Source organism: Helianthus annuus, chromosome 15 (assembly GCF_002127325.2).
Source record: "Helianthus annuus cultivar XRQ/B chromosome 15, HanXRQr2.0-SUNRISE, whole genome shotgun sequence".
Lineage (NCBI taxonomy): Eukaryota > Viridiplantae > Streptophyta > Magnoliopsida > Asterales > Asteraceae > Helianthus > Helianthus annuus.
The window spans coordinates 126,248,364-126,320,452 of NC_035447.2; the positions used below are offsets into that span (position 1 = coordinate 126,248,364).

General features: G+C 39.1%; 2 protein-coding genes across 4 annotated transcripts; one reads left to right on the forward strand and one right to left on the reverse strand.

Annotated features, from left to right (window-relative positions):
* Positions 1-30,518: 30,518 nt before the first annotated feature.
* Positions 30,519-34,593, forward strand: LOC118487299 (TATA-binding protein-associated factor 2N-like). Of its 3 annotated transcripts, XM_035984006.1 has the most exons (5): positions 30,519-31,012; positions 31,101-31,652; positions 32,673-33,053; positions 33,262-33,511; positions 33,598-34,593. In XM_035984006.1, the coding sequence occupies exons 1-3, from the start codon at positions 30,938-30,940 to the stop codon at positions 32,694-32,696; spliced, it is 651 nt and encodes a 216-aa protein (XP_035839899.1). In that variant the 5' UTR covers positions 30,519-30,937; the 3' UTR covers positions 32,697-33,053; positions 33,262-33,511; positions 33,598-34,593. The 3 variants fall into 3 exon arrangements, with proteins under 3 accessions (XP_035839899.1, XP_035839898.1, XP_035839897.1); XM_035984005.1 differs by lacking the exon at positions 30,519-31,012 and having other exon boundaries at positions 31,467-31,652; positions 33,262-34,588; XM_035984004.1 differs by lacking the exons at positions 30,519-31,012; positions 31,101-31,652; positions 32,673-33,053 and having other exon boundaries at positions 33,166-33,511.
* A 978-nt stretch (positions 34,594-35,571) lies between these two features.
* LOC110912465 (transcription factor DICHOTOMA) lies at positions 35,572-37,033 on the reverse strand. The gene is made up of 2 exons (XM_022157188.2): positions 35,896-37,033; positions 35,572-35,800 (listed from the first exon to the last, which is right to left on the reverse strand). Exon 1 carries the CDS (start codon positions 36,846-36,848, stop codon positions 35,928-35,930), a length of 921 nt encoding a protein of 306 aa, XP_022012880.1. The 5' UTR covers positions 36,849-37,033; the 3' UTR covers positions 35,572-35,800; positions 35,896-35,927.
* Positions 37,034-72,089: the final 35,056 nt, after the last annotated feature.

Below are 72,089 nucleotides of genomic sequence, written 5' to 3' on the forward strand. Positions count from 1 at the left end.
TATTACACCTGTTTCGTTATCTAAATCACAACTACCACATAAACACATAAATCGTCAACTTGTCACCAACTTGTAAACACGCATTAAAGTACACAATGAATCCAAACAAGGACTCCAATATTAGTACTTTAAAAATCCCATGTATGTCTAGCTATGAAGATAAATAGATAGATACTACAGGGATCCTGTTCTCGTCACATGTCTTGTCACATTCGCATTAAAGTACACAATGAATCCAAACAAGGACTCTAATATTAGTACTTTAACATCCTATAAGAATCAATCTATGAAGATAGATAGATGCTATAAGAATTTGGTTTCTGCCACATTGTCTAGTCAAATTTCCTTTTAAAGTACACAATTAAATCCAATTCAAGAATTCAATACTAGCACTTTAAACATCCTAGAAGATTCAGTCTATAAAGATAGATCGATGCTAAAAGGATTTGGTTAATCATCGTGTTTGCATAATCGGGATAATACACATAAAAGAACTTAGTAAACACATATATGCCATACATTGGAAAATAAATTGATTACACATATGAATCACCCCAAAACATTTGAAAACGGTAAAAGAGGGGAATTATGTAATCACCTAGGATTGCGTATAGGTCTTGTTCAAATGGTACAATAAAGCTCAAAGGATCAAGAGTTCAAGTGTTGAAGTGGTTCCTAGTGTATCGGATACTATGTTAGTGTAACGGGACAAATTGGGAGATCGAATAGAATGAGGTATTGTAAACCAAATGAGTGTTGGAACTCATATGAAATGGTTTAACAAAGCCTACACTCTGATTTGAAACCTAACCTAAGTGCTTTTGACTCGTTATTACCCGTTAAGGTAGTTTATGATACTTTAACGCGTCATTTGCTCGAAAGCGCATTCCGATGGTCATTTGCGCGAAAGCGCATTCGGATGGTCTAACTAGTCCATTACAGATCTAGGTTCAAGAAGAAGAACAAGGCGTGATTCTCACCCACTCAGAGAAATCGGTCCAATCATCCCGGCGGTGATTCCATGTTTCTTCAGTTGCATAATCAGTTTAGATGTCAAAACGTTGGTTACATATGCTTAAAATGAAATTATGCGCAAAAAGGGCATTTTGGTCATTTTCCTAAGGAATATAATCTACCTATCATACAACTAATTAAATGATGTGACCATAAGGTATAACCTTGGAAGGTTATTCCCTATTAAACTATGGCCACCTGATGTGTTTGGTCGGATCCTAAAGATCGACCAAACGGGTCGGGTTCGAAAGTCTAAGCGGTTGTTTAGACCGCCTGACTTACGACCCTAAACAAGCACTAAACTAGAAGAGACGAGTTAAACATGTTAAAACATATTTAACTAAGTTAGAAAACTGATTTGGTATCAAACCAAAGTGTTTTGATACCCGAAAATAGTCCGTCGCAAACTGCACATAATCGTGCCTTTTGACTGAAACTTTGACTCATAACTTCGATTAGTCAACGTGGTAATCAGTAGGTATAGTCGCAAGGGACTATAACCATCGTGATTACGTTCACGTTGCAAAGTTCAAACGAACTTTGTCTTGACCAAATCATGGTCAAAGCTGTTTGACTTTCATGATTGAAATGAATAAACAAGCATGAAAGAACACTTACAATTGTTCTTGGCTGGAAAAATTGAACAAGAATGCTCAAGTATGAAGCCTCCAACTTAATGTGGCAGCCTCAATCAGAGCAAAGATGAGAAATGAAGGAAATGAGCAAGGAATGAAGCAAGAGGGCCTTGCTATTTATAGGAAATCTTGTGCCTCTAGATCATTGCCAAGTGGATTGTGTGTTGATCAAGGAACAATCAAAGCCACACACTTGTTGGAACCTGATTTGGGGACTTGGTGATCACACAAACCAGCCCACAAGTTGCTAAAACAAGGATTAAAAATAAGTTATGCAGCTGTTTTTTATCATACATTGAATCTGCCCAGATCAGTCTGTGGCGCCCCGCGACAGAAACAACTTAGGCTATCGCGCCCTGCCAGAGACCCCAGACAGAAGTTTCAAAATTTGGCAGAACAAGCCCCTGCAGCTTAAAACTTGATTTCTGACGCGTTTAACCCCTGTTAACCCATTTTCAAGGCTCTACAAGGATGTTAAAACATAAGGGACTTGAAATATGTTTGGAAACATCATGGATGTCGGTTCGTTCGGTCGTACGGTCGCGTTTTGCGGTTATTACGACGGAAGTTGTAACGAACACGAAAACGATACAAATTGCGCGACGAATGGTATTTTTGCATTTCTATCACTAAAATAAAATATTTTAGTGATTAAAAAAATTTATGGATGTCCGGGTATGGTCAGAACGCAAGATATGCACGTAAATGCAAACTTACGCAGTTTTTGACGCTTTTAGTCCCTGTGATCAAATAAGCGCATTTTGCACAAGGGTTACAATAAGTGTCGTATAGGCCTATAGGTGTAGTAACATATTTTATCATATCGAATTATGTAGTATAATTCTTATATAGGTCCCTTATAGGTCTTGTGTATGCTTATAGGCCTATACAGGACCTAAACTACACCAATAGTCCTATACGAGACCTATACTACACTTATAGGCATATACGAGACCTACACTACACTTATAGTCCTGTAAGGGACCTATACTACACCTATAGGACTATACGGGTGTTATATAGTCCTGTAAGGGACCTATACTACACCTATTGGACCTGTGCTTTCCACCAGGTAAACGCAGCTCCTTCGAGTGTTCCAGTAGCATACTTCGCCTTACGATCTTCCGGGCAATCACACATCTCGAAAACAGACTCGAGCTTCTCGAACCAGTGAAGAAGGCCTACAGCACCTTCTGTGCCGCTGAAAGTGCTTGGTCGGCAATCCATGAAGGTTTTGAATGTGCACACAGGAGGCTGAGCATGTTGACCTCCTGCAGGAACAGCTGCGAGTGCCTCAGCAACTCGTTCGGTGATCAGAGCCGTCAACTGGGCTTGAGTGAGGTTGATACGTCCTCCGCGTTCGCTCATGATCTTCATGATGAAGCAACGTAAGTGAGAAAAGTGTCGCGAAAGTGCGTAAGTGTGGGACGACAGGAGAGAGTAAGCACACAAGGTTCAAATAGCAATTATCACGTTAACTAATGCACAGTGAGAACTATCTAACTGACAATATAACATATATCATACCACTTATGGTGTCGAGTCACGTGGAGCGAAGCGTCGTTGTGGATCGTTGAGCACTGTACAGGTTATAGTCTGGTTTTATCAAAAAGCTTTTCCCTTTTTAAAACCAAGTTCACTATAACCAATGGCTCTGATACCAATCTGTCACACCCCCAAAATCCACCATGCGGAGTACCACCGCTTGGAGGCGTGACGTGACCAGGATCGAGCCACCAATCATATCGAACTACATAATTAAGTAAATAAAACCAAACACAATACGATTGGTGACCAAAAGGAAGTAAACCGATTTTAGTTAAGCAGCGGAAGCATAAAACATAAGTTCAAAACATAGTCCATAGTTCATAAGTTTAAAGTCCAAAACGTAGGTTTAATAAGTTCATAAAGTTTATTTATTAAATACGGGACATATCAGTTCGCATCCCACAACGACCACCTCCATATGCAAGCTCCAAGCATTTAACGACCTGTAAGGCATGTAACAACGAGTCAACAACAAAGTTGAGTGAGTTCACGTTTGGTTGTTTAGTTTTAAGTTGTTTTCCGAAAACGTGGTTTGTCTTTCGTTGGCGTAATTGCCGTGGGGGTTACCCCGTAGTTGAAAGAAAGTTTAACCAGTTCATTCTTTATTACCCATACCCTGTTCATGATTAGTGGGGGCTTCCCCATGTGAACCACTAGACCGTATGATATCGACTACTACGCAAGTAAGTTGTGCCCTACATCAGTGTCTATCATCACTGATGGTTTGCCATAGTCCATTAGTACACGCCCGTCCGACTGGCACGGTGTGAGGTTTGTTAAACCTAATAGCGCTATTAACTAATGACCCGCTCGCCATTGGCCTCGGCGATTAAGTCGATATAAAATGAGGGACTTATGATAGAGTTTTGTCTAGTAAGTTTAAGGTTGTTGTCCTACACAAGGAGGACGAACGTACGTAGTTCTCCTAAAGAGAATACGCAGGATTAATACTGGCATCCTACCCGAGGAGGATGGCCGTACATATCCTACCTAAGTAAGATATGTAGATTCCATTTTAATTCTTTAACCCATTCCCAAACCACCGGGAATCCCATGCCTTAGAAAGTGTGTGAACTCACCTCGGTTTGCTCGGTTAGATTCTCAAATATAGCTAACAGTCAAGGTCGGTCAATCACGTCCTAATATAATTTACCAGTTAGTCATTTAGTGGCTTTCAAATAGAACACAAAGTTCCTACACGTATCTATCACACAACATGCATCGTTTTAACGGTTTATGCCCATCTAAGTTTCCCATCCATTTCCCACTCAAAATCAAACATACGATAATGCACATAACATATATAACATGTTAGATCATTCACGGATAGCATACTCGACATTTAGACACGCAAGTCACAACTTATCTCAATTCAGCATTTATATTCAAAACCGGCTGTTTTCGGACATTTTAATAAAATAGTTAAGTTATTCCAAAAATTCCCAAATTTTTACAAGATGTCTTAAACGTTCCATATTTTATTGTGTAAAAATATCGGGGTCCGGTTCACTACCAATATTTAAAAAAAATCATATTCCGGACTGAACTCAGATTTATAAATTTCTGACCACAGTCCACGGAACAATTTATTAAAAATTCATCGAGTGTCCGATTTACGAAATTCCAGTGGGGTAATTACACATGCATCGGTTGTCATCTACTGTACAAATTTCATGGTCCGATTCATCACAAAACTCAGGTTATGACCGAAAGTATAACACCTATTTATTGCTGTCAAAATTCAACTTAAGTTGCTGTTACAAATTAACACTATAAAAATAGTAAACGAAGTCCAAAAATTACGATTCCGGTGCCATTAGAACCGTATTTCATAATGAAATATTTTAGATTCAAAATATCGGTTTTTCGTCTAGTTTATGACCTGTTTACAGCCAACTGAAGTTGGCTATAAAGTATGGACAGATTCTGTTTTTTAGTCTTTAGCTTTCTACTTTGTGTTCGCTTGATTCCGTTAATCATGTTTAGTGACCACAACAACATCAAACATCAATATTAACCAACAATTCATCAGAAAATCAACTAGAATCATAACAACACAAGATCTACATGATTTACACACATAACTTCTCTTTATCCACATTTTAACACATTATGTTCAAGACTTGTTCATGAGCTTTAAAGTTTCTTAACTTTTTATCATTCTAACATCTATTAACCACTTAAATAACATAAAGAATGAGTGGATCCAAGTTCTTACCACTAGCTCAAGGCTAGGGAAGTTCGAGTGCAGAAAAGTGATGGTTAATAGCGAATAGAGAAGGTCCTTCAACTTCTGAGAGCACCAAGCTTCGTTGTGCACCTTCTAACACATGAATGGAGTTTGGAAATGGATGAAGATGATGGTGATAGAGTGGTGGTGGTGGCGGTTCTACTGAGCCGAGAGGGGAGAGGGAGAGATGAGAGAGATGGTGTGAAGTTGAGTGGTGTAAGAATGAAATGATGTAGTGATCTTAGGCCATCCTTATAAAGATCTTGTCCAATATCTTGTTCACTAGATCAAGCAAAATCTATTAAAATAATGAAACAAATCTTGGGAAGTATGGTGTGAGGGTATGGCCGATTAGACTAGGGGGGGTAAATTGAAAAATTGTAACTAGATGGTTACTTATTAGTTAGAAACCAAGCGTATGTTTACTTGAATTAGTTACTAGATATTTAGTGGGTGTTATGGTGTACGGGCATCATAACTAGCCAAGAAATAATTAAACAATGTACTGGACAAAAATTTAGTGTCCCGGGCAATGTCCGGTTGTTCGGTTAAATACCGTTGCGTTAAAGTATTTAATTATTCCGTAAAGTGTCTATTATATATATTTTTGTAACACAATTAATTTCTAACACATAGGAAGAATATTCAGGACCATTTAGTCAAGTTTTCTGCACAAGCCAAGTACGTTAACAAACACGTGCAAGTAATATCACAGTAATCAGAGAGCCACAGTAATCAGAGAGCAGTTAAGTAATTCCACACAGTCGTCAAACACTTTAATTATCAATAATAAATTGTACGGAATACATAGGATTTTGAGGGTTGTCACATTCTCCCCCTGTTAAGAGAATTTCGTCCCGAAATTTAGTGCGTGGTTACTGTGGAAGCTAGCTAAGTTGCGTTATTTTCTTGATTTTCCTGGGGTGTCACATCATCCCCCCGTTGATTTGGAATTTCGTTCCGAAATTCTGCGGTAGCTTCAGCCTCAGTAGTGGTTGCATTTTTCTTAAACAGCTGGGGATACTTGAGTTTCATCTGGTCTTCCCGTTCCCAGGTTTACTCTGGGCCACGACGGGAATTCCAACGAACTCGGACGAGAGGTTTCTGGTGTGCTTGAGAATCTTAACGTCTTGATCCGTAATCTCTACTGGTTCCTCGACGAATCGCAGCTCGTCGTCGATAGTGAGCTCTTTTAAGGGAACTATGAGGGTCTCGTCTGACAGACACTTTTTCAGATTTGACACGTGGAATACGTTGTGAACTCCGCTGAGTTCTTCAGGTAGATTTAACCTGTAGGCGACCTTGCCAATTCTCTCGATGATTTCAAAGGGTCCAACGTATCGCGGGTTGAGTTTGCCTCGTTTGCCAAATCGGACTACACCTTTCCAGGGTGAGACTTTGAGCAGCACTCGATCCCCAACCTGGAACTCGAGTGGCTTTCTTCGCTTATCAGCATAGCTTTTCTGACGGTCACGAGCTGCCGCCATTCGTTGTCGTATCTGAGCAATCTTCTCGGTTGTATCTACTACAAGTTCTGGACCAGTGATTTGACTGTCACCAACTTCTGCCCAACAGAGAGGTGATCGGCACTTGCGTCCATATAATGCCTCGAACGGAGCGGCCTGGATGCTGGTGTGGTAGCTGTTGTTATATGAAAACTCCACTAACGGGAGATGCTTTTCCCAGCCGTTACCAAAATCGATTACACATGCCCTAAGCATGTCTTCAAGGGTCTGGATGGTGCGTTCAGATTTCCCATCTGTCTGTGGATGATAAGCGGTGCTCATATCTAAACGTGAGCCAAAAGACTTATTCATAGCTTGCCACAGTTCAGAGGTAAAACGAGCGTCACGATTAGAAATGATGGAGGTTGGCACTCTGTGCCTTGATACCACTTCTTTTAAGTAGATGTCTGCTAGAGTAGAAAACTTATCCGTTTCTTTGATAGGCAGAAAATGTGCAGACTTGGTCAGTCGATCTACGATCACCCAGATGGTATCGTTTCCGCGTTGAGATCTGGGCAGGCCAGTAATGAAATCCATGGAAATTTGCTCCCATTTCCATTTAGGTATCTCTGGTTGTTGGAGTGGGCCTGATGGTTTCTGGTATTCGACCTTGACACTGGCACAAGTCAAGCATTACTGACGTAGGTCGCTATGCTGGCTTTCATACCAGGCCACCAATATGTAGTTTTTAGGTCGTGGTACATCTTATCCGAACCAGGATGTACTGAATAACGAGACTTAGGTGCTTCATCCATCACAAGCTCACGTAAGTCTCCATAAAGTGGAACCCAGATGCATCCGTTAACATAGTAGGCGCCGTTTTCTTTTTGTTCTAGTCGTTGCCTCGATTTTCGTAAGGACTCAACCCTGATGTTCTCTGCTTTCAATGCTTCAACCTGAGCATCGCGAATCTGAGCGGGAAGGTTGGATTGGATGGTAAGCTGCAATGCACATACACGCCTAGGTATAGCATCCTTTCGGCTGAGTGCGTCGGCCACAACATTGGCTTTGCCCGGATGATACTTGATAGCGCATTCGTAATCGTTCAAGAGCTCGACCCATCGGCATTGTCGCATATTCAATTCCTTTTGCTTGAAGATATGCTCGAGACTCCTGTGATCGGTGTAAATGGTGCACTTGGTACCGTACAGGTAATGTTTCCATATCTTAAGCGCGAAAACAACTGCTCCCAATTCCAGATCATGGGTAGTGTAGTTCCTTTCGTGAACTTTAAGTTGGCGTGATGCGTAGGCAATGACCTTGTCACGTTGCATCAACACGCAACCAAGTCCTTGGATGGAAGCATCGCAGTAAACCACAAAATCGTCTGTGCCTTCAGGCAATGAGAGGATAGGCGCGCTACAAAGTCTATCCTTCAAGTGCTGAAATGCGGACTCCTGTGCATCACCCCAACGATAGGTGACACCCTTCTAAGTCAGTGAAGTGAGAGGTTGCGCAATCTTGGAGAAATCTTTGATAAACCTTCTGTAATATCCTGCCAGACCTAAGAATTGGCGGATCTCTGTTGGTGTGCGGGGTGCAGGCCAATTCTTGATCGATTCAACCTTAGATGGATCCACATGAATCCCATCCTTGTTTACCACATGGCCCAGAAAATGGATTTCGCGAAGCCAGAAGTCACATTTCGAAAACTTGGCATATAGCTGCTCTTTACGAAGTAGTTCCAGAATAAGCCTCAGGTGTTGCTCGTGTTCCTCCTGACTCTTAGAATAGATCAGGACGTCGTCGATCAAGACTATGACAAATTTATCCAAGTAAGGCTTGCACACTCGATTCATGAGGTCCATGAAGACCGCTGGTGCATTCGTCAGCCCGAATGGCATAACCAGAAACTCGTAATGGCCGTAACGAGTCCTGAATGCTGTTTTGGAGACGTCCTCCTCTCAGACTCTCAGCTGGTGGTAGCCTGACCTTAGGTCAATCTTAGAATAGAAGCTCGACCCTTGCAACTGGTCGAACAAGTCATCAATGCGTGGAAGAGGATAACGATTCTTCACGGTCACCTTGTTGAGTTCGCGGTAGTCAATACACATCCTGAAGGTACCGTCTTTCTTCTTCACGAATAACACTGGGGCTCCCCATGGCAAAGAGCTAGGACGTATAAAACCCTTTTCCAAGAGCTCTTGTAGTTGCGTAGACAGTTCTTCGAGTTCTGATGGAGCAAGTCGATAAGGCGCACGACCTATTGGTGCTGCTCCAGGGGCTAGCTCGATTTGAAACTCGACTTGTCGATGAGGCGGAAGGCCAGGTAATTCCTCAGGAAATACCTCGGGAAAGTCGCGTACAATAGGAATGTCTTCTATCTTCCTTTCTTTCGCGGATGCCTCAGTAACAAGGGCTAGGATAGCGGTGTGGCCCTTTCGTAAACACTTCTGGGCTTTAAGGAAAGAGATGATGCCTACAACAGCACCACTCTTGTCGCCACGAATCACGAGGGGTTCTTTACCAGGGCGAGGTATGCGGACGATTTTCTCTCCTTGCAAATAATCTCCGCTTGGTGTTGAGATAACCAATCCATCCCAATGACAACGTCAAAACTACCCAGAATGATAGGAATGAGGCTGATAGAAAAGGTCTGATCGGCAAGGATAAGCTTGCAACCTTTAACTATATGTGTAGCCTCTAAACTTTTGCCATTTGCTATTTCTACCGTGTGCTTGGTGTTCAAAAGTGTTGGAGTGCACTTAAGCATTTGGCTAACTTTTAAGGACACGTAGCTAGTATCGGCACCCGAATCAAATAAAACAGTAACAAAGAAATCATCCAGAAGAAACTTACCCATCACAACGTTGGGGTCGTTCCTTGCTTCTCCCTGACCAATCACGAATACACGACCCTGGGCGCCATTGCCATTATTGTTACCCCCGTTGTTGCCTCCATTGTTGTTCCCATTATGATTCCCATTTCTTGGGTTGTTCTGATTCTGGTTTTGGTTCAGCTGGGGGCAGTTCCTTTTAAAGTGGCCTTCAGCGCCACACTGAAAGCATCCTTTATTTCCCTGCTGGGGCTGCTGCTGGTGGTTCTGTGGAGCTTGTGGTTGTTGGCGATTCTGATTCACAAGACGTGGGCTCCTGCAATCTTTGGCTTCGTGACCCAGCTTGTGACATCTCTGACAGCGACCCTTGTTGCACTGGCCGCTGTGGTGTAGATTACATCGATTGCACTTAGGGTGATTTCCCTTGTACCCACCCTGACCTTGATTTCCAGATGACTGCTGACTGGGGCTCCTGTACTCATCTGTCTTTCACTGCTGAGATTGAGCTGAAGTAGAACCCTTGCCCAGATTTCCATCCCACTTGCGCTTATTGTCGTTGGGAGCATCAGAAGTAGTGGCGCTAATACGTTTGGGCAGTTTGTTCTGCTCAACCGCCTGATCAGTGAGACGATGAGCCAACTTGACAATTTGTTGTATAGTGCCAAGGTTAGCTGAGGTTACGTGGCTTTGAATTTCTGGCACCAAGCCCTTAACGTACAGCTCAATGCATTTGTAGGGAGGGTCCACCATAGTAGGACACAGGATGGCCAGTTCGTTTGACCTCTTAGTATACACCTCAATCTCAGACCCCGTCATCTTCAGGTTGAAAAATTCCACCTCTAGCTTGTGGATGTCGTCACGACTGCAATACTCTTCTCTAATCAGTTCTTTGAAGCCGTTCCATGGGGTAGCGTTAGCAACCGCCAACCCAAGAAATTGGACCTGTGCTTTCCACCAGGTTAACGCAGCTCCTTCGAGTGTTCCAGTAGCATACTTCACCATACGATCTTTCGGGCAATCACACACCTCGAAAACAGACTCGAGCTTCTCGAACCAGTGAAGAAGGCCTACAGCACCTTCTGTGCCGCTGAAAGTGCTTGGTCGGCAATCCATGAAGGTTTTGAATGTGCACACAGGAGGCTGAGCATGTTGACCTCCTGCAGGAACAGCTGCGAGTGCCTCAGCAACTCGTTCGGTGATCAGAGCCGTCAACTGGGCTTGAGTGAGGTTGATACGTCCTCCGCGTTCGCTCATGATCTTCATGATGAAGCAACGTAAGTGAGAAAAGTGTCGCGAAAGTGCGTAAGTGTGGGACGACAGGAGAGAGTAAGCACACAAGGTTCAAATAGCAATTATCACGTTAACTAATGCACAGTGAGAACTATCTAACCGACAATATAACATATATCATACCACTTATGGTGTCGAGTCTTGCACGTGGAGCGAAGCGTCGTTGTGGATCGTTGAGCACTGTACAAGTTATAGTCTGGTTTTATCAAAAAGCTTTTCCCTTTTTAAAACCAAGTTCACTATAACCAATGGCTCTGATACCAATCTGTCACACCCCCAAAATCCACCATGCGGAGTACCACCGCTTGGAGGCGTGACGTGACCAGGATCGAGCCACCAATCATATCGAACTACATAATTAAGTAAATAAAACCAAACACAATACGATTGGTGACCAAAAGGAAGTAAACCGATTTTAGTTAAGCAGCGGAAGCATAAAACATAAGTTCAAAACATAGTCCATAGTTCATAAGTTTAAAGTCCAAAACGTAGGTTTAATAAGTTCATAAAGTTTATTTATTAAATACGGGACATATCAGTTCGCATCCCACAACGACCACCTCCATATGCAAGCTCCAAGCATTTAACGACCTGTAAGGCATGTAACAACGAGTCAACAACAAAGTTGAGTGAGTTCACGTTTGGTTGTTTAGTTTTAAGTTGTTTTCTGAAAACGTGGTTTGTCTTTCGTTGGCGTAATTGCCGTGGGGGTTACCCCGTAGTTGAAAGAAAGTTTAACCAGTTCATTCTTTATTACCCATACCCTGTTCATGATTAGTGGGGGCTTCCCCATGTGAACCACTAGACCGTATGATATCGACTACTACGCAAGTAAGTTGTGCCCTACATCAGTGTCTATCATCACTGATGGTTTGCCATAGTCCATTAGTACACGCCCGTCCGACTGGCACGGTGTGAGGTTTGTTAAACCTAATAGCGCTATTAACTAATGACCCGCTCGCCATTGGCCTCGGCGATTAAGTCGATATAAAATGAGGGACTTATGATAGAGTTTTGTCTAGTAAGTTTAAGGTTGTTGTCCTACACAAGGAGGACGAACGTACGTAGTTCTCCTAAAGAGAATACGCAGGATTAATACTGGCCATCCTCCCCGAGGAGGATGGCCGTACATATCCTACCTAAGTAAGATATGTAGATTCCATTTTAATTCTTTAACCCATTCCCAAACCACCGGGAATCCCATGCCTTAGAAAGTGTGTGAACTCACCTCGGTTTGCTCGGTTAGATTCTCAAATATAGCTAACAGTCAAGGTCGGTCAATCACGTCCTAATATAATTTACCAGTTAGTCATTTAGTGGCTTTCAAATAGAACACAAAGTTCCTACACGTATCTATCACACAACATGCATCGTTTTAACGGTTTATGCCCATCTAAGTTTCCCATCCATTTCCCACTCAAAATTAAACATACGATAATGCACATAACATATATAACATGTTAGATCATTCACGGATAGCATACTCGACATTTAGACACGCAAGTCACAACTTATCTCAATTCAGCATTTATATTCAAAACCGGCTGTTTTCGGACATTTTAATAAAATAGTTAAGTTATTCCAAAAATTCCCAAATTTTTACAAGATGTCTTAAACGTTCCATATTTTATTGTGTAAAAATATCGGGGTCCGGTTCACTACCAATATTTAAAAAAAATCATATTCCGGACTGAACTCAGATTTATAAATTTCTGACCACAGTCCACGGAACAATTTATTAAAAATTCATCGAGTGTCCGATTTACGAAATTCCAGTGGGGTAATTACACATGCATCGGTTGTCATCTACTGTACAAATTTCATGGTCCGATTCATCACAAAACTCAGGTTATGACCGAAAGTATAACACCCATTTATTGCTGTCAAAATTCAGCTTAAGTTGCTGTTACAAATTAACACTTTAAAAATATTAAACGAAGTCCAAAAATTACGATTCTAGTGCCATTAGAACCGTATTTCATAATGAAATATTTTAGATTCAAAATATCGGTTTTTCGTCGAGTTTATGACCTATTTACAGCCAACTGAAGTTGGCTATAAAGTATGGACAGATTCTGTTTTTTAGTCTTTAGCTTTCTACTTTGTGTTCGCTTGATTCCGTTAATCATGTTTAGTGACCACAACAGCATCAAACATCAATATTAACCAACAATTCATCAGAAAATCAACTAGAATTTAACAACACAAGATCTACATGATTTACACACATAACTTCTCTTTATCCACATTTTAACACATTATGTTCAAGACTTGTTCATGAGCTTTAAAGTTTCTTAACTTTTTATCATTCTAACATCTATTAACCACTTAAATAACATAAAGAATGAGTGGATCCAAGTTCTTACCACTAGCTCAAGGCTAGGGAAGTTCGAGTGCAGAAAAGTGATGGTTAATAGCGAATAGAGAAGGTCCTTCAACTTCCGAGAGCACCAAGCTTCGTTGTGCACCTTCTAACACATGAATGGAGTTTGGAAATGGATGAAGATGATGGTGATAGAGTGGTGGTGGTGGCGGTTCTACTGAGCTGAGAGGGGAGAGGGAGAGATGAGAGAGATGGTGTGAAGTTGAGTGGTGTAAGAATGAAATGATGTAGTGATCTTAGGCCATCCTTATAAAGATCTTGTCCAATATCTTGTTCACTAGATCAAGCAAAATCTATAAAAATAATGAAACAAATCTTGGGGAGTATGGTGTGAGGGTATGGCCGATTAGACTAGGGGGGGTAAATTGAAAAATTGTAACTAGATGGTTACTTATTAGTTAGAAACCAAGCGTATGTTTACTTGAATTAGTTACTAGATATTTAGTGGGTGTTATGGTGTACGGGCATCATAACTAGCCAAGAAATAATTAAACAATGTACTGGACAAAAATTTAGTGTCCCGGGTAATGTCCGGTTGTTCGGTTAAATACCGTTGCGTTAAAGTGTTTAATTATTCCGTAAAGTGTCTATTATATATATTTTTGTAACACAATTAATTTCTAACACATAGGAAGAATATTCAGGACCATTTAGTTAAGTTTTCTGCATAAGCCAAGTACGTTAACAAACACGTGCAAGTAATATCACAGTAATCAGAGAGCCACAGTAATCAGAGAGCAGTTAAGTAATTCCACACAGTCGTCAAACACTTTAATTATCAATAATAAATTGTACGGAATACATAGGATTTTGAGGGTTGTCACAACTATACTATACAATATGATACGATGCGATAGGATATCACACTTGTAGGCTTATACGAGGTAAATACCGGACTTATACGACACGATATTTATAAAAACATATAAAATGATTAATGTTGTATAAAATGTTTGTAACAAATTTTTTTATTATTTATTTAAAATAGTAAACTTATTTTTTAATAAAACTTTGTGAAAATGATTAATATTGTACAAAATGTTTGTAAAAACCTATATACGCTGCATATAGGCCTATACGCCAAGAATAGGAGCAGCCTGACCAGAACTGACACCAGTTAGACACTAATTTTTATGCAACCCTATATGCCAAGTATAGACGTATACACGTCATACATAAACCCTAAAGTGTGTAGATAGGCACTTTGGGTGTGCCAATAGTTTAAGCCTTCTAATTGCTTTTAAAAGTATTTTTTTTTTTGGAATCATTCCCGACAATAACAAAACCATTGTCAGTACACTGTGACTGATCCTGCAGAAAAACATGATCCATATCAACAGAATATAACATTGAAGTCATAGATGAACTATACTTAATTATATAAATCGACTTACCCAACAGGAAAGCAATTTGTTTTGAGTGTCTCTCGTAAGAAAGTCAACAACACATTTTGTATTGAATTTGTATGAAGTTCATAAAAACTTATTGGTGTACATATTTGCGCATCAAAATGTCTATTTTCACACCAAAATGCCTATTTACATGGCGTATAGCTACCTTTTTCAATTTGCAAGAGAATCTCTGATTCACATCATGTGGGAATTTGTCACTTTATATACCCACGTACAGACCAGTACGTCGCGTATATAAGGGGTTTTTTTACAAACATTTTTATAAAATATTTATCGTTTTAGCAAACTTTTATAATAAGTAATTTGTTTATAAAATAAATAAATAACATTGTTAAGTATTTTGTCGTATAGTATAATATAGTTCTCGTATAGGCCTATGTATGTAGTATCGTATCATATATTGTAGTATAGGTCTCGTATAGGCCTATACGTGTAGTATAATATCATATCATATCATATCGTATGGTATAGTATAGTGTAGTATAGGTCCTGTATAGGCATATATGTGTAGTATCGTCTGGTATAGGCCTATAGGTGTAGTATCGTATAATATCGTATCATATTGCTGTAGTATAAGTCTTATATAAGTCCCGTATAAGCTTATAGGTATGTATATGCCTATGGATGTAGTATCGCATTGGTCTCATATAACATTATAGGTGTAGTTTAGGTCCTTATAGGCCTATAAAAGACCTATAGGGCACCTATACGAGACTTATACTACACTATATGATACGATACTACATCTATAGTTCTATACGAGGCCTATACGAGACCTATACTATACGATACTACACCTATGTGCCTATATGAGGCCTATATGGGACCTATACTACACTATATGATACGATACGATATCACACTTATAGGCTTATACGAGGTCAATACGACCTATACTACACTATATGATACGATACGATATCACACTTATAGGCTTATACGAGGTCAATACGAGACCTATACTACACCTATATGATACAATATTTGTAATAACGTATAAAATGATTAATATTGTATAAAAATGTTTGTAAGAAATACTTGTTATTTATTTATTTAAAATAGAAAACTTATTTTTCTGTAAAACTTTACGAAAACGATTAATATTGTACAAAATGTTTGTAAAAAAAACCTTTATATACGCTGCATATAGGTCTACACACGGCGTATAAGAGCAGCCAGACTAGAACTAAAAATGACACCAGTTAGACACTAATTCTTATGCAACCCTATACACCGCGTATAGACCTATATGCAGTGTACGTAAACCCTAAAGTGTGTAAATAGGCACTTTGGGTGTGCCAATACTTTGAGCCATTATCAATTACCATGCAATTATATTCAGGGTTCGAATCACTTATGGGTTTTTGAAAATATAAGAACTTCAAGACCTATCAACTAGCAATTAAGACTCATTCAGATGTTAAAGCATGGGGGTATGTAGGATAGTGGAAGGTGATGGGTAGGTCATTGTCCAAGAACCCGTAAGATGGTTTAGAATTTGGTTCATTGAATAGACATGTGTTTTGGTCAAAGATAATGTTATGAAATAGGATACCTATATGATATATCCGTTGGGAAATCTAAACGTCGATATCCCGATAGTTCAGTTGATATCCGAGAAAGATGCAACAAACTGATCGAGTGTGGAGTTTATGAGGTTGTGTAGGAGAAGTATTAGGATAGCATATATGAACACTCGTAAGTGATCATATGTGGGGTAGCGGAGGTACAAGACAAAGGTGAAATTGTAAAAGTTAAGACGCTTAGTCAGAAAGATGTTATGAAGATACACATTAACACAATGGCATGCAGTGCCTCAACCAATAAAGTGGGAAGAAGGTCGGGATGAATGAGACGAGCACAAATGTTGTCGTTGAGGAGACGAATCATTCGTTTAGATTTCCCATTTTCGGAAGACGTATGAGGACACAAAAATCCAAAGACCATAATGTGTGTCAACAAGAGATTGGAAATTATTGTTATCAAATTCGCTACCAATATTACATTGAAAGGCTTATACAACTTATGTGTTGAATTGAGTTAAAAAAAAACTGATGAACATTTTTTAAATATTAAAAGTTGACTTATATTTAAATGGATATACCTAAATGTTTGGTGCAAAACTATGTAATATTTATAACCAGAGTTACTAGTAACATGTGATGTCTACAAATCAAAATGGATAATAATTAACGGAGCAAAAGTAAACTAATTAGAGTCATAATAGAGTAATCTTTTTCACTATGTTCCCGAGTCTCATTTAACAGACGGAGGGGAAGGAAAATGAATTAAGAGAGAAAAGGAGGGAAAATATGTGATTTTTTTCGTGTTCCCTAGTTTAATGAAATGTAAAGGAAAAGAGAAGAAATCAAGCATTTTATGTGTTCCCGAGTTAGGAGAAAAAGAAAAGAACAGAACAATTTTACCATTATACCCTTTAAACATAAAACATTTTAATTAACATTCTGTTACTTTTTTGTTGGCGTCATGTAGCATATTGCCCTTTTTCCATGAAAATAACCAAGCTTTTCAAATACAGATGATGGTAATTGAAAAAGAAAATAAGTTAAAGTTCATAACTGAAGACAACTGAATGCACTCGTATATGAAAGGCTTCAATAGTCAAGTTCACAGCTTTATGTATTCAATAGTCAATAACAAACAAATTCAACAAGATATTGTTGTTTATTCTTGTTTCCTGAGTATGTACGAAACCAAGCCATTAAGTAGAAGCAGCAGGTGCAGCAGGCGTCCTCCCATCGTCTCCGGGATGCAACCGCGGCTTTACTGATGTTGGCGTCCTCCCACCGTCTCCGGGATGCAACCTTCGCCGATGCGGGTGTCATCCCATTGTCTCCAGCCTGCCGGCGACGGCAATATTCTTACCTAGCTCCATTGCCAGTGGTTATACCATCACCACTGCTAGCCTCAGGACTCCTCCACTCGTCTTTATCGTGATCGGCAACAACAATGGCGACTAACAGGCACAGCCCACCTCCAGGGTGAGACATTGAGACAACTAAAAGAACATGAACTAGTATGAACATGTAATATTGGTCAAAATTGAAAGATATAGCTAATGTAAGGTCAAATTTCTTTAAATTCCACTACTTTATTCCAAACCCATCTTTTTTTTCTTGGTTTTTTAGATTATGTTGGTGCTTCACACACTAATTGAGTAATTGTCAAGTAAAATAGTTTGAACTGCTAATTACTCTTAGAAAAATTTAGATAAAGCCACAAACTTTAAGAAAGAAAAGTAAAAAAACAAAGTCATATACACACACAAAATGTCTTTCTTGCTTTTAAAAAATAAGAGTAAAAACAATGCCTCAAATTTAAAGAAAAATCAAATCAACAAGATCATGTAATATCCTAGAACAAAAATGCCAAAAGTCATAAGCAAAATCAAGATTTATTAAACAGAAAACATTAAACAGATCTTCAGCCAAACACACAACACTTTGCAATCAAACTTTCTCATTTAGATCACTTTTAAGTTCTAATCAGTTCTAAATCCTAACTCACAGAAACAAGATCAAACTCAAAAAATAACAAAACCCCACAAAAACTAAACACTAATCCAACAAAACACTGATAAAAAATCATCAAAACAAACCAAATAAAAAGGTCATAAATGTACCAAGTTATCAAACAAGAAAAACTTTACTAGATAAATGCATCCTTGAGTCCTTAATTACCTAAACCCATCATAATTCTCAGCAAACTCAACCGTATATTAGGAGAACAACTAAATAATTATCTCGCTTTAGCGTGATTCTCCACCAAATAATTGAAAGCCAATGATATTTCTTGAGGTTCCAAACCCATCGGTTCCAATTCTTTAATAATTTCATAACCTGTGTACTCGTGATGATGAACTCTTTCAAGTATTTTATTGCTTTCTAGAATAATTTTATTACCTTCAGCAATAGCATTAGCTATGTTGCCAACACCATTCATAATCATTGAGGTTAAACCATCATCTTCGTGTTCGACTTTTCTTTTTCTACTCTTATATTTCTTTGCACATGAACATCATCATCAAGATTGTATTGGCTCTCTAGAGTTACATCATTGGCAACTAAGAATTCATCCAGTTCTGGAGGTGTTTCTGTGTTAATGCCATCATCCTTCTGCAATCGGGCATTTCTTTCTTTAGCAGTTTTCAGCTTTGTGTACCTGATGCCCTATCCTTTACAAATAGTTCTAGCATTTGATGATAGTTTGTGACTTTCTTCGTCTTCAACGCTGCAGCTTTTGGCTTTGACTATTTAAGAAAATCAAAATAATTAGTATTACAGACTATAATCTATAATCTGAATATTCTAGTAAATAATTAAAGCACTTACGTCTATTAATTTTTTTCAAATTTCATCATCCGCTTCAATTTGATGAGTTTCTGGATTCCATGAGAACCCACTTAATGACGTTCCCTGAAACATATCATACCCAGGAGAAAAATGGTGTTTCAAAGTCTTTAAACGATTCTTCAAATGAGATTTGGTACAAGTCATTTGAAGATTTGTGCTAAGCTCGCAACCATATTTTTGTGTGCTTGTGGAGTAAAATTTCCACCAATCCTATAACCATTGATCTCTTGTGCTATCATGGATCGTATGAATGCATTATCCATAGTTTCCGTCCACATCATGTTTTCTTTTTCAGTGGTATTTTCACTGACATCACGTTTGGTCATGATGAATTGCGATCTGCAAATGTAATAATAGTTAATAATACGATTTCAACAAGAATATATTGTTAGAACAATTAAAAACTTGCAATTGGTAAATGTAATAATGTTTAATAATAAAAAAACCAAATAACATAAATAATTTCAAACACCAACCATCAATACAATGTACTATAATATACTATTCTAAAACTAATTTGACATATCTATTTCATTATCTTGTAACATCAAATAGTTAGTCGACATTTGATTTGCAATTGAGTTCCTTATTTGGTCTGCTTCAGTATTACCCTCACGCATGCCTTATGTAAGACTTCATTTTCAAGATCTTTGTCACCATCTTCCTCTAGTAAAAAGTTGTGTAAAATGCAACATGCCAAAAAGATGTTTGAATGTGTTTGACAAGAGTAAAATGGTTCTGTTGTACTTCTAATGATAGGAAACCTCTTTTTTAGGACACCAAATGCTCGTTCAATTGCGTTACGTAATGACGCATGATGAAGGTTGAACAACTCCTTTGAGTTCTCAGGGGCACGGGTAGAGTACTCTTTCAAGTGATACCTAACGCCTCTATACGGTGTCATTAGTGAGCTTGTATGTGGCAAGCCCGCATCTACTAAACAGTGACTACCTATAATCAAATTGTCATTAGTAATATTCTAAAATAGTATAACAATTAATTAAATCTGGTTTGAAAATTTACCCGTTGGAATTACTAGTTTATCACTTCTAATAAATGCATTCTTTATTATTCTCGAGTTTGATGCAGTCCCCTCCTAACCAGTTAGAACATATGTAAACTTCAAGTCAAATGTACAAGCTGCCAATACATTTATTGTCGGGTATCCTTTACGACCACGATATCTAGTGGCATCATTGTTTGGTACTTTGACACGAACATGTGTTCCATCAATTGCCCCTATGCAATCATTGAAAAAAGAATAAAATCTCTCTTTCTCTTGAATTTCTTTTGGGACAATATCACCTTTAGGTTGTTGTATATAATGACTTTCTAACGATAAAATCGCTCGAAGAACTCTATGGAAGCACCAACTGGTTGTTGATCTAGAACGGCGGTATATCCAAGAGGCTAACCGATTTCTCATGTCATTACCTACAATATGCAAAAATCTTGCAACTTGCTCTTCAATGGACATTCGTTGAGTAGCTTGAAGACCACCATCATGCTTTAAGATATTGCACAATGTCATATAAGCTTTCTCACTCATACGAATAAGTTCACGACATTTAACACTATTTGAAAGGTCACGTAACATCTCTTCTCGTACATATCGTACATATCGGCGTTGTAAAATTACATCTCTAGTAGGTATATTAGCATGTTTTTTGGTAGAAAATCTATGTTGTGTAATGAAAGCTAGCAATAAGCAAATTAGTCCAGCTCTTTGCAATTGTCTAGCTCGCACAACATGAATTATACGGAGTATTTGATCTCGGAGTATTTGAGCATCCATAGAAAAGTCCCAAAGTTCACTTTAAAAAAGAAAAACAAAATATCTCTTTAACACAATGCGTAGACATAACCAAAACATGTAGAAGTCTAACATCACTTTCAAATTTAACTTATAGATTTCTTGTTATATATTTCATTTTGGGCATCCTTTGGCTCCGATGGAATAGATTTGTTGGGAAGTTTAGACATCGGGATAGTGTTATCTTTTTGTTCGTTTGTTTGTTCTTCATCAGATGGCGTCTCTTATATGTCCTTCTAGCAATTTAAACAGTTTTCTTTTTGGTTTTTTCACATTGTGATTCGTCGATGACTTAATGGACTTATGGACATTCTTCTAATATGTACAAAAGTCTGCTACTTATTTACTGTTCCACCCTACAGCTAAAACAAAAACTCAACAACATGACACTTTAACTCTTTGTACAAAAGTGTGGTACTTACTTATTGTACTGATGATTAAGATTTTGTTCAAAGCTTTTATGATTAAAGTCTAGCAGCCAATCATATATGTTAACGATCACACATAACAACAACATAACGATCATTCACATAACAAGAACAAAACCTAGAGTTAGATCACCAGATAGCAAATACAAATTTAATCAATTTCTATAAAACTAATAATCATAGACGGATAACGTTCACAGACTAGGGTACAAATTCATTGTTCTAGTGATTAAAATTAGAATTCAAACCGAAACGTCAGACTTATATCCATGATGAGTAAAATTATCGAACACTTCACAGGAAACACTACAATTTACATATCTCATCTCAAATCACAACTCAAAAGTTATTATATTAAACTTAAAATCAAGCAGATATCATCACAAATCAGTATTTTAGGTAATCAACACAAACATTGACGATCATCTGAGTCAATCAGTCAACCAGATCAGTACAAACTCACATTCTTGTCTGCTTAATCGATTAAAGAACAATATTTTACCTGTCGATTGAACCACAGACGATGACCGGAAATTACATATCCGATAGTAATCTTTAACTCAAAGCGCTAACTAAAACTAACCATGGTTGCAAAAGTCGCTAGGCGCTCCCTAGTCGGTCGACCGGGGAGTTGAGAGTACTCGGCATAGGCGGAGAGTACTCAGGGAGTATGCGGACATGTTAAATTATAAAGAAATTAGGTTTCGGAAATTAAATATATGTCTAATAACATAAATTTACTAATATTTATAACAAAATACGTGAAAATGATATTCATTATTTAATATGATAGTCATATAAATTATGTTTTATATTTTTTTAGTCAAACTAGGCCCGAATTGACCTACTAGAACCGATTTTGGCTGAGTTTGGCCGCATTTGATCGATTCCGAGTAATTAGGCGAAGTTAGAGAAATTCGCCTCGGCAGCATCCCTTGTAGCGACTACTCGGAGAGTACTCAGCCTTGAAAACCTTGTTTTACAACCATGAAACTAACTATTCTGTTTAGATTCACCCGAATTGGGGGAATAACTTGAGTAAAAATTAACCTAAGTAAAAGGTAGAACTAGCGAATCAAATAATCATGGTGTTAATCAGAAGCAAATATCATACCGATTATTCCAAGGAGGGAGATTACCTGGAGATTCCACGCACTAGATTGATGTAACTGGAAATGTGAAGAAGATGTTCGATTCTAGTTTCTTCTTTCAGAAGTCAGAGAGTGAGAGGGAATGAAGAAGTTTGCGCCAAAATTTATCTAAAATAACTGAAGGTGAGATTTATTAGATTGAATGGTAATTTAGTAATTGATAGGATTTACTCTCTCAATCTCTTCAATTTGGGAGGATGAAAATATGGACAAATTTTCTTCCCTTTTCCCTCCCCTCCTATCCTTAGAAAATCTCGGGAACATGGTTTTTTTTTATATTTTCATCTCTTTTCCTTCTCCTCCCCCTGTTAAATGAAACTCGGGAACAGAGTGTTACTGTTAATTGATACGGGTGACAAACACGGATACATGATCTTTTTTTCAAGAAATAGAAAACAGACGATTAAGGGCATCCGCTCCGGAGTGACCAAGGCTTTTATGTCATGGGATGGATTTAGATGAAAGAAGACAAGTGGCTGCTTGTTGTTGTCGAGGTGTGTAAGAATAGATCACCCGAGCTATTGTTGCATGAAAGAATCTGACCCCACATGCATTGGCGAAGGATAAGAGGGGCGGGGAGGGGCGCCCGCCCCCTCGAATTTTTCACTCAGTAGTGTTATATATGTGGTTTTCGTATAGAAATTTGTGGGTATATACGTTTTCGCCCCCCCCGGTTCTATAGAAATTTTTGGGTATATACGTTTTCGCCCCCCCCCCCCCGACCGAAAAATTCAAGCTTCGCCACTGCCCACATGGGAACCTTCAAAGTAAAACCGAATGGGTCATATTCAATAGAAACATTATTTTAACGATTATGGGTTAACAAAATACCGAGCTGTTCTTCAACACCTGCGAACGAACCGAAGCATAAGCAAAAAATTCGTAGAAAAAAAAAACCGTAGGATTGTAAAAAAAAAAAAAAAAAAAAAAAAAAAAAAAAAAAAAAAAAAAAAAAAAAAAAAAAAAAAAAAGGAAGACCGTAAAAGATGGTGATACGTGCTTTAGGATCGAAAATTGGAAGAAAAAGAGAAGCACACAAGCATCTTGGTAAAATTTTTACATCCACAGTTAGATGTTTGATCGAGCATCGTTGGAGGCAGCCAATGGCAGAGATCAAATATTGGAAAAGATAAGCAAGCACACGAACACGATCAAAGAAAAAAAAAAGATAAAGACGGTGGCGATGGTAGCGACGGTGGCGACAACTTAGGGTATTTTTAGGGTTCGGCACGATACCATAAAAGTGTTATGGATTTAATAATTCAATGATCATTCCATTAACTATGAACCCTTATAATAGGAGAAAGTTACAAAACCCTAACTGATAATGAGCTTTACAAATGGGCTAGCGTTTACATATTCGTATAAATACTAATAAAATTGACAAATACAATGGATAAAATTGTATTGTCCATAGGTTTTCTCATAAACATCAAACCATGTATATTTCGATGGTCCATAAGTTTTCTCATAAACATCAAAGCATATATATTTCAAGGTAAAAGACTAAACAAATATATTAATAAGTTTAACAATAAGGTAAAAGACTAAACAGAAGGGGGTAGCGGCGCAACTTGTTGCTCGTCTACCTGCCATTAGTCTGTAATCAGTTTTATGCTCTGATTGCAAGAAAGTTTAGTTTTTTAGTTAAAAAAAAAATTATAGTAATCATAGTTCTAAAATCATTTTTTAATACCAATTAAGATGCTTAGTGTATTTTTTATTGAGGTTTAACTAATCCGTAAACCTTTTTTTTGTCTTGTACAAAGAAAGATAAAACGAGTTGTTTTTCCTAACTTATCAATTAAATCACTAAAATTTATCTGTTTTATCTAAAAATCAGCAACTTTATATAGGTTCAATAAAACAAGGGTGTGCCTATTGGCACACTAAAGTGCCTATTGGCACACCAAACCCTAGCAAATTTAGGGTTTATCTACGCAACGTATTGGTCAATACGCAGCGTATAGGGTTAACCCTCTACGCTGCGTATTGACCAATACTCAGCGTATATAAACCATTGATTTCAGTACCTGACAACCAATCATTGCACAGAAAACAAGGGTTATATACGCTGCGTATTGGTCAATACGCAGCGTATATAAACCATTAGATTTTTTGGGTCATTTTGGTAGGTTTGAGGGATATTTTTTCACAAAGTTTAAATACGCTGCGTATTGACCTCTAAGGAGCGTATATAAAGGTCTGAAAATGTCTTTTATACCCTTGTTTTGAGGCTATACGAAGCCAAATACAAGGGTAGTTGTGTCATTTTGGTCTCATACGCTGCGTAGGGACCTCTAAGGAGCGTATATAAAGCTCCATTTTTGTATTTTTTTTATTGTGTATTCCTTTGTTTATTTATAAAAAAAAAAATTATTTATAAAAAAACAATATTATTGATAAATAATACAAATATAAATTATAAAAATAAAAAATAATATAAATATTATGAATTATAAAAATAAAAAAAGAAAATTATTTATAAAAAAACAATATTATTGGTAAATAATACAAATATATTGTTTTGTTATCGTTTAAATTAAATTATCGTATTCCTTTGTTTATTTATAAAAAAAGAAAATTATTTATAAAAAAAGAATATTATTCGTAAATAATACAAATATATTATATTGTTATCGTTTAAATTAAATTATCTTATCGTATTGCATCGTATCGTATCGTATCGTATTGCATCATATCGTATCGTATAGTGTATAGTATATAAGTCTCGTATAGAGGCCTATACGGGTGTTATTGTATAGTATAGTATAGTATCGTATCGTATCGTATAGTGTAGTATAAGTCTCGTATAGGTTTCCTATAGGTCTTGTATATGCATATAGGATTAGATGGGACCTAAACCACACATATACGATACGATATCACACTTATAGGCTTATACGAGGTTAATACGTGACCTAAACCACACCTATACGATATGATATCACACTTATAGGCTTATACGAGGTCAATACGTGACCTATACGACGCTATACGATACGATATCACACTTATAGGCTTATACGAAGTCAATACATGACATATACTACGTTATACGATACAATATCACACTTATAGGCTTATACGAGGTCAATACGGGACATATACTATGTTATACGATACGATATCACACTTATAGGCTTATACGAGGTCAATACGGGACATATACTATGCTATACGATACGATATCACACTTATAGTCTTATACGAGGTCAATACGTGACCTATACTACACCTATACGATACGATATCACACTTATAGGCTTATACGAGGTCAATACGGGAACTAAATCACACCTATAGGCCTATACGGGTGTTATATCGTATCGTATAGTATCGTATCGGGTGTTATTTTCCTTTTTTTATAAATAAACAAAGGAATACACAAAAAAAATACAAAAATGGAGCTTTATATACGCTCCTTAGAGATCACTACGCAGCATATAAGACAAAAATGACACAACTACCCTTGTATTTGGCTTCGTATAGCCTTAATACAAGGGCATAAATGACATTTTCAGACCTTTACATACGCTGAGTATTGGTCAATACGCAGCATATATAAACTATAAGGGTTAAAAAGATAATTTTACCACAGGTTTGGGGTTAAAAATAATTTTACCACCCTTTAAATACGCTGCGTATTGACCTATACGCAGCGTATATAAAGATCTGAAAATGTCTTTTATACCCTTGTTTTGAGGCTATACGAAGCCAAATACAAGGGTAGTTGTGTCATTTTCGTCTCAAACGCTGCGTAGGGACCTCTAAGGAGCATATATAAAGCTCCATTTTTGTATTTTTTTTATTGTGTATTCCTTTGTTTATTTATAAAAAAAAGAAAATTATTTATAAAAAAACAATATTATTTGTAAATAATACAAATATAAATTATAAAAATAAAAATAATATAAATATTATGAATTATAAAAATTAAAAAGAAAATTATTTATAAAAAAACAATATTATTGGTAAATAATACAAATATATTGTTTTGTTATCGTTTAAATTAAATTATCGTATTCCTTTGTTTATTTATAAAAAAAGAAAATTATTTATAAAAAAAGAATATTATTCGTAAATAATACAAATATATTATATTGTTATCGTTTAAATTAAATTATCTTATCGTATTGCATCGTATCGTATCGTATTGCATCATATCGTATCGTATAGTGTATAGTATATAAGTCTCGTATAGAGGCCTATACGGGTGTTATTGTATAGTATAGTATAGTGTCGTATCGTATCGTATAGTGTAGTATAAGTCTCGTATAGGTTTCCTATAGATCTTGTATATGCATATAGGATTAGACGGGACCTAAACCACACATATACGATACGATATCACACTTATAGGCTTATACGAGGTTAATACGTGACCTAAACCACACCTATACGATACAATATCACACTTATAGTCTTATACGAGGTCAATACGTGACCTATACTACACCTATACGATACGATATCACACTTATAGGCTTATACGAGGTCAATACGGGAACTAAATCACACCTATAGGCCTATACGGGTGTTATATCGTATCGTCTAGTATCGTATCGGGTGTTATTTTCCTTTTTTATAAATAAACAAAGGAATACACAAAAAAAAAAATACAAAAATGGAGCTTATATACGCTCCTTAGAGATCACTACGCAGCATATAAGACAAAAATGACACAACTACCCTTGTATTTGGCTTCGTATAGCCTTAATACAAGGGCATAAATGACATTTTCAGACCTTTACATACGCTGAGTATTGGTCAATACGCAGCATATATAAACTATAAGGGTTAAAAAGATAATTTTACCACAGGTTTGGGGTTAAAAATAATTTTACCACCCTTTAAATACGCTGCGTATTGACCTATACGCAGCGTATATAAAGGTCTGAAAATGTCTTTTATACCCTTGTTTTGAGGCTATACGAAGCCAAATACAAGGGTAGTTGTGTCATTTTGGTCTCATACGCTGCGTAGGGACCTCTAAGGAGCGTATATAAAGCTCCATTTTTGTATTTTTTTTATTGTGTATTCCTTTGTTTATTTATAAAAAAAAAAGAAAATTATTTATAAAAAAACAATATTATTGGTAAATAATACAAATATAAATTATAAAAATAAAAAATAATATAAATATTATGAATTATAAAAATTAAAAAAGAAAATTATTTATAAAAAAACAATATTATTGATAAATAATACAAATATATTGTTTTCTTATCGTTTAAATTAAATTATCGAATTCCTTTGTTTATTTATAAAAAAAGGAAATTATTTATAAAAAACAATATTATTCGTAAATAATACAAATATATTATATTGTTATCGTTTAAATTAAATTATCTTATCGTATTGCATCGTATCGTATCGTATCGTATTGCATATAAGTCTCGTATAGAGGCCTATACGGGTGTTATTGTATAGTATAGTATCGTATCGTATCGTATCGTATCGTATAGTGTAGTATAAGTCTCGTATAGGTTTCCTATAGGTCTTGTATATGCATATAGGATTAGACGGGACCTAAACCACACCTATACGATACGATATCACACTTATAGGCTTATACGAGGTCAATACGTGACCTATACTACGTTATATGATACGATATCACACTTATAGGCTTATACGAGGTAAATACGTAATCTATACTACACCTATACGATACGATATCACACTTATAGGCTTATACGAGGTCAATACGTGACCTATACGACGCTATACGATACGATATCACACTTATAGGCTTATACGAAGTCAATACATGACATATACTGCGTTATACGATACAATATCACACTTATAGGCTTATACGAGGTCAATACGGGACATATACTGCGTTATACGATACGATATCACACTTATAGGCTTATACGAGGTCAATACGGGACATATACTATGCTATACGATACGATATCACACTTATAGTCTTATACGAGGTCAATACGTGACCTATACTACACCTATACGATACGATATCACATTTATAGGCTTATACGAGGTCAATATGGGACCTAAATCACACCTATAGGCCTATTCGGGTGTTATATCGTATCGTATATTATCGTATCGGGTGTTATTTTCCTTTTTTTATAAATAAACAAAGGAATACACAAAAAAAAAAATTCAAAAATGGAGCTTTATATACGCTCCTTATAGATCACTACGCAGCATATAAGACAAAAATGACACTACTACCCTTGTATTTGGCTTCGTATAGCCTCAATACAAGGGTATAAATGACATTTTCAGACCTTTATATACGCTGAGTATTGGTCAATACGCAGCGTATATAAACTTTGTGAAAAAATGATCCCTCAAACCTACCAAAATGACCCAAAAAAGTCTAATGGTTTATATACGCTGCGTAGAGAGCTATACGCAGCGTATATAAACCTTGTTTTCTGTGCAATGATTGGTAATTAGGCACTGAGATCCATGGTTTATGTACGCTGAGTATGGGTCAATACGCAGCGTATTGGGTTAACCCTATACGCTGCGTATTGACCAATACGCTGCGTAGGTAAACCCTAAGTGTGCAGATAGGCAAACTGGGTGTGCAGATAGTTAGGGCCTAAAACAAATAAGATGAGATGATTAAACCATCAAAAAAAATCAAGAGATAAAATCCATAAATGTTGGTGAAAGTTTGTTGGATTAACTTCAAGGTAAAGTTATTCTATAAAGACTCTCAAAAATAAGAAATGTATAAAGACACAATAAATCACAAAATATGACACAATTTCGAGCAAAATATAACACAATACCAAAAAATATAACACAACGCCGAGGACAAAAGATACAATAAGTTGCAAAAAAGACATAATGCCACAAATATAGAAAACACATAATGATATATAAAAGACACAATAATGTAAACAAAAATTATAAAAATCTACAAGCTAAATATCTAAAAGTAAAAACCTAAAATCATACACTGTAGAGTTCAATAAGAAAGTTTCAATGCCGGTCAATCGAAGTCCGTTTGATCAACCATTCTTACAACTTCTTATTTTTAAGAGACTTTGTATTTGATTCCAAACCTATAACTTCCAACATAACATAAACGCTATATTTTACATACAAACGTTATAGTCATATGCCTTAGTTATATCGGAATTTCAGGCCCAAAACCTCCACGCCTCCTTGTTCAGATCGATAAATGGAAACATAGAATCACAATCGGATTTCTTTTCACAACTCTTTTCTATTTTATTAAAACCATAGAACACATAATACCAAAATCAAAGTCTCCCATTTATAGCTTAAAAACCTCTTGAAGAACAAGTAACCAACGGGATCTAAAAAGGAAAACCCAATAAATAAAAATAACTAGGTCCATTAAATAAATTTACTAATAATTATCTAGTGAAAGTTTTTTTTACACAAATGGGTTATAACGTGCGAAGATGCGAAGTAAGAAAATAATGTGCGTGATTATGCGTTATAACATGCACAATTAGGGTTAACAAACTCATGCGTAATTTGAGTTTAACCAATGCGTAATTTTTGTGTTTTATGGCATGAGGGATTTGAATTTTGTAACGTGCGTTATTTTAAAATAAAAATGCGTAAATCACTTCGTACCTTCGCACGTTAAGGGGCTATTGTACAATAATATTCTCCTAATTATCTAATCCTAACAACTCGGCAATTAACCAAAAACTAAACACGAACTCAAACACCTCCCTTTCAGGCCAGTAACCCGTAAACAATCAAGATTAGTCTATAACAAATTCTAGTCAGAAGTACTAGATTGATATTAATATAACAAATTCTAATTATGAGGTCTTTCTTGAATCTGCAAGGAGATGCAATATTCTTAAGTGTTACATCCTCATCATTTGGATGCATATCACTAACTCAATGTAATGATCAGATTAGGACTTTACTATTCGGCAGAAAAGAGAAAAAATGTAAAATTACAATAGAAGTCAGATATTCTAAGGGTGTACATATTCAGACACCTTGTTCCCTAAATCCACACCCTTCTATACGCTTCGTATAGGGCTATACGAAGCGTATAGGGTTGCTTTTCCCGACCAACTTCTGCACCTCGTACAACGTCACATCAGTCAACTTATACGGGGAGTCTAGGCCTGTACGAGGGGCCAATACGAAGGCCCTTAGACGCCTCGTATAGACCTATACGAGGCGTCTTGGACTGACCGATTTGACTATGAAGGGACTATGTCTGACATGACTTAAAGGCATACGGGGAGTAAAGACCTATACGAGGCGTCTTTAGCTCCCATAAAATGCAACCTACAGTGCGTTCTTGGTCCACATCCGAGGTTTCAACAAAAAACCACTCACATTCTGTTTGTTTTTTTATTTGTGTTTGCGTTATTATCATCCCGGAGTGTTGAAATGTCATCATATTGGAACGGCAACTATATCTTCGGGCAATATTCTAGCGAAAACTGGGGGCACGAAAGCGTTCCGGTAACAGTTATTAGCGTAAATGTTATAATTACTTGTTGTTTTCGTTTATTATTTACTAATGATGATACGGTTGTCTATTTTGGAGGAGTCTGGCATTCCCGATTCTAATGAGCAAGAGGAGGTTGTGTCTAGTATACAAGGAAAACAAAACAGCCCGTTTCTAGATTTGAACAAGCATCCTCCTGTTGATGAAACAGCCCCTGTAGATGACTCATACCCTGCTAGTGGATACGGAGGAGACGGTGGATACGGAGGAGACGGTGGATACGGAGGACACGGTGGATACGGAGGAGACGGTGGATACGGAGGAGACGGTGGATACGGAGGAGACCGTGGATACGGAGGAGACGGTGGATACGGAGGAGACGGTGGATACGGAGGAGACCGTGGATACGGAGGAGACGGTGGATACGGAGGAGACGGTGGATACGGAGGGGACGGTGGATATGGTGGATACGGTGGATACGGGGGATACGGTGGATACGGAGGAGACGGTGATCATCAGCAATTCATTTCCCCGGGCACTCCTTATGTTCATCAAAACAATTCGGACGTTGGAGGATATGGTGGTTATGGTGGATATGGTAGATATGGTAGTGAAGCACCTCCCATTCTGGACAGTCTGTACTTAAAAAAGACGGTATAAATTACTATTTTATTATTAATATTTTATTATTATTAATTTTATTATTATTATTTTTATTATATTATTATTATTATTATATTATTATTATTATTATTATTATTATTATTATTATTATTATTATTATTATTGTCGATGTTACAGGTTTTCAACTCCTTAGATGAACTAAAGAAACGGATACAAGAAATAGCAAATGCGGATGGTTTCGTTATTGTCACCCGTCGATCAAAGAAAATCGGGGGAAGAACCGGGAGGGTATGGCTTGAATGTGATCGTGGTGGTGAGCACCAGAGTACAGCAACACTTAGAAAAGCTGGAAGCAAAAAAACCGGTTGCCCGTTTTACCTGCTGGCTGTCCGAAACCACCCGTATGAAACCTGGGAGATAAAAGACGGAACAATTGAACATAACCACGAACTTTGTGAGGACCTGTCGGCCCACGCGTTTGTGCGAAGGTTTACTCCAAGCGAAATGAAACTGATCGAGCAGCTGACAGCTCAAAACATGGAGCCGCGCAAAATATTTCAAACGATAAGGAAGCAGGACCCCGACAGGTTTCATGTTCAGAAAGACGTTCAAAACGTTGTAGCGAAGATTAGAGCCGAACAAAGACAAGGATTGACTCCCATGCAGTCACTAGAAAATGTGCTGATGAAGAACGACTTTATTTACGAGATCCGGGAAGAACCCGGAACAGAGATCGTAACAGAGATCTTCTTTCTTCATCGGGACTCGAGAGTCTTGTGGCGTGCATTCCCCCACGTCATGATGATCGATGCAACGTACAAGACAAACATATACAATATGCCCTTTATCCAGATTGTTATTGTTATTAATATTATTATTTATTATTTATTATTTATTATTATTAATTATTGTTATTGTTATTAATATTATTATTTATTATTTATTATTTATTATTATTAATTATTGTTATTGTTATTAATATTATTATTTATTATTTATTATTTATTATTTATTATTTATTAATATTATTATTATTGTATACGTATACAGTATTTATTATGGAGGACGATCTGATGCCGGGCGATGACATTCACATAGAGCCGGTTCAGCAGGGTCCACGACGGAGACAGCGACCGCCTGTGGATACGTTGCAGGGGCATCCCTATCTAGAGTTTCCCGACGGCACTGACGCCGCCCGTCATTGCCAGAAGCTTAGGAGGATGCACGTTGGATCGCATGCATCGATCGACTGGGATGCGATGGAGGAGATTGCTGAGACGCCGAGAGTGCGTCGGTTTATACCTATCGATTCCCCGTGGCATCGTCTTTTTGATTTGGCGCACACGCCGACCTACAGGGAGCTGCTGGTCGAGTTCATTTCGTCATTCACATTTCACCCTCCTGGGGAGCCAGTGCCGATTCCGTACCCAGGTGAATGTTATTGATATTTATTTATTTATTTATTAATATTATTTATTTATTTATTTATTTATTTATTTATTTCTTTATATTATTATTATTATTATTATTATTATTATTATTATTATTATTAATTATTGTTATTGTTATTAATATTATTATTATTATTTATTATTTATTATTTATTATTATATTGTTTTATTTATGATTCCGTACCCAGGTGCTCCCCCTCCGCCTGAGGTTTCTTTCAGGCTTGCTGGCGTTCAGCGTTCGATGACGCTAGCAGAGTTTGCGGTGCGCTCTGGTTTATACATGCAGGAGGAGATCGAGACTGAGATCTACACAGCGGGGCTAGTGGTGGTTGAAAAACCCACTCTTGTTGGGTTTTGGCAGGTGATTGCGGGGGCGGATCATTGGGAGCATGACAAGTCGAAGGGGAGGGTGTCGTTTGTTAGCGACCCACTATACAGGTATGTACGTTTATTATTGCAATTATTGTGATTATATGCACTGTTTATTAATCTCTGTTTTTGTATTTCGCTAACACTATCTGCAGGTATCTGCACCATTTGCTCGCCACTTCTATATCAGCGCGCGGCTACAGCCGTGAGTGGTGTACGACCACAGATCTTTTTTTCCTATATTGTTTGTTGTATAGGAGGCCGTGCGCGCTAGCACACGGTCTAGCCCAGTACTTCGCCTCCGGCCATCACCGGCAGGAGCGCGGATTTTTGTATGGCGGGGCGTACGTGACCGTCATTGCCCGTTCATTTGGCCTCGTACCACATCAGGACCCACATCTACGGACGCCGGCCATCATGCCGACGCGGATGGGTATGCCGTCGCTATGGGGGATGAGGGTTATCAAGAGGTTCCCGGTTGGCCCGCGGTTTAAAAACCGCGAGGGGGCGTATGGAGAGAGGAGGACCTACCAGAGCATTTCGAGGACGTTCATCCTCCTGCAGATCCTGCTGATATAGTGCCCGTGGAGGACCCTCCGGAGGATCTAGACGGTGCAGCGGGGCCACAGCCACCGCCACCTGCCGGGGCACCTCAGTTTCCACGTCACGCTATTCGAGGTGGTGCCCCAGGAGCTGCACTACATCCGGATGTACTAGCCAGGCTTGACAGGCTCGACGATTTGGTAGGTTGGTTGGTACGGGCGGAGCAGGATAGACGAGAGAGAGAGGGATTACCCCCGATACCGCTTCCACCGGTTCGAGCACCACATCAGCAGCAGCAGCCGCAGCAGCAGCACCAGCCGCAGCAGCAGCATCAGGATTCAGATTCGGATTTGGATGCATAGACCTGTTGTTGTTTTTATTGTTATTGTGGATGTACAAACTTATCTTCTATATTTTTGTTATGGATGTAAACAGTTATCTTATATATGTCATATTTATGTTTGTTTTCAGTTATTCGGTTACTCAATGATTGTTCTCTTAAATTTAGATAATACGGAAACAATATAACCCCTGAATATAATACGGAAACAATATTTGAAAGAAATAAAATTTTAATCGAAAGAATAATATTTAAAAAAGTAAAATGTTAAAAACAATATAATATATTTAAAGAGCCGATTTTTAAAATAGTTGATTTAATCGACGCTGAAACAAAAAATTTTTTTAAACTTTTTATAGTGTAAAAAACAAAAAAAAAAAACAAAACTTTTTTAAAAATAAAAAAAAACGATTTTTAAAGGCAAATAGTTAATTTTTAAAAAACAACAACTTTTTATAGTGTAAAAAAGAAAAAAAAAACTTTTTTTAAAACCTAAAAAAATTTCATCAAAAAAACACATCTTCAAAAACCATCCAAAAAACCAACCCAAAACCCACCAAAACACCCCTCATTTCAGCCAAAAAAAAATACCAAACAGAGACGCCTCGTATAGCCCCATACCCTGCGTATAGGGTTCCTTAAACAACGTGCCTGACACCCTCTGTACACCCATCGAATTCAGTGCATGGACGCCTCGTATAGGTCTATACGAGGCGTCTAGGTTTGCAAAAGTGTGGATTTAGGCGCAGTGGGTGTCCGAATAGGCGGAGCCTATTCTAACAAGATGCTCAAATTAGGGCTTTTTATATTCTGTAGAAAAGAGAAAAAAATGTAAAATTACAATAGAAATCAGATATTCTATCAAGAAGTTTAATAGTTAGGAAAAGATAAATAAAATGTTTACAAGTTGTTTCCATTCTTACCATGGAAAACCCAAAAAATTAAAAATAAATATAAAAGGTGGGTTATTTCTTTGTAACACGCATTGTCGATCTGGTATGTTTTGCGGCCATTCAAAGCCATTGAATAATAAAAATGAAAATGAAAATAAAAATAAAAATAAAAATAAAAACAATAATAACAACAACAACAACAACAACAACAATAATAATAATAATAATAATAATAATAATAATAATAATAATAATAATAATAATAATAATAATAATAATAATAATAATAATAATAATAATAATAATAATTATACTGTATTGTTAGAATCAAATCTCTATGATGTTCATGGATCATCTAAAGACAGATTGTTAACCAAGTTATTTTATGATGTTAAAGTTATGGATCATCTAAAGATAACGTCTGTTAAATCCTTACAATAAATAGAGTTCCTTAATATTTAGTCACAACAATTATTGGCTTACAACTTTGACTCCAGCTCCATAAAACAAATTCTTAGTATCACAAAATCCCGTTGCTGGATCACCATAACCACCCAATGACTTTCTCAATCAACGTACATTCTGTTATCCAAAACAAATATACAACAATCACTGAGATCATGCATAACCCAATTCGGTAAACAATAGATTTGTGTGTCAGTATTTATATAACATACCTCTTGTAAATCTAAACACTGCTGCTCATGAACTAGTGCAAGTTTAGGAAACTTGTGTACTTGATTTGAGAGCTTGAATCGTTTGGCACAAGAAAATTGTGCTGATAACCATACACCACAGAAGATGACATAGGAATTTTGGGTTCCATAATTGACTCATTAGTCCTTTCATTAAACTCCTTTTTTGATTCAATTTGACTCCAAAAGCTTGATTCATGAGGAACTTTCTTAGATTCATCATCAAGCTTTTTACTTTGCAATTTTTCCTTTGTCCTTTCCCTAGCTCTTGCTCGCGCCTCAGCCCGTGACTGATTCACATCAACCACAGATCTGTATTTTCGCTTCTTTTTCGCGTCAACGAACTTGGGTGCTGACTTCTTCTTTTCCCCTTTATCTAATTCTTCACCAGATCTTTTAAGGGTTTCCTGAAAAACATCTTCACATTGATCAGTAGCACCAGGAGATGAACAATGTTTCATTTCTTCAACCAACTCCTTAATTGCTATTTTCGACTTGGTAAAGAGCCAATCAAGGGTTTTGCTTGCTTTGTCAAACCCTAGCAAATCTTGAAGATAAAAGAACTTTCTTGCAACATCAATGGACATCCTGACCCTCCTATCTCTAGGGCCTTGAGCAGTGTGGATCTTGCTATGTCCATCTTTCTTCATGTTTGCTACTTTTTTCTTGGAGGGGTAAATTACTGCCTCTAAAAGACTATTGTGATCATCGCTATAATGAAACCCTGATCCTTTAATATTGTCGGTCAAGACCGGGGGAGGAGCAGTGTTATACCCATGGAAAAAGCAATCTCCGTTGATAAACTGGTTGTTGTGGTGGTGGTGGTAGTGATGGTGGAAGTGAACACCATCTTTTTCAAGGTCAAAGAGAGAGCTGGAAGAAGGAAATACATGGATGGATGAAGGATGTGGTTGAACAAGGTTTGAGGGAAACATTGAATATTATAAGGTAAACAAAATCTGAAAAGTATTAATAATTTATTGAGAAGTTCAGGCGGAGGTTCATTGATTCAAGTATGATATGGAGGCTAGTTTGAAGATGAAGTTTTCCTCTTTTCTTATTGGCTTTCAACTATGCATATCCCCTTTTAGGGCACAATTTAGTGCTCATTTTCACTTCACAGAACGTTACAAACTTTTTTAATTTGTCTTTTACCCCAAAAGGACCACACTGGTACAGTAGCTCATTTTAGAAATAAAATTTGAAAATCAGTAGGAAAATATTTTATTTTCTAATCAATTATGTCGCGAAACAACTTTCATTAAAACAAAACCGGCTAACCTGCTAGCAAGCCACTGGCAAAAAGCGCAAAAAAAAACATCCAACAACGAAAACGTATTACTCAACAGAACTTTAATTTCTACTTGATCCATTTTAAAACCAGACATTTACTCCTATTTTGATCCATAAAAAAATTCATGGACTTCATCTCACCAAAAATGTTTTGATTGTTGATTGGCTCGTTTGAAAATATCCATCTATTTCGTGCACGCCATATACTCAAACATGCCACCAAAACCATGGATTGCACGATTTTACTCTTTTGGTGATTCCCGAAACTTGTTTATGGACTTGGAAAATGCCATTAATAGAGAAAGCAAAGATAGGGCTGATGTTGCACCATGTAACATCCAGTAAAGATATGATCAACCAACTTCGACGAAGAGAAGCAAAGACTAAATATATTAGGGGCATTGATGATATTTCTTTTTATTAGAGTGTTAGAAGTCGGGAGAGGGGATTGCAACGCTCTCAAACCAAAAAGTGTTCACCTTCAAGAGAATACACGAATTCCAATCCAAGATACGAATGGATGGAACTCGTTTAAACTGATAAATCAGTTTCCTCATCAATGCAATAGAAAACTCCCCCGATCTATTCGCCGGCCATCTACATGTATTCCCTGTTGCCCAGAATGATCTTTGATCTCTAGATCGCAAATGATAAACTAACTTGAATATAACATGAATCTGAATACAATGAGGGTAATGAACTTGAATGTACTGAACGTGAACGAATTCTACAAATGAAATCTATCCCTGTTTATAGTTTCTAAAAGGTGCGAACGAATAGACGCGTCTCTTCATGAACATGTGTGTCTCTTGGATTGTGTGGATGAGAATCAATCTTGAAAGGTTGTGTCTTCTTGTCCAAGAGTCATGTCCCTTTGTTTCTCCTTGTGGCCGAGATCAAACAGGTGCGACTCCAAGGGTGTCGCAACCCTTGGGGTGTTGGTTGACAAGTTCTGTTTTTTCAACTTTAGTCCCTATACTTTGTAACCGCCATATAACTACCTTTTAACTATATACTAATAAACCCTTGCACTTTGGATGTGTAGAGATTAGTGATTTCATTCACCCCCTAATCTTGAACATCCTTGAGTTGTTGTAGATCTTGAACTCCGAGCAGTTCTCGCATTGTAGCAAACTTGACCCTTGCTAGTGCCTTTGTTAGTATGTCTGCCCGTTGTAGTTCTCCATTTATGTGTTCCACATTGATGAGTTCGTTCTCCACGCATTCTCTTATGAAATGATAGCGTGTGTCAATTTGTTTGCTTCTTCCATGAAAGACTGGATTTCTAATGAGTGCTATTGTAGAAACATTATCCACCCTTAATGTTATCTTCTCTTCCTTCCATCCTGTAATGTCACTTAGTAATCTTTTAAGCCATAGTGCTTGGCATGCTTCTGCAGTGGCTGCCATGAATTCTAATTCACATGATGATAATGCCACTGTCTGTTGCTTCTGTGTGCACCAGGTTATAGGTGATTCTCCAAAGTAAAATACCAGACTGTTCCTTTTCCTTTGTCTGTATTAACACCACAACTGCTATCACTATAACCTGTGATCTTACATTCTCCTTGCTTCTTGTAGATGATTCCATGCTCTTTAGTTCCTTTGATATAATGTAGTACTTGCTTCACTGTTTTCAAGTGATGCTCCTTTGGTTCTTGCCTGAATCTACTAAGCAGACTGACTGAGTAACATAGATCTGGCCTTGTATGCAATAAGTACCCGAGAGAACCTATCAGGCTTCTATAATGCATTGCATCTACTTGATTTCCTTCTTAAGTCTTTGTTAACTGTGTTCCTGGATTCATAGGAATCTTTGTGTCGTTGCAGGTTAACATATCAGTGTTTTTGAGTATCTTCTTGATATAGCATGTATGTTTGATGGCTATCTCACCCCCTGCTTGAATAACTTCTATTCCTAGATAATATGCTACCTGTTGATACATATTATGTGGACATGACTCGGTTCGGTTCGATCGCGTTACAAAGTGAAGTCCAAAGCACGACATCCTCCATAGTGATTCCGAACTTATTTAACTTAGTACATGATCAAATCAGACGCATATGTGTTTGTTGTTTGTCTGCTGTCAGTTTGTGATCTGCAATTCTTCAAATTGCAGCAATCCATGAAAGACCTGATGTTGCCATTCATGAAGAACCATCATGTGCTGAAGAACCATTCATGAAGAACCCATGGTCTACATGAACAACATACTTCATGAAGGTGTTTGTTGGTTGATGTTGACTCCCACGAAAGACCACCTCAGGCGAAGAACCTCCTCAGGCGAAGAACTCCATAGCCGAAGAACCTGCTGCTGCTGAAGAACCCTTCAGCGAAGAACCTCCACGAACATGGGCTTTCTATTGGGCCAACTGTATTCTTCGTGGGTGTGGATAAGTTTTCATTATAAAAGGCAAGCTGCAAACAGATAAGGACAACACACAACAGAGAGAACGCAAAAGTGAACAAAGGAGAGTATACTGTGAGTTTGAGAGCGGTGTTTGTATTATCACTTTGTAAACAAACTCTGTAGTATCAATACAAGTGCACCTTAACTTTGAATCTTAGTCTTGTATCTCGTGTTCTTGTCTCAGTTGCATACCCGTTTGGATTCCGCACAACAAGGTGTGTTCGGTAACAAGGATAGATTGTTCTAGATCCTCCTCTATTGGACCTACAAGCCTCCTCTAGTGGACCTACACTAGCAATCCTAGATCGCTCATTTCAAACTTGTTCTCCATCTGAGACTTGAAAACATCTATCTCCTTCCTTGATGTTCCAGTGACTATCAAATCATCAACATAGACTCCGACTATCAGTGTAGAAGTCTTACTTGTCCTTGTATAGATTGCTTGCTCTAAAGTGCACTTTTTGAAGTTAAGTGACTTTAGGGTTTGATCTAACTTTGTGGTCCAAGTACGTTGTGCTTGTCTCAATCCATACAGTGCTTTTGATAGTTTGTAAACCTTTCCTTCATCTTCTGGCTTTACAAATCCTTCGGGTTGTGAGACATAGACCTCCTCCATGAGATCTTCGTGTAAGAATGCAGACTTCACGTCTAAGTGATGTACCTCCCAACCTTGATATGCTGCTAAAGCCAACATTAGTCGAACTGTCTCTATGCGTGCTACTGGTGCAAAGACTTCGTCAAAGTCTATTCCATGTTGCTGAACATATCCGTATGCTACCAGCCTTGCTTTGTGTCTAACCATGTTTCCATTTTCCTCTTTCTTAGTCTTGAATACTCACTTTAAACCTATTGCCTTGTGATCTCTTGGCAACTCTGTCAATCTCCAAGTGTTATTCTTGTTTATCAAGTCTAACTCAGCCTTCATTGCTTCAATCCACTTTCTGTCATTAGATGCTTCCTTGTAATTCTTTGGTTTTCAGCAAGTAGTAATTCTTGTGGATCTACTTGAATTTCCTCTGTCTCTTCATATAGTTCTTCGAGACTTCTTAGTTTTACTGGAGTGTCACTAATACTTCCCGTTGTGCTTTCAGATGTAGATGGTCCTCTACTTGATAATCTGCTTGAACTTCCTGATGAGTTTTGATTGAACGAATGTATTGGTGGGGTTACGTAGGAGTCTGGTTCTTCTGTCTGATCTACTCCTGAATCTTCATGATGTAACCCGCTACTATCAGGACTACTTGGTGCATTTTCTTCTAACTCTGGTGGGTTGTCATCTTCTTGAATGACAAAGTTTGTCCATTCGGGATTCCCTGAATCTATCATTTCCATATAACTATTCCAGTTCCATGGTTGACCTTCCATGAACTTTACATCTCTACTGACACATATCTTGTTCTTTTCCGGATTATAAAATTTGTATGCCTTTGATCCTTCTTCTATTCCAAGATAAATCACGGGTACACTTCTATCGTCTAACTTCTTTTGTTGAAGTGGTAATACCTTAGCGTATGTTGTGCAGCCAAAAACCTTTAAGTGTTCCAGATTCAGCTTTCTTCCTTTCAAAGCTTCATACGGGGTCTTGTTCACCAAAGCCTTTGTTGGAATCCGGTTTAATACATATAATGTATGTCTTATTGCTTCACCACAAAAATTTTATGGCATGTTCATTGCCTTGAGCATACTCCGAGTTGTTGACAACATCATCCTGATCCTTCTTTCACTACTCCATTTTGCTATGGGGAATACGACGCTGTAAGCTGTCTTGCTATGCCGTTGTCTTTGCAATACTTGTTGAATTAAGCCGATGTGAATTCTCCTCCTCTGTCTGTCCTTAGCATCTTTAACTTGGTTCGAGTTTCTGTCTCGACCTTTTCTTTGAACTGCTTGAAAGTTTCGAATGCTTAATCCTTGGAAGTTAGTAAATATGCCCACATGTAGTGAGTGCAATTGTCTACAAGTAGAAATATGTACTTCCTCCCAGCATGTGTTGGTGATGATATAGGACCACACAAATCTCCATAGACTAAATCCAGAGGTCTTAAAGATCTGAATTTTGCCTGATTTGGAAATGGTGTCCTACTATGTTTTCCTAATAAGCATGTGTTACATACTTGATTGGCATGACTTATTTGAGGGACTCCATGTACCAAGTTCTTTCGAGTCATTTCTTTATTGGCATCGAAGTATAAATGGCCTAAACTCGCGTGCCATAACCATGCTAAATCTTCTGTGTTTGAGAGCAGGCAGATTGGCCTTCCAATCTTCAATTTTACTTTATACAGCCTGTTCCACATTCTCCTAACTCGCATTAGTAACTTTCTATTTCTGTCGCGGACTGTCAGTAAGTCTCCGTCCATAACTACTTTGCAACCGATTTCTATGAGTTATCCTAGGCTCAATATGTTGCTTTTCAGACTTGGAATGTAATATACTTGTGAAACAATCTTCTGTTCTTGGTTTGGACATTCCAGCAGTATTGAACCCATGCCTTTAATCTCTACGTGCGACCCATCACCGAAACGTACTTGCCCCGTCACCTTTTCAACTAATTCTCTGAAGTAACTACGCACACCTGTCATGCGGTTGCTTGCCCCGTTGTCTAAGTACCATAGACTTTCATCTTCTGTTGCGTAACTTGCTGGTTCTATGCGTTCTTTGTTTAGTAGAACCCTTTCTTGAACAACGTTTTCTTCTTGTATTGCCATTAGCAATACGGGTGCTTCGTCTTCCTCGACGAGATTTGAGTGTTCTTGCACGACTTCTTTATCAGGACAATCTTTCTTAAAGTGTCTGTACTTTTGACACTTGAAGCACTGGATCTTACTTGTATCTGTTTGATTCCTTCCAAACTTCCTCCAATTCTTAGAATTTCCACTTCTAGGTCTGTATGAAGATCCCTCATCCTTAGTGCTTTGCTTGTCTTCATTGTCTCGCCAATTTCCACATGGTTGGTTGAACCTACCACGCCTGCGGTTTTCGAACTGTCTTCCTCTTCCTGAGTTGTTGTCATGATGTGTAAACATCAACTTATCTTGGCTATCTTTTGGGCTTCCTTTCTTTAACCTTAGCCTTTCTTCATAAGTCTTTAACCTTTCGACCGCTTCTTCTAACGTCATAGTTTCCAAATCGGAGTATTGTTCCATGGAGGCGACAATCTGTGTGAACTTATCTGGCACGGCATTTAGGAGTTTCCATACCAAAGTCGATTGACTCAGTGTTGTCCCTAATTCACTTGCCCGTGTAACAACATTGTTTATCTTTGCGGAGAAAGAGTCCACAATGTCATCTTCTTTCATTTGCATTAACTCGAATTCTGACATTAGTGTATGCCAACGAGTCTTTTGTACCCGATCAACGCCAACATGTCTTGTTTTCAAATTTTTCCCAAATTTCTTTTGTAGTCTTGCAATTTGCAACTTGCAATACAACATCTTCCGGTATTGCTTGGAACAGATAAGTAATTGCCGACCTATCTATCTTAACACCTGTTTGTGTATTTCCTGCCGGTTCAACCGTTTCCCAAAGTCCATTCGCTTCCAAAATCATTTTGATGCGAATTGCCCAAACCGTATAGTTTGTTGGTTTCAAAATAAGACACTGGAATTGGGAAGAGAACTTCCTTCCTTTTGAATTACGATTTGTGGAGTTGTTGTTCCTGACATATCTTCTAACTGAATAATCTTCACTTTTTCGACAAACTAATTTTCTTGGTTTCGCTAAACCTCTAATCCGTAACCCGTGTATAACCCGACGCGTAATAATCAATCAATCTAATTCGCACTAAACCCCGGAATAAAAAACCCTAGATTGCTAACCCCTGGTTCGATAACCATGAACCGAAAATAAAAAACTGAATTGAACTTGCGAATTGAAAAATAAAACCTAATCGCAAATTCCCTGCGACGCCTAGAGCCTGATCCTCTGATACCAATTGTTGCCCAGAATGATCTTTGATCTCTAGATCGCAAATGATAAACTAACTTGAATATAACATGAATATGAATACAATGAGTGTAAGGAACTTGAATGTAATGAACATGAACGAATTCTACAAATGAAATCTATCCATATTTATAGTTTCTAAAAGGTGCGAACGAATAGACGCGTCTCTTCATAAGCGGGTGTGTCTCTTGGATTGTGTAGATGAGAATCAATCTTGAAAGGTTCTGTCTTCTTGTCCAAGAGTCATGTCCCTTTGTTTCTCCTTGTGGCCGAGATCAAACAGGTGCGACTCCAAGGGTGTCGCAACCCTTGGGGTGTTAGTTGACGGGTTCTGTTTTTTCAACTTTAGTCCCTGTACTTTGTAACCGCCATATAACTACCTTTTAACTATATACTAATAAACCCTTGCAACTTTGGATGTGTAAAGATTAGTGATTTCATTCCCACCCCTTTTGTAATTGAAACCCTCCAACTTAGCTAGCAAAATTTTCAATTGTTCTTTGATATCTCCCTCCATAATAACATATTCCAATTCCATTCCAATGTGATCAGCCTATTCCTCAGCACATATCGATCACGCAGCAAGAAACCTTTGCTTACCTCAAGATTAATAAGAAATGGGAATATGTTTTTTAAGGGCATATCAAGGAGCTAACTGGCAAGCCAGAATCGGGCTTTGTTGGTGGCTTTTGGATGGTGGTTTTGAAGTATGCTTTGGAAGACTTGATGGTGTGGACTTGGATTTCCTTACTTTTCTAGTAAGATTTCTTTTTGGAACAGGATTTTGATCATCCTTTTCACCAGAACAATCTTGTGCATTCAGCTTCATGAAAGCTCTCTTCTCCTCATTCCACCTTGACAAATCCTTTGCTGCTCTATCCCTTTTTACACTTATGACACCATCATAAAGTGCATTCTGGGTAACATCAACCTTTTTGCTACCATCTAGCAGGGGAATGTTTCTAAGCATTGCATCCTTTTCTTGATCCAGATACAACCCATTATCAATCCCTTTCTTTATCCACTCCTTAATTTTCTCCCCCTTTTTGGCATTATCTGGGGGGAGTTCATCAACAAAAAGAACTGTCGGAGGAGCAGTGCCAGTGGTTGTCAACAGATGGGCCTGGATAGCCTTGATGTCATCTTTTGTATCCTTGAACCTAGACTCCATTGTATTTTTTAGATCTTGAACATGTTTTTCATGTTGTTGTTCAGCCAGTTGATGTTGTTGTTGGAGAAAAGGTTGAAAAAGGTTCCAGAGCTCATTTGTAACGTCTGCTGGTGGAGGAGCAGGTGCTTGAGGTGGAACAGCAGTGGATTGTACCATTTGAACTGTAAACAACTGTTGCAACATTTCTTTGATTTCTGCAACAGAGTTATCCAGTTTTTCAACTCTTTCCGTCAATTCCTGGTACTTTAAACCATCACCCAACTGAATGGGATCATCTAATTTCCCACTAGCAGTGGTTTTATCAGAGGTTGAGGTAGGGAGTATACTCCTAACATCAACAATTGATGCCCCTTTTTCTTGGTACTGGGGTCTTCTTCCTTCAACACTTGATAATCTTTTGATGGAACCAGTGGTTAAAACAAACTCACTAGCAGATAACAGAGGTGTTATGGAAGGAATTTCCTCCAAGGAAGTCTTATTGCTGTAACCACTGTCCAAGTGTAAACCTGTAGGTTCAACACTTGTAGTGGCTGCTTCACTTGGATTACCACCAAGAGTTATTTGTAACTCAAGGGGTGTAACCTCATCAGGTTGTGTTTGTGGGTTAGCAAAGTTTGATACATCAGGCCCAGTCTCATGTTGAGGTATATTCTCATGAACAGGTGAGTGAGAAGGACTGGTTTGTGCCAGGTTCAAATCAATTGCATCCAACAGTAGTTTGGTGTTTGGGGGAATTGGGGATGTGAGTTTGGGTGTAGAAAGAGGATTTGCCCCGGGTATTGGGTTGTGGATGATGGAAACAAGTGCTTCCAGAGCATCATGATGTGGTGACCCTTGTTGTACAACCTGTTCTTTTTGTGAAGAGACAGGAGGAGTTTCAGCTATGGGTTGAGATATTTTTACCAACTGCTGTGAGGAAGTAGCAGCAGTGGTTTGATGTGACTTTTGTATTGTCACAGGCAGCTGCTCTGGTATCTCATCCTCCAGAGTTGCCTTTTTGATAGGTTTTGGGGGGTTTTTGAGTTTTCTTTTTCTGTGGCTTTTTGGTGATTTTAGGTGTGGGTTTCAAGGCAGTTGTTTTGCTATCTTGATCACCTTGAGCAGTGGGCTCAGCAGCAGATACCTGAGGAGCAGTGTTTGCTGCTAAATTCTGCTCAGGCACCTCTCCTTGTGTTTTGCAAGTTGTTGACATTCTTGTAAAAGTTTCAGCAGTTAAGCTATGCATTTGTAGAGATTCACCTTGGTTTATTACAGCAATATCATCCTTACTGATTTTTTTTCTCAAAATAATAACTTAAAAATCTTGGAAACAGTAAGAATGATTTTGTTTCAACATTTTTAACCAAATCATTGAAGATTACCTGGGAATAATTGAAGTTTTCTTCTTGAAGAATAGCATATCCCAGGTTTTGAATCTTCAATGGTATTTCATTAAAAGAAGTGGTTTTATTTGAAACACACATGAGGAGGGTATGGAATAAAAATCTTGTTGCAGGAGGGAAGAAACCTTTTTGTAAGGTATCCCTCTTCATCATTGTGTCTGCATTCCCTCTCTCAATGAAGTCAATTTTTAACTCGTTTTTTAGTGAAAGAATCTTTACCTTCCTGATCATCGAGCTGAAAGACTCTGATATGGATTGCGGTGTGATGTCGACAGTTTTACCCTTTAGAGAAGAGGTAATGGTAGTGACAGTTTCACCTTGTTTTTCAAGGGTTGCATTCTTCCAGAACTCTCTTTGGGTCGTCAAGTTAATTGGTGCATCGACGGTTAACAAAGTTATGTACTTTGTTGCATTAAGCATATCAAGGATGGAATCAAAGGTATCGATGGTGCCGGGCTTTGTGAGAAGACCCAGAAGATTATTTGAAATTTTATGTGGAATTTCGGTGGGTGTAGCCTTTTGAGAGGCAGCTTTTGAAGATGATTTTGTGGAAGCCTTTGATTTGGTCATCGTATTGAAGACGACGATAAATTTATGGAGAAATTTGATGAAATGTGAGGAAACTGCTTTGAGAAGAGAATTTTTTTGTGAATTCAATTCGATAGTAAAACCCTGTTTGGGGCTTGAAAGGGGGTTTTATGGAGAGAAAGTGAAGGCTGACGTGGCAGCGGTTACAAAAGATCTGACTACTATGTACTGTCCACGTACCATCCCCTGATGAAGTGAAGGACAATACTTTTGTGAAAGTTACTGAAGAAAGCAGTGGTTGTAACGGTACGGAAGGCAGTGGATGATTTTTGCTATCAGTGGATAGCTCATCAGTGGATACAACACTGCTTTTGAACAACAGTGTTTATCAAAGAAATGAGAGAACAGGGGATGGCTTTCAGCAGTGGACAGTCTTTTGAAGTAGAACAGTCTTTTGAACTCATTAGTGGTTATGGCAGACTTTTAAGGATTTTAATGAAAAATTCATTTTTAGCTATTTTTTAGGATGGATTTTTGATTTTCTGAAAACTTTTTAATGCTTTTATTTATAGAAAAACAGGATTTTGCCTGTTATTCCATATTTAGCATGCCAATCCTAGAGATCAAGCTTTCAAAGGTGGATGTGTCTAATGCTTTGGTTAGCACATCTGCCAGCTGATCCTTAGTTGGAACATGATGCAGAGAAATCAAACATTTTTCATAGCAATCCCTCACAAAGTGATGTCTGATGTCGATGTGTTTGGTGGTTGAGTGAGAAACTGGATTTTTGATGATATTTTCTGCTGCCTGGCTATCCAACATGAGTGGTGTCTTCAAGGCAGTGATACCAAAATCCAGCAACTGATTTTGAAGCCAGAGCAGTTGAGCTGTACAGCTTGCAGCAGCTATATATTCTGCCTCAGCAGTGGATGTGGAAACAGCTGCTTGCTTTTTGCTTTGCCAAGACACTAAGCAATTGCCTAGGAATTGGCACCCTCCTGAAATGGACTTCCTTGTCTTGTCACATCCAGCAAAGTCACTATCTGAGAAACCTGAAAGCTCAATTTTACCATCAGTTGGATACCAGATACCAAGTGTGGGAGCACCTTTGAGGTATCTGAATATCCTTTTTACAGCAATAAGGTTTGACTTTCTGGGGGCTGATTGGGATCTTGCACAGACACATGTGGCAAACATGATGTCTGGTCTAGATGCAGTTAGGTACAATAAGACCCAATCATGCTTCTATATAAGGTCTGATCAACCAAATCATCCTTTTCATCAGACATGACCAATTTATTGGTTGCAATGGGTGTACTGCATGGCTTACAATCATCCATATCAAATTTCTTTAAAAGTTCTTTGGCATATTTTCCCTGATGGATGAAAGTGCCATTTTGCAGCTGCCTTACTTGGAGACCAAGAAAGCACTGGAGTTCACCCATTGCACTCATTTCAAACTCAGCTGTCATGAGTTACCTGAACTCTTCACACATTGTATTGCATGTGCTTCCAAAAATGATGTCATCCACATAAATTTGGACAATCATCAAATCCTTTCCTCTCCATTTTAAAAACAGTGTTTTGTCAATTCTGCCTCTGGTGAAACCAATGGAGAGTAGAAAGGTGGAAAGAGTTTCATACCAGGCTCTTGGTGCTTGTTTCAAGCCATACAAAGCTTTATTTAGCTTGTAAACATGATCTGGATTAAATGGATCCTCACAACCTGGAGGTTGACAGACATATACCTCTTCTTGAATCTTACCATAGAGGAATGCACATTTTATATCCATTTGATACACCTTGATGTTGTGGTTGACAGCAAAGGCCAGAAAGAGTCTGATTGCTTCAAGTCTAGCAACAGGGGCAAAAGTTTCATCATAGTCAATGCCCTCTTCTTGTCTGTAACCTTGAACCACAAGCCTAGCTTTATTCTTGACAACAATACCCCTTTCATCAGTTTTGTTTTTGAAGACCCACTTTGTGCCAATATGACTTACATTCTCTGACAGTGGTACAAGCTCCCATACTTGTTGTCTTCTGAACTGTTGGAGCTCCTCTTGCATGGCTTCTACCCAGTTGTTGTCTTTCAGTGCCTCTTGGTACTTGACTGGCTGATGGAGTGATAGAAAACCAGCAAAAAAACAAATGTTTTAGGATTGACTTCTTGTGAGCACCCATTCATTGATGTTGCCTATAATTTGATCTTGTGGATGAGATTTCAAGAAGATGAGCTCTCCTTGGTATGGAACAATGGCATTGAGTGGTGAGGGCTGCAGATGTGTATCATCTGAGCTAACCCCTGCTGGTGAATTTGATGACCCAGCAGTGGCTTCAAAAGGTGGTGGCATAGGGGGTAATGGTGAGGACACATGCTGACTTTGATCCACTGTTTGAGGACTTTTTTCAGCAATGTTTGATGAGGTGGAAGCAGGGGTGAAGGGGCTACTTTGGTCAACAACTCTCGAGGTGATGAAGCAGACTTTTGGGGAATGATGATCTCATATCCATAGTCTGGTGATGAATTCTCTGATGAACCTGCACTGTTAGTCTTGACAGCAGTATTTTCAAAAGGGAATTTATCAAGATCAAACAATTATGCAGGGTTTGCTGGGATTTTCATTGATGAAAGTTCATTGAACTTTACATTTAAAGTCTCCTCCACTGCCTTGGTCCGTGTATTTAACACTTTGTAGGCCTTGGCAGTGCTTGAGTATCCCAGGTGATATCCCATATCAATTTTGGGTGCAAACTTTGAGATAGAATCTTTTAAGTTTAAAATGAAGCATGGGCAGCCAAAAACTTTGAAATATGAGATTAATGGCTTTATTTTATACAGCAGTTCATAGCCAGTCTTTTGATGCCTGGGGTTGATCAAAACTCTGTTTTGGACATAGCAAGCAGTGTTTACTGCCTCAGCCCAAAAAGTCAATGGCAAACCTGAATCTGCAAGCATGGTTCTGGCAGCCTCAATCAAAGTTCTATTCTTTCTTTCAACAACCCCATTTTGTTCTGGTGTTCTTGGAATGCTGTATTGCCTCACAATTCCTTTTGACACACAGAAATCATCCAACTCCTTGTTCCTGAACTCTGTGCCTTTGTCACTTCTAAAGATTTTCACTGGAAGGTCAAACTGCTTTTCAACTTGTTTCACAAAGTCTTGCAGAATGCCTGCAGTCTTATCTTTTGAGTGTAAAAAGTAAGTCCATGTAAACCTAGAAAAGTCATCAACAATAACCAAACAATATCTCTTTTTCTTTAGACTCATGACTTTTACTGGGCCAAACAAATCCATATGAAGCATTTGCAAACATTTGGTTGTTTTGGACTCATCAATGGATTTGTAGGAGCTTTTATGTTGTTTTCCTTTTAGACAGGAAACACAATGCTCAGGACAGGAGAACAGTTTTTGAGGTAAACCCCTTACCAGTCCCTGTTTTGAAATGGCAGTGATTTTCTTAAGATTTGTGTGCCCCAATCTCCTGTGCCATAGTTCTGTTTCTTTGCTAGAGGCAGCAGAGAACAGTCAGGCATCAGCTCTGGGACACTCTTTTGACATATCAACAACATAAACATTGCCACTTCTTTGAGTAACAAGTTTAGTTGAGCCTTTGTTGATTATTGCTTCAATCTTATTAACCATTTCGGGTCCAACAATCCTACAACAGTCCTTTGTGTAAAATGAGCCAAACCCTTTATCACTCATTTGGGACACACTCAGGAGGTTGAATTTTAGATTGTCTATAAGATTGACATTTTCAAATTTTACATTTCCAGACTTTACTGTACCAGACCCCAGAACCTTCCCTTTACTATTATTACCAAAGGATATATCACCCCCTCCATGAATTTTGAAGTCTTGAAGAAGGGCTTTACATCCTATCATGTGCCTGGAGCCTCCACTATCTACATACCAAATACTATCTAAGCATGCAGAAGCTCCCTGCACATGAAGTAAAAGGATTAGTTCATTAAGGTCTCCAAAGCCAATAAGGCTTTGGATGGGGTCTCAACAGTGTCTGGGATGGTGGCAAGTGTATGGACAGTGGTTAGCTCAGGGGTTTGAACATTTTTGGGAATGTTCTTTTCTATCCACTGTTGGGGGTCTTGACCCATCATCTGTTGATAACCAAAAGGATGCCTGTTCACCCTTGGTTTAGAGGGCTTTTTGTAAGCCTCATAAACGTGTGGAATCCTTTGGTATGATGCTTTTTCCTTGCCTTTTCAGAAATGATTGGCTGGAGGTGCATCAGTCACCTGTACATCCCTTTGAACAGATGTTCGGTTCAGCTGTTTTGTGATAGCAGTTTGGACAGGGACAAACAGTGGTTGTTTCTTGGTGAATTTAACAGATGATGCTGATGAACTTAAGGATGTTTTTGCAGTGTACTCTTTCTTCTTCTCATCAAAGTTTTTGAGATACACACATTCCTTAGTTTTGTGGTTATTTTTACCACAGATGGTGCAGCTTTCAGCAGGAACAATGACATTTCTTTTGTTTAGATCATGTGCTTTTAGATGAAAACAATCTTTTGTTAGATGATTCCTCTTTTCACAAAAATCACAAAACAGGTTTTTAATCTTTTCTCTTTTCTTCCTTTTCTTAGATTCCTTTGCAACAGAGTGTTGAACCTCTGTTGGGATATCTTTGATAGGAATGACCCTTGCTTTTGGAGCTTTTACACCATCAGTGGTTGTGAAATCCATTGGTTTGAAGTTTTCCAGGATGTCACACTCATCAGACCATGTGGGTTTAAATTCGTATTTCTCAATCTCTTCAAAAGTTGAAGATCCCACAGATCTTTCCAGAGTAATTTTGTTACCAAGTTTGTCAGTTATTTTAACTTCTTGGCCATTTTTGTTCGTTGGTATTATTTCAGATGAAACAGCTTGTATTTCAGCAGTGTTTACAAGATCATCATATTTTCTATGTCCTATACCAAACTTGACATTGCTTTTAAGCTGTTTCTCAAGCATAACCTCATACCCTTTACAAGATTCTACCCATCTTTCACAAGTGATCTGGGTAGACTCTTAACTCCTTTTTACAAACTTGATATTTTTCTACCATAGTTTGGAGTTGAGTTTTGGTTATGCTCTGCTCTTCTTTTAGACTGCTGATCTCTTTATCTTTTTCAGCCAATTTGTTTCTAAGTTCTTTTAATGACTTTTCAAATTTGACTTCATCAGATAAGACTTTATCCCTAAGGTTTTCATTTACCTCTTTGATGTTAGCAAATGCAATAATACATTTGTCTGAACACAGTTTTTCAAGAACTTGAGGTGATACCTTAGCAGCAGCCATCATGGCACAGTCACATTGATGATCACCTTCTTCATCAGCTCTAACTTCTTCCTCACCAGCTTTCTTCTTTTCTTCTTCCTTTTTGTCTTCTTTGGATCAGGGGTCAGACAGTGGTTCAAGCAGGGTTTCTGAATTTTCTTCCAGCAGTAGTTCACCAGCAACTGCAGTAACCACTGCTTCAGCAACTTCATCTGCTGTTTCAGCACTTAGCTGTTCACCTTCAGTTTCTACCCCTTCTGGTATTGACTCTAATGCCATCAAACAAAATTCATCATCAAAAGTATCATTAGAGGCATAGAGAGCAAAATTTTCATCACCAAGTTCATTAGGCATGCTGCTCCAATCAACAAAGCTTTATGTGAAGAAGCTTTGCTGATCTGGTTGAACCACTGTCGGAGCAGCTTGTTGAGGTGCAACAGGTTGCACCTGTGCCTGAGGAACAGGAGCCTGAACATACTGAATTTGTGGAACAGTGGTTTGAACATAATGCACAGGCACAGGGGTTGCAGCATAATGAGTAGTGTTAACATGTGCTGCAGGGGCATATTGGGTATAGTGCACAGTGTTTTGTTGTTGTGGTCTAGGGTTTGAGCTAGGGTGAGTAATTATGGGACTAGTGGTTTGACTCCTACATTCCCTAGCAAAATGACCTAGCCTATTACACTTGTAACACTTGATTTTTGACTTATCCAACCCCACCCTTAAATTCCCATGAAGCCCTGGGAATTTTCTCCCTGTTCTTTTGTAGAATTTGCTTGTTCTAACACTAAGCAAAGCCAATTGATACAAAGTGTCCATCTCTTCTAAGTCAGTGGGATCAAAATGTTGCAAATCATTTAGTTCAAAGCACAAGTTATCTGACATCCGGTTTTCAGTATTTGCAGTGAAAGCATAATTTGCAGAGTGAGAATCAGAGTTGTTAAAATTACCACCAACAGTTATGTCAATAAAATGATCATAACTCTGATCCTTACTGCTGCTACCAGATTCTTCCTGACCAAACAGAGCTGTGCTGCCAAATGAATAGTCATCAGCAACTTTACCAGACTCTTGCAACTTCCTTTTCTGGTTTAACTCCCTTTCATAGGTCAGGAGTCTACCATGGAGTTGGGTCAGGGTCAGATCTTTGAACTCAGCTGAATTCCTGGTGACAAAAGCAATTGTGTCCCATTTTTTGGGCAATGATCTAAGGAACCTGCTATTTTGAATTGCATTTGGAAATGTAACTTTAACAAGCCTTAGTTCACTGATAAGACAGCAGAAACGTTCAAATTGTTGGGTTAGTGACTCCCCTTTGATATGACAAAATGTTTCATACTGCTGATTCAGAATTTCCCTGTTGTTTTCAATAACCTCTTTCGTTCCCCCAAATTGTTCCTTCAATGCATCCCATAATTCTTTGCCACTGTTATAGTGTAACAGCCCAGCATAGATTTCATTGGGTAATGCAGAAGCTATGATGCTAAATGCTTTGGCATCGAGTTCGAACTTTTGAAAATCAGATTCAGTATAGTTTTCAGTTGGTTTAGGAACGAACTTCTTTGTATCCTCAGCACTTGGCACCATAGGAATAGAGGACCAAAAACAACAGACCTCCAACATCCAGTGTTCTGTTGAGCAAGGATGTGACACATCCTTCTCTCCCAGATGTTGTATTCATTTCGTTTAAGCATAGGAGGTTTAAAAAGCGAACCAATGTTATTTTTATCATCTTGAGATTGTGACGACATCCTGGTTGTTTTACAGGCACTGATTAATTAACTTTATCGGTGATTAAACCTTGCTCTGTTTTTCAACAAAACGAACAAACTATCAGTATCAACGATTGCGAGCTGAACTATTTACGTCAAAATGATTGTTAAATCAAATTTGACTGTCCAAGCTTTGATACCAATTGTTAGGATCTGAGTTTGGATTGATTGTGATTTGTGTTTGAATTTAGATGAATTGATGAATGAGTTATGCAGCGAAAATTAAATGGAAGCAAACTTTTCACAATCAAACAGAAGAAATGCTTTCAAACATACATTTTCAACAAAGAATCAAATGCTTAAATTTATTTCAAACTTTGATTACAATTGCATGTATGCTTTGCAAACTCCCCCTCAGCCCGAGCTCAGTATTTGTTCGTGCAGGAAGAAGATGGTGAAGAGCTAAACAGAACAGTACAGAGCACTGTTCTATTTATAGGCACTAGCAAACCACTGAGCATCTAAGCTGACGTCACCATGAAAGTGACATCTAACAAACTAAAAAACTCTATCTACTGATCTAAACAACTACTGTTTTGCTAACTACTGATGTTACAATTCATTACATAAAGTAAACATAAACAGTTGCTGCATCCTTCCACTGCTGTGAACCCAGCATTACTTGTCATGATCAGCAGTGCTTGAAACAAGGCAGTAGATTGAGCAGCAGAGCTTTAGTTCTTCAACAGTCTTTGACTTGATCAACAGTTGTAGGTCAGCAGTTTGCATGATCAGCGGATAGGATGTCAGCAGATGTTGAAACCACTTTCAAGGGGAGAGATTTGCATGCATAACATCTGCTTATTCTGGATCCACTGCTATGATCCAGTTTTGGCTTTTATTATCTGTTTCTTTGGTAGAGTTCAATCCCAACATTAAGAGAAGACATTGTCGAGTCAAAACTTTCACAATCCTTCAACTTTTAGACTTCATCCACTGTTTGATTATGGATTTAAAGTGCTTGAATCTCTCCACAACGTACACATATGGTTGACCTTCGAACAAAAAAGAGGAATTAGGCTCCAAGACCACAACTTTAAATTCGGGAAGATCTAACTAAGAATTATACACATTGAAAGGGTTGGTCCCGTAGTCAAGAAGGTCCGATTTCAAAATGATAGAAGAGTGATCTAACAGGTAAAGAGGGAGAGCCATAAATGATGAATAAGACTAAGACTTAATAAACTCTTTGTTTATAAAAAATCTGTCAATTTTACTAAACTTTCGACCACAACTCTTACAAAACGTAAATCTTTTTCCTTTGATGGGAAACTCTAAAAGGCTTGAATCAAATAAGAAATCATTAGAGCACCAACACAAGCCAAATCAAAAATCAAATTAAGCGTTTCTCTTGAAAATCTCACAGAAATAAAATCTCCGAAGAAAACCCAAACACCTGTCTAAAAGCATTCAAAGAGATCAATTCCTCCCACACTAGACTTATTGAAGAAAATTTCCTAAGATCATACACATTAACCACATGATAATCAAGATAACAGCTTTTTAACCTTTCAAATAACAACAAATAAATTGCTTCTTCATAATATCCCTACAAAGAAACACTTATCTCCTTCAAACACTAAGAAGCCCACCAGACTTCCCCGTAGCATCCACAAAAAAACATGACCAAAGTTTTCCCTACCCAGAATACTACAAGAAATGTTGGCATTAGCAGCGACACTTGCCTTGTCACCGCTATTGGTGCGGCTACTAATGCCAACGATCTGTGTGCTCATGCGAATGCTAAATCTGAATATTGTTGCTAATGATCCTAAACAGAGAAGGTACCAGTATTTCCCTCCATTGATGAGGTCAGTCTTAGGGCCCGGTTGCTTCACTGAATTCTCAGGAATTAGAATTTGAATTAATTTTGTCTAAAACCATGTTTGGTTGAATAGAAAAAGAAAATGGGATTAGAATTCATTCCACTCAATTCCCTCAATTAATAGATTTTATGATTCGTTCACTCAAGTGATGGAATGTTCTATGTTTCAGTTGGAAACAACTTTTCATATTAAAGATCTCTCGTTCCAAACATCTCAAACAACATAAATGAAAAAACCCATTAATTAATTCCAGAATTCAAATTTCCTGAATCAGCCAGTAGTTAATTTATTAATCATAGTATAAAATTTCTAACACCAACAAATTAATAATAATCATATTTTCCAAATTTGAAGACCAGTAAGAAAAGATCTTTATTGGGTTTTATTTTTATGTTATTTACAATCCTATTCGTTATGATTTATTTTGAATGTTTCATAAGAGAAATTACTTATTTGGGCATAACATGCCTCTTTAAAATTCTATTTATATACAAGTTCACATTCCTCACGGGAGATCTCTCAACACTCAGCTGAAGATGTATTTTTGTGAAACACTCGAGACCGGCATGGAACTTATTTCTACCATATGCATGCCAAGCAATCAATCCTCCTCCTTTTTAACTATAAACCTTTGTAAATATCAAGAGGACTTTGGGAAGGGTTAGGCTTGGGTTAGAGGTAGGTGGTTTTGGGTTAGTGGTTAGTAGAAAGGGCTAAAAGCGTAAATAGCGTCGGTAGTCGTAAAACTTTTTGTTTTTGTGACTTTTATTTAAACTAAACATTTTCAAACAAGGTTTCTTTGAGGAACTTGTTTATTTATTGCTAGACTCTCTTTTTTTTATAAGAAACGTCACAAGGAAACCGAGCTTTTTACAAAAATAAGGGGTTTAAAAAAAGGGTTTTTGTGGGTAAAGGGTGTTTGTTTTGTGGGTTTAGAAACAAAAAGGTTTGGGCTCAAAGGGGTTTACTAGGGGGATTTTTGGGTAGGTGATAAAAAATGAAAAATAATGGTGTTGAAAAGAAATGGGTTAGTCCTAATGTCTCCATCATTTACTTATTTGGGATTAAGTTGGTAAGGATCGGGAATGTATCGTCGTGGCAAGTTCTAGAGTCGTAAGATCCAAGCGGCTATTCACACAAGAAACGAAAAATGAGCATTTAGTTTAAAGATGTATGCTTGTATGCTCAATAAAGGCTCAAAACTCACTTTTTGTGGGAATGGGTTGATAATGTGATCAAGTATATATAATCGAAATTTAACTAAATTTGTCATGCTGTTTCATAATTTTCTTATGTTGGCTCTTTTTATCACGACGCTATCGGTTGTAAATTTGTAAAAATATAACATTTTTAGAACTTGTTATTACCAAATTAAACTAAGACAAATAAAAAAATGAAAAGTTTTTGAAAAATTTTTGGGTGATTAGCAGATCCAATAGAGTTTTGTGTAAGGCTTGTTATTAGCACTTGCAAAATTCAAGGTTTAGCATCCCCCCCCACACACACACATTTAAATTACACATTGTCCTCAATGTGTACCAAAAATAAACTTTTAGTTTGATTGAATGTGTAAAAAGGTGTTTAAAACAAGGTTTTGGTGTTACTGGGCATCTGAACACGGCCCCGTGTTCAGACTGCCAGTAACGAAAACTTACAGAAGGTGAACACGGGGGCGTGCCTGGTGGACGCAACCCCGTGCTGGGCAGATTTTAAACAAACAGTATGTTCTGGGCAATGGACATGGAGGCGTACTGGCTGGGCATGGCCCCGTGTTGACAATATGCAATCTTCGAAAACGGGTTTTGGCATTCGGTTCTGGTTTCCAGGCTTATGTAGCACTAATACTTAGTGCTTCCAAGCCTCCAAGATACCTGTTTTACTTAAAAATACCACACCACACAAATAACAAACATCCTACCTTACCATAAGTTTAACATCCACAACACAAACTAAAAAAAAAAAAGAAAAATGTAGGAAAGTAAAAGTGTTAACGGAAAGTAAACTGTTCAACATTGGCACGTAGGCCAGATAATCTTTTTTAAGAGAAAAGGGGTTAACATGTTAAGACCTTCAACCGCATCACATCACCTCCTAACGCCTCCATCTCAATCCATATCTTCGTCCTCGTCATCTCCTCCTTGGCCCGCCATGTACTCCCGGATGTTGTCGATGTTATCTTGCATATCGGAGATGTTCCTCTCCATTGCTCGGACTCGGGTGTACGTGTTACTTTCCAAATTGTAGGTGTTGCGGGTGCACATAAGGTTTTCCTGCAAGAGATCATGTAAACTTTAGAAATTAGGAAAACCACCTCCTTGAGAGAATGACTGGCCCGGATCACCATGATGCTGATACTGGAACTGGGGTGGAGGACGGATTTGTGGGGCGTGATGGACGAGAGCCTCTTGTGGGTTCCACACATGTCCCTGAACCATTTGAAATCGAATCGTTCCGTCACCTGCTTCATTGATAATCCCCATTGAGCGGCATATGACGAGATCCACCTTTCCCAACCATGGGCCCTTCTTGAAGGACCTTGGCATCCTTTGCATAAAGTTCTTGAAGAGGCGGTAGATCCACCCTCCAAAGAAGATAAGGGTCGGGGGATTGGCTAGCAGGTTCAGGTGCATGTTGCGGAGGAGCAGGTGTGGAACTTCTAGAGGCACACGGTTGTGAATGCAGTGGAGGACCGTCAGATCACGTAAGCCTACAACACCAGTACTGTCGTGCCTTTGGCAGAGGGAGTTGTTGTGGACCCTATGAATGTAGAGGTATAGAGGGTCCCGCAACTGTGTGCTCTTGGTCTGGCTTGGGTTATAGGCTCCTTCCCCAATTTGAGCCCATGCTGCTTGACGTTGATCTTGCGGGAGTTCACGGAGACCACCCGTGTTTCCTCATCTCCGGCATCCTCTTTAGCATACAACCCAATGATTGCCCCAAATTGTGCAATTGATATTGAAAGCACATTCCTAGCACAACGAAACTCCACTGCCTCTTCATCAAACGGCTCTACTTTTCCCTTGAAGGCAAACGTGCTATAGAACTCCATGTTGTACTCGTGAAACGAGTGGAGTCTAGTGCAAAGAGTTGCCCTCAGTGGACTAGTGACTAGAGTGTTGAAGCGGTCAATCTGCCCTACTGCTTCTAAGGTGTCTAGGCAGACTTGTCGTGGGTTTTCCTCGGGCCTTGTCTTAAGAATTTCAAACCGGGCTTGAGCAGCCCACTCATTCTGGTTGAATCTTGTGAATCTCATGGCCATCTGAAAGAAAACACCAAACAATTAGCACGAAACAATAAATTTTCGAAGAAAACTGAAAATAGCCAGCTAAACACGGCCTCGTGGACACTGGTCACGCCCCATGTTCGCAGGAAATTAGTTGGACACGCCCCCGTGCTCGCTGAGCACGACCCCGTGCTCAGGCGTCTGTTTCCCAAAAATCCAATTTTTCGACCCGGTCCCGAAAACTTGAAAGTTTTTGGTTGAGTAGGGGCGGTTTTCCCCGAAAATGAAACCCCAAGTGCCGTTTTTCCAAAAACAAACCGTTTACCACTTCAATTTCATCTTTTTCGGTTAAAAACAAGGGTTAGAGGTTTTTGTTGAAATCGAGCAAATCTACAAACAATTCAAGTTGATTTACTTCCTATAACATGTAACTATACTACTACTAACAGATCTAAGCAAAAATTTGAGGTTTGATTCGGTTCAAGTTGAAGAACCCTAGATTTTTCCCCAAATTTTTGATGTTAAACTACATGCAAGTGATTAATCTAACTAACTATGACGATAGAATCATACCTTGACGTTGTTGGATGTTGGAAGAACGTGAAAATCTGCAGAACCAGAGAGTTTTCGGGGTAACGGGTCGTGTTGAAGTGAACAAATGAAAAGAAAAGGGGTTTTATCCCCGTTAGTAACACGAACACGGCCCCGTGCTCAGCTGGGCAAGGCCCCGTGGGCGGGTAATTTTGAAATTTTTTTTAGTACACGTGTGAGTGACCTGTCTCCCGAAACTTGGTTTTAGAAATCTTCCCGATTTAGAAGCTTTTCCGACGTTCGCTACTTTACAAGATATGATGTTGATGCTCAAACCTTCGTTTATTCGTCGGCAGCTTGTAGCGAGATCTCCTCCTCTTCATCCTCAATAAATCCTTGATAAAGCTTTAGCCGTTGGCCATTGACTTTGAATGGGATTCAATTCCGAGATTTAATTTCAATTGCACCGTGTGGAAAAATGTGGGTGATAGAAAAAGGTCCCGACCACCTAGACATTAATTTACCGGGAAATAATCGAAGTCGTGAATTAAACAATAGAACTTGATCTCCTACCCGAAATTCATTTGGTTTAATGTGTTTATAGTGCAGATTCTTCATTCTATCCTTATAAATTTCGGAGTTGGAGTATGCGTGATTCCTTAATTTGTCTAATTCATTTAATTGACAAAATCGATTTTTACCAGCAATTTCAATGTCGAAGTTTACGTTTTTAATTGCCCAGTAGGCTTTATGTGCTATCTCTTCCGGCAAATGACAACTTTTTCCATAGACAAGCTTATATGGGGTGGCACCTATTGTTGTTTTATATGCAGTTCGAAAAGCCCATAAAGCGTCATCTAATTTATCGGTCCATTCCTTTTTATTTAACCTTATGGCTTTTTCAAGTATTCTTTTTAAACCTCGATTAGTCACTTCGGCTTGTCCGCTTGTTTGAGGGTGATATGCTGTTGAGACCCAGTGATAGACCCCATACCTTGTTAAAAAAAATTCAAGTTAATGGTTACAAAAATAGGTACCTTTATCACTTATTAATGCTTTTGGAGTTCCAAAACGAGAAAATAATCCTTTCAGGAATCTTACTACAACTCTTCCATCATTTGTTGGAAGGGCTTCGGCCTCGGCCCATTTAGACAAGTAATCCACTGCCACAAGTATATATTTGTTTCCTTTTGACGGTGGGAAAGGTCCCATAAAGTCGAGTCCCCACACATCAAAAATTTCACAAACAAGAATGCCATTTTGTGGCATTTCGTTTTTGGAAGAAATATTACCTGATTGTTGGCAAGCGTCACATGTCTTGATAAGACTTTGGGCGTCTTTGTAGATGGTTGGCCAATAAAATCCTGAATCAAATACCTTTCGTGCGGTACTAGCGGCACCATGATGTCCTCCGTAAGGACCTTCATGACAATGGCGGAGAATTCTTCTTGCTTCAATACCATGTACGCATCGACGGATAAGTTGGTCGGCACACATTTTGAAAAGATAAGGATCTTCCCAAAAATAATGCTTTACATCGGCAAAGAATTTTTTTCATTGATGATGTGGCCATCCTTTTGCGACTATTCCGCTAGCTAAGTAGTTAGCATAGTCGGTGTACCATGGCTCTTCTCGGTATTCCACCATTTCTAGGGACTCCGTTGGGAATTTTTCATTGATTAGCTCATCCCTAGTTGCCTCCAAAGCTGGATCTTCCAAGCGGGAAAGATGATCTGCAGCGGTGTTTTCTGCTCCTCTTTTGTCTTTTATTTCAATGTCAAATTCTTGGAGGAGTAGAATCCAACTTATTAAAAGCGGTTTAGCATCCTGTTTCTTAAAGAGATAACGAATGGTTGCATGGTCTGTATAAACTATCGTTTTAGAAAGAACAAGATAAGTTCGAAATTTATCAAAAGCAAATACTACAGCTAGTAATTCTTTTTCAGTTGTTGTGTAATTTTCTTGTGCATCGTTAAGTGTTTTACTAGCGTAATATATTGGGTGAAAATGCTTATCTTTTCTTTGTCCCAAGACGGCTCCAACTGCAAAGTCACTTGCATCACACATGATTTCAAAATGTAATTTCCAATCAGGCGCTATCATGATAGGTGCATTGACTAACATTTCTTTTAGTGTGAGAAATGCTTGGTTGCAATCCTTGTCTGTCACACCCCCAAAATCCACACGCGGAGTACCACCGCTTGGAGGCGTGACATGACCAGGATCAAGCCACCAATCATATTGAACATGTAAATAAGTAGTAATAGTTATCCGTCAATACGAAAGGTGTTTATCAAAACCAACATAAGTAAATGTAGCGGAAGCATAATGTAAAACCCAAACATAAGTGTTAACGTATGAAAAGAAACAAGTGTTTATTCACGAATCCAAATCCCACAACGACCTGCTCCTCCTTGTGCAAGCTCCTTTAGTACCTAAGGTCCTGCAAGGCATGCAGCAGAGAGTCAACAACTAGTTGAGCGAGTTCACAGAAAGTAAGAGCGTAATAGTAAGTTCATGAGTATCAGGTGGCTCTACTGGGCCGATATAGGTCTCTATTGGTGGGGGCTTCCCATGTTATTAATCCACTAGACTATGCGTTACCATAAGTGTTCTACATATCCCGAGAACAGTAATACGTACAAGTTTACGTAGGTTTTACGTAAGTATCCTTCACAACCGAGGATAGGAGTACGCGGGGGTTTACGTAGGTTTTACGTAAGTGCCTGACACAACCGAGGCAGTAGTGAGTATCCGTTCACGTAGGTTTTACGTGAGTGTCCTTCGCAACCTGAGGACAGTGAGTAACTTAGGTATACGTAGGTTTTACGTATGTGTCCTGCACAACCGAGGACGATGGTATGGTAGTCTAGTAATGGTATCCGTATGAATCTATTCAACCTTATCCTTTCAATCCCATTCCCAACACCCCGGGAATCCCATGCCTTGGTAAGAGTGTGAACTCACCTTGGGTTGCTCGGCAGATACACACAAAAGGGTTTCTTGAACTAAAGGTGGTCAACCGCGTCCTAACAGGGTTACCATACAAGTCAGGTTTTGACTCAAGTAGTGCACGTATGTTTCACACAAGTTAACACGTTACGAGCACGTATATATATCATGGCAACATCTTAGCAGTCAAGTAATATATCAAGAAGCCCAATAATAACTGGCCCAACATGTTGTGCGATCCATAACATGTTGTGCGATCCAATACCCCGGCCTAAACACATAAACAGTCCATTAACATACTCGGCCCAATTAAATAGTACATGCGTGCCTTGTGCGAGTGGGCCTTGGGCTTACTCGGTCCAATAACAAAACAATAATTACCTAACATAGCTACGGCCCAACCTGTGACCAAGACCAACACTTGTGCGATCCGTGAGGGCTTGTACGGTCCAGTTGCCTTGTGCGATCCGAGAGATCTTGTGCGACAGGCAACCTTGTGCGATCGGCTTTGTGTGTCCGGCTTGTGCGGCCAGATCAGCTTGTGTGACTGATCCATTTGTGCGAGTGGACATCTTGTGCGACCAAGATGCCTTGTGCGACCGGTTAACAACTTTCGTAACTCAAGCAATCAGTTACAATTTCAATAAATTCTTTTTGACCACTTCAATGGTTTCCTTATCTATGATTATCAATCAATAACATCAACAGTTTATATCTTCATCATGATTGATCAAAACATAGTTCTTAACACATAATCCATAAGAACTCTAATCAAGGCATGAACAACAATCTAATGATTCACATGAACAAGCAACCGATTACTCCATCATAACCCGAATCACTAGCACAATAGTAAGTTAGCAATACCAATCCTTCAAACAAACAATGGATCGATATCTAAATCTAACCGATTCATATCATAGCCGATTGCATTATTATTATTACACCATATCACCATTCAGCCGATACAATTTACAGCCGATTTCTATGTGTTCGGCCCTAATTCAAAATCATGCAATTCAATCAACATAATCAATCATGCTAATCAAGAACCCTAGGTTATCATGCAAGGCTATAATAATACACATATCAAACAACTTCAATACGTAATTAAATACTCACACACTAACCGATTAAGTCGAACAAAGAGAAGGTGAGCCGAATGAAGAACAAGATCCTCGATCCGAATGGTTGTTCGCCGTCGGGTTTGAGCGAGAGAGGAAGAGAGAGAGGAAAGCTAGGGTTTGTGTGTTGTGATTTTTGATAAAAGTGAGGGATGGTTACAACACCCCCATGTGTTAATCGGCTAAGGTAGGGTGGGCCGAACCCATCACTTAGGCTGCCATCTATCCGTGTGCAAGTGTAAAGCCCGAATGGACTTGTGCGATCAAGTGGGTGTTGTGCGATCGGGCCATTAACATACATACATATTATATATACACAACACACGTAACACAACATTCATTAAATCACATAATCTAGCTCACATAAGCACGTAACATTACACAAAGTTGGTCTAAAGTTCGAGTTGTCACATTATCCCCAACTAAAAAGAAATTTCGTCCCGAAATTTGGTATGCACTCATTGAGGAAGCTAGGTAAGTTGTATCGTTCACTGGTTTTCCTGGGGTGTCACATCCTCCCCCCGTTGATCTGGAATTTCGTCCCGAAATTCCGCAGTAGTAGCTTCAGCCTCAGTGGTGGTTGCATTGGTTCCGAATAACTGGGGGTACTTTTCTGTCATCCTGTCTTCGCGTTCCCAGGTGTACTCTGGGCCACGTTTGGAGTTCCAACGAACTCGAACAAGAGGGATTCTCTTGTGTTTGAGGACCTTAACATCCCGGTCCGTGATTTCTACAGGTTCCTCGACGAACTGCAACCGCTCGTCGATAGTGAGCTCTTTCAATGGAATTATTAGGGTCTCATCTGACAAGCATTTCTTCAGATTCGACACGTGGAAAACATTGTGAACTGCCCCGAGTTCAGCTGGTAGGTTTAGCTTGTAGGCCACTTTGCCAATCTTCTCTATGATTTCGAATGGTCCGACGTACCGCGGATTTAGTTTGCCCCGTTTGCCAAAACGAACCACACCCTTCCAGGGTGAGACTTTAAGTAAAACCCGGTCCCCGACCTGAAATTCCAAAGGCTTTCTACGCTTGTCCGCGTAGGCTTTCTGACGGTCGCGTGCTGCCGCCATGCGTTGTCGTATCTGTGCTATCTTTTCCGTGGCGTCCACTACAATCTCTGGGCCCGTAAGCTGACTATCCCCCACCTCTGCCCAACAGAGAGGTGACCGGCATTTACGTCCGTACAATGCCTCGAATGGAGCGGCTTGTATGCTGGTGTGATAACTGTTATTATATGAGAACTCCACCAAAGGGAGGTGCTTTTCCCAGCCGTTGCCGAAGTCTATAACGCATGCCCGAAGCATGTCTTCAAGAGTTTGAATCGTTCGCTCAGACTGCCCATCCGTCTGAGGATGATATGCTGTGCTCATGTCTAATCGTGAGCCGAAAGATTTGTGCATTGCTTGCCATAGCTCTGACGTGAATCGTGCATCCCGATCCGAAATGATGGAGGTGGGCACCCCGTGCCTCGAAACAACTTCTTTGAGATAGATGTCTGCGAGAGTGGAGAACTTATCCGTTTCCTTTATAGCTAGGAAGTGTGCAGACTTGGTGAGTCGATCCACGATTACCCATATGGTATCATTCCCACGCTGGGATCTGGGTAGGCCTGTAACAAAATCCATGGAAATTTCTTCCCATTTCCATTGCGGTATCGTGGGTTGCTGGAGTAGGCCCGCTGGTTTCTAGTATTCAACCTTGACTCTCGCACAGGTCAAGCACTTGCCGACGTATGTAGCAATGTGGGCCTTCATGCTAGGCCACCAATAAGTAGTCCTGATGTCGTGGTACATTTTGTCCGACCCTGGATGTACCGAGTAGCGAGACTTGTGAGCTTCATCCATTACCAGCTCGCGTAGACCGCCATAAAGTGGGACCCAAATACGCCCCGTTACATAGTAGGCGCCGTCTTCCTTTTGTTCCATTCGTTGCCTTGAGCCGCGTAAAGCTTCAGCCCTGACGTTTTCTGGTTTCAATGCTTCTGCCTGAGCATCTCGTATCCGTGTAGGAAGGCTAGACTGAATCGTAAGCTGCAGCGCTCTCACGCGCTTAGGTAGTGTGTCCTTTCGACTGAGGGCGTAAGCCACAACATTGGCTTTGCCTGGATGGTACTTGATGGTGCATTCATAATCGTTCAGAAGTTCAACCCATCTTCGTTGACGCATGTTCAAATCCTTCTGCCTGAAGATATGCTCGAGACTCCTGTGATCGGTGTAAATTGTGCACTTGGTACCGTACAGGTAGTGTCGCCATATCTTGAGTGCGAAAACAACAGCTCCCAGCTCCAAATCGTGCGTCGTGTAGTTCCGTTCATGAATCTTAAGTTGACGTGAAGCGTAAGCAATGACCTTGTCGCGCTGCATTAACACACATCCAAGACCCTGGATGGATGCATCACAATAGACCACAAAATCATCCGTGCCCTCTGGCAATGAGAGGATAGGTGCACTGCAAAGTCTATCCTTTAGGTGCTGAAAAGCAGTTTCCTGCGTGTTGCCCCAACGGTAGGCGACACCCTTCTGTGTCAGTAGTGTAAGCGGCTGAGCAATCTTTGAAAAGTCTTTAATAAACCGTCTGTAGTAACCCGCCAAACCCAAGAATTGGCGTATTTCCGTTGGCGTGCGTGGTGCAGGCCAGTTTCTGATCGAGTCTACCTTGGATGGATCGACATGGATTCCATCCTTGTTCACTACGTGGCCTAAGAAGTGGACTTCACTAAGCCAGAAGTCGCATTTCGAAAACTTAGCGTACAGCTGTTCCTTCCGTAGGAGTTCCAAAATAAGGCGTAGGTGCTGCTCGTGTTCCTCCTGACTCTTGGAGTAGATCAGGATGTCGTCGATGAAGACAATGACGAACTTGTCAAGATAGGGTTTGCACACCCTGTTCATAAGGTCCATAAATACGGCAGGCGCGTTCGTTAACCCGAACGGCATGACAAGAAACTCGTAGTGGCCATAACGAGTTCTGAATACGGTTTTGGAGACGTCCTCATCCCGGACTCTCAGCTGATGATACCCTGACCGTAGGTCTATCTTGGAGTAGTAACACGACCCTTGCAACTGGTCGAATAAGTCGTCTATGCGTGGAAGAGGATAACGGTTCTTCACCGTCACCTTGTTCAGTTCACGGTAGTCGATGCACCTTCTAAACGTACCGTCTTTCTTTTTCACGAAAAGTACTGGAGCTCCCCAAGGCGAAGAGCTTGGACGAATGAAGCCCTTTTCCAAGAGCTCTTGCAGCTGCTTTGACAGTTCCTCCAATTCTGATGGAGCTAGACGATATGGTGCGCGAGCTATGGGTGCTGCTCCTGGAGCGAACTCGATTTGAAATTCGACCTGACGGTGAGGCGGTAAGCCAGGTAAGTCTTCAGGAAACACCTGAGGGTAGTCGCGTACAACTGGGATATCCTCCAGTTTCTTTTCCTTCACTGATGCATCTGACACGAGCGCCAAGATTGCGGTGTGACCCTTTCGCAGACATTTCTGAGCCTTCAAGAAAGAGATGATGCCGACCACTGCACCACTCTTGTCACCTTGAATTTCGAGAGGTTCTTGACCAGAACGGGGAATGCGAATAATCTTCTCACTGCATACTATGGGAATAAGGTCGATCGAGAATGTTTGACCGGCTAAGACGATACTACAACCCCTGACTATTTGCGTGGCTTCTAAACTCTTACCATTAGCTAGTTCTACGACGTGTTTGGTGTTTAGGGGAGTTGATGTACGTTTTAACAATTTACTCATTTTCAAAGACATGTAACTTGTATCCGCACCCGAATCAAACAAAGCAGTAACGTAAATGTTGTCGAGAAGAAACTTACCCATAACGACGTTGGGATCATTCCTGGCATCACCCTGCCCTAACACAAATGCACGACCCCTTGCCTCGTTGCCGTTGTTGTTTCCCCCGTTGTGGTTGTTGCCATTGCCCTGATTGTTGTTATTGTTGTTGTTGTTGTTGTTCCTGTTCAGCTGAGGACAGTGCCTTTTGAAGTGACCTTCAGCACCGCAATGAAAACATCCCTTATTGCCCTGATGCTGATTCTGTTATGCTTGGGGTTGCTGCTGATTCTGGTTCGCAGGTCGAGGGCTTCTACAATCCTTGGCCTCATGACCCATCTTGAGGCATCTTTGACAGCGACCCTTGATACACTGACCACTGTGGTGTCTGCCACAGTTGTTGCACTTTGGGAGGTTCCCTCGATATCCGCCCTGCCTGTGGCTACCTGAAGAGTGCTGACTAGGACTCTGGTAACTGTCAGTCTTTCGCTGCTGGACCTGAGACTGGACTGAAGCTGATCCCTTGCTGGAATCCCCATCCCACTTTCTCTTGTTGTCACTGGGAGTAGCAGGAGTAGCTGAGGTAGTAACGGTAGCAGTAGCGCTGATACGTTTAGGCAGTCTGTTCTGATCCACTGCCTGGTCTGTGATGCGGTGAGCGAGGCGTTGAATATCCTGGATGTTGTCAAGATTAGCCGAAGTAACATGGCTCTGGATCTCTGGCGTCAACCCTTTGAGATACAACTCAATGCGCTTAATTGGAGGGTCCACCATAGTTGGACACAGCACGGCCAGTTCGTTTGACCTTTTGGTGTAAGCTTCAATTTCCGATCCAGTCATCTTCAGATGGTACAACTCATCCTCCAGCTTATGGATGTCTTCCCGAGTAAAATACTCTCTCTTGATCAGTTCCTTGAAATCATTCCAGGGTGTGGCGTTAGCAGCTGCCAACCCTAAAATCTGAACTTGGGCGTTCCACCAAGTTAGTGCTATTCCTTCTAGCGTGCCAGTGGCGTATTTCACCCTGTGAGCCTCAGGGCATTCACACATCTCGAACACAGACTCGAGCTTTTCAAACCAGTGGAGGAGTCCAACTGCCCCCTCTGTGCCGCTGAAAGTACTTGGACGACAGTCCATGAAGTTCTTGAAAATGCAGACAGGTTGCTGCGCGTGTTGACCTATTGTGTATGAATAGGACGAGATTAAATACGAGAGTTAATGCAGGATCTAAGGATCCTAGTATGAGTCTATACTGCAGGGTATACTACCTGCTTGAGCAGCTGCAAGTGCCGCAGCAACTTGAGCTTGAACGAGAGCCTCTAGCTGGGCTTGAGTCATGTTAATTCGTCCAGACATGATCTTCATTGTAAAAGTAGCGTAGGTAAGAATGGTTCGCGAGTAGGGCGATGACAGAAAAGCGTAAGCACGTAGGTATTCTCAGGCAATAGTATCATGTGTATCTAAGTGTACTACGAGCAAAGTTCTATACATTTCTAGCAAGCAGGTAATAAACATAAACCTTATTACCTAGGATGTCGAGTCTTGCACGTAGAGCGAAGCGTCGCTGTGGGTTGTTGAGAGCACTGTTCTGGTTATAGTCTGGTTTTAATAAAACGTTCCCCATATTAAAACCGAGTTCTCTATAACCAATGGCTCTGATACCAATCTGTCACACCCCCAAAATCCACACGCGGAGTACCACCGCTTGGAGGCGTGACATGACCCGGATCAAGCCACCAATCATATTGAACATGTAAATAAGTAGTAATAGTTATCCATCAATACGAAAGGTGTTTATCAAAACCAACATAAGTAAATGTAGCGGAAGCATAATGTAAAACCCAAACATAAGTGTTAACGTATGAAAAGAAACAAGTGTTTATTCACGAATCCAAATCCCACAACGACCTGCTCCTCCTTGTGCAAGCTCCTTTAGTACCTAAGGTCCTGCAAGGCATGCAGCAGAGAGTCAACAACTAGTTGAGCGAGTTCACAGAAAGTAAGAGCGTAATAGTATGTTCATGAGTATCAGGTGGCTCTACTGGGCCGATATAGGTCTCTATTGGTGGGGGCTTCCCATGTTATTAATCCACTAGACTATGCGTTACCATAAGTGTTCTACATATCCCAAGAACAGTAATACGTACAAGTTTACGTAGGTTTTACGTAAGTATCCTTCACAACCGAGGATAGGAGTACGCGGGGGTTTACGTAGGTTTTACGTAAGTGCCTGACACAACCGAGGCAGTAGTGAGTATCCGTTCACGTAGGTTTTACGTGAGTGTCCTTCGCAACCTGAGGACAGTGAGTAACTTAGGTATACGTAGGTTTTACGTATGTGTCCTGCACAACCGAGGACGATGGTATGGTAGTCTAGTAATGGTATCCATATGAATCTATTCAACCTTATCCTTTCAATCCCATTCCCAACACCCCGGGAATCCCATGCCTTGGTAAGAGTGTGAACTCACCTTGGGTTGCTCGGCAGATACACACAAAAGGGTTTCTTGAACTAAAGGTGGTCAACCGCGTCCTAACAGGGTTACCATACAAGTCAGGTTTTGACTCAAGTAGTGCACGTATGTTTCACACAAGTTAACACGTTACGAGCACGTATATATATCATGGCAACATCTTAGCAGTCAAGTAATATATCAAGAAGCCCAATAATAACTGGCCCAACATGTTGTGTGATCCACAACATGTTGTGCGATCCAATACCCCGGCCTAAACACATAAACAGTCCGTTAACATACTCGGCCCAATTAAATAGTACATGCGTGCCTTGTGCGAGTGGGCCTTGGGCTTACTCGGTCCAATAACAAAACAATAATTACCTAACATAGCTACGGCCCAACCTGTGACCAAGACCAACACTTGTGCGATCCGTGAGGGCTTGTACGGTCCAGTTGCCTTGTGCGATCCGAGAGATCTTGTGCGACAGGTAACCTTGTGCGATCGGCTTTGTGTGTCCGGCTTGTGCGGCCAGATCAGCTTGTGTGACTGATCCATTTGTGCGAGTGGACATCTATTGCGACCAAGATGCCTTGTGCGACCGGTTAACAACTTTCGTAAATCAAGCAATCAGTTACAATTTCAATAAATTCTTTTTGACCAATTCAATGGTTTCCTTATCTATGATTATCAATCAATAACATCAACAGTTTCTATCTTCATCATGATTGATCAAAACATAGTTCTTAACACATAATCCATAAGAACTCTAATCAAAGCATGAACAACAATCTAATGATTCACATGAACAAGCAACCGATTACTCCATCATAACCCGAATCACTAGCACAATAGTAAGTTAACAATACCAATCCTTCAAACAAACAATGGATCGATATCTAAATCTAACCGATTCATATCATAGCCGATTGCATTATTATTATTACACCATATCACCATTCAGCCGATACAATTTACAGCCGATTTCTATGTGTTCGGCCCTAATTCAAAATCATGCAATTCAATCAACATAATCAATCATGCTAATCAAGAACCCTAGGTTATCATGCAAGGCTATAATAATACACATATCAAACAACTTCAATACGTAATTAAATACTCACACACTAACCGATTAAGTCGAACAAAGAGAAGGTGAGCCGAATGAAGAACAAGATCCTCGATCCGAATGGTTGTTCGCCGTCGGGTTTGAGCGAGAGAGGAAGAGAGAGAGGAAAGCTAGGGTTTGTGTGTTGTGATTTTTGATAAAAGTGAGGGATGGTTACAACACCCCCATGTGTTAATCGGCTAAGGTAGGGTGGGCCGAACCCATCACTTAGGCTGCCATCTATCCGTGTGCAAGTGTAAAGCCCGAATGGACTTGTGCGATCAAGTGGGTGTTGTGCGATCGGGCCATTAACATAGATACATATTATATATACACAACACACGTAATACATCATTCATTAAATCACATAATCTAGCTCACATAAGCACGTAACATTACACAAAGTAGGTCTAAAGTTCGAGTTGTCACATTGTCAAAGATGAAAGGAGCATCTTTTTCAAGTAACTTTGTTAGAGGTCTTTAGATTTTTGAAAAGTTTTTGATAAATCGTCTATAAAATCCGGCATGCCCAAGGAAACTTCTGATGGCTCTAACGGAGGATGGGGTGGTAATCGAGAAATAGTGTCTATTTTAGCTCGATCAACCTCCATTCCTTCGTTTGAGATTTTGTGACCGAGTACTATTCCCTCCATTGCCATGAAATGGCATTTTTCCCAATTAAGGGCTAGGTTAGTTTCCTCACATCGGGATAGCATTCGTTCAAGGTTGTCGAGGAATTGGTCATATGAATCTCCAAAGATAGAAAAGTCGTCCATGAAGACTTCCATAGTCTTTTCTATCATATCATGGAAGATGGCCACCATGCAACGTTGAAAGGTTGTGGGGGCATTACATAGACCAAAAGGCATGCGTCGATAAGCAAAATTTCCTTAGGGACATGTGAATGTTGTCTTTTCTTGTTCTTCGGGTTCTATCGGTATTTGAAAGTAACCTGAAAAACCATCTAAGAAACAATAAAATTTGTGACCAGATAATCTTTCTAACATTTGATCAATAAAAGGTAAAGGAAAGTGATCTTTCCTTGTTGCCTCATTTAATCAATGATAATCTATACATACTCTCCATCCTGTGACGGTTCTTGTTGGTATTAATTCATTTTTTTTCATTAGTGACCACATTCATACCTCCTTTCTTAGGAACTACTTGAACGGGACTTACCCAAGGACTATCGGAGATTGGGTAAATGAGTCCGGCGTTGAGGAATTTGATGACTTCATTTTTAACCACTTCTTGGGCGTTTGTATTTACTTTACGTTGTGGTTGTATTACAGATTTATAGTCATCATTCATTAAAATTTTGTGTGTGCACATGGAAGGATTTATTCCTTTAATATCTACAAGCTTCCAAGCGATCGCGTTTTTGTGT

Bases quoted from the DNA above. Each gene is read 5' to 3' on its own strand.
- LOC110912465 (XM_022157188.2), bottom strand. From the start codon at position 36,848: ATGTTTCCCTCAAACCTTGTTCAACCACATCCTTCATCCATCCATGTA.
- LOC118487299 (XM_035984004.1), top strand. From the start codon at position 33,246: ATGATTCCGTACCCAGGTGCTCCCCCTCCGCCTGAGGTTTCTTTCAGG. The intron at 33,512-33,597 runs GTATGTACGTTT...CACTATCTGCAG, and splicing joins GTTAGCGACCCACTATACAG to GTATCTGCACCATTTGCTCG.